At 35.5% G+C, this 72,089-nt stretch overlaps 5 protein-coding genes across 6 annotated transcripts in view; 2 read left to right on the top strand and 3 right to left on the bottom strand.

The window, feature by feature from the left end:
- The window catches only part of LOC123885469 (uncharacterized metal-dependent hydrolase YabD), a 7,743-nt gene extending 930 nt beyond the window's left edge, over positions 1–6,813 (bottom strand). Inside the window, exons 1-6 of one of the 2 annotated variants that reach the window (XM_045934753.1) lie at positions 6,526–6,813; positions 5,210–5,291; positions 3,465–3,515; positions 2,423–2,523; positions 791–944; positions 462–695 (exon numbers count right to left, since the gene is read on the bottom strand). In XM_045934753.1, coding sequence (XP_045790709.1) covers positions 462–695; positions 791–944; positions 2,423–2,523; positions 3,465–3,515; positions 5,210–5,291; positions 6,526–6,725 — 822 coding nt within the window. In that variant the 5' untranslated portion in view covers positions 6,726–6,813. The remainder of the gene's footprint in view (positions 1–461; positions 696–790; positions 945–2,422; positions 2,524–3,464; positions 3,516–5,209; positions 5,292–6,525) is intronic. The other variant, XM_045934754.1, reaches the window with a different exon arrangement.
- A 3,439-nt stretch (positions 6,814–10,252) lies between these two features.
- LOC123885968 lies at positions 10,253–12,229 on the bottom strand. Its single transcript, XM_045935306.1, has 4 exons — positions 12,016–12,229; positions 11,647–11,945; positions 10,660–11,443; positions 10,253–10,572 (listed from the first exon to the last, which is right to left on the bottom strand). The coding sequence occupies exons 1-4, from the start codon at positions 12,227–12,229 to the stop codon at positions 10,253–10,255; spliced, it is 1,617 nt and encodes a 538-aa protein (XP_045791262.1).
- A 16,182-nt stretch (positions 12,230–28,411) lies between these two features.
- LOC123885967 lies at positions 28,412–29,164 on the bottom strand. Its single transcript, XM_045935305.1, has one exon. It carries the CDS (start codon positions 29,162–29,164, stop codon positions 28,412–28,414), a length of 753 nt encoding a protein of 250 aa, XP_045791261.1.
- Positions 29,165–52,713: 23,549 nt separating this feature from the next.
- Positions 52,714–57,614, top strand: LOC123885161 (aquaporin SIP1-2-like). Its single transcript, XM_045934425.1, has 3 exons — positions 52,714–53,264; positions 54,674–54,946; positions 56,996–57,614. Exons 1-3 carry the CDS (start codon positions 52,950–52,952, stop codon positions 57,143–57,145), a joined length of 738 nt encoding a protein of 245 aa, XP_045790381.1. The 5' UTR covers positions 52,714–52,949; the 3' UTR covers positions 57,146–57,614.
- Positions 57,615–59,798: 2,184 nt separating this feature from the next.
- On the top strand, positions 59,799–69,466 carry LOC123885215 (apyrase 2-like). Its single transcript, XM_045934488.1, has 9 exons — positions 59,799–60,307; positions 61,588–61,716; positions 61,793–61,849; positions 61,944–62,036; positions 67,854–68,062; positions 68,229–68,320; positions 68,415–68,632; positions 68,727–68,916; positions 69,038–69,466. Exons 1-9 carry the CDS (start codon positions 59,963–59,965, stop codon positions 69,151–69,153), a joined length of 1,449 nt encoding a protein of 482 aa, XP_045790444.1. The 5' UTR covers positions 59,799–59,962; the 3' UTR covers positions 69,154–69,466.
- Positions 69,467–72,089: the final 2,623 nt, after the last annotated feature.

Below are 72,089 nucleotides of genomic sequence, written 5' to 3'. Positions count from 1 at the left end.
CAGTTTTTAAAACATTGATTTTAAGGTTTTGCCATCTTTCATCCCTAAAATTGCAATTCAAGAGGAAAGCATCCTCATGCATGAAAGATAACATTACATTTTTAAACCAGAAATTAATCAAGTATAATTGACATGCCCTCTTGTTTGATATCACACGACAACCTTGCATCCGGAAAAAGAAACCTACTGGTTGAATTTGTTTCAAAAAAGCCTCCATACATGAGATTATATCATGATGAGAGAGATTTCTGTATAATTTGAAAGTAGAAGCAGCTGAGAGGTAGGTTTTGAAAGCTTCTAAGAGAGACAGCGCAACATATGCATGTATTCTTAATTACCAGAAAACCGTTATTATTTACATAAAGCAATCTTAAACTTAGAGGTTTAATATTCTAATTAAAAAGAGATGCTTATTTTGAAAGCACAAGTTGACAATACAGGCAAATACTTGAGTAACTTACGTTATGAATGTTAGCTGGATGATTGAGTGTTTCCTTCGGCAGCATCGAAGCATCTGTTAAGACTTGGGACGAATTAGCGGGAGAAGAACCAGAAGTTAAGGAAGAAGCTGTTCTTTGGCCATGAAGCTCTTCGGAAAGAGAATTATCTCCTTCAACAAAGAAAAGAGAATCTATGTTCGACTTTGGTAGCGCATCGGGTGCGTCTGTCTCCAACAAAATCCTATTAGAAGAGACCTAAATAGAATAGAATATAAGAATGTCACTGTTTTGACATTTATAGTATAAAAATACATTGAACATCAATCACAAATAGAAGTGATAAAAATCACCATTTTCAGCATTTTCTTTGCCTTACTAGCTTTTAGTGACATAAGAAATCCAGAGAAGGAAAAATAAGCACCAAGCTTTGAAAATTCAGGAACCATCTCAGCAGAACCTAAGTAAGAATGAAGGATAACACCAGCAGGAAAAGGTCCCATAGACCTGGAACATTTTGAAATATTTTAAGGAAGAAAAATTACAAGGATGCTATTTAATAATAATCATTGAGAATATCACTAAAGCACTTAATCCATTGCATTCCATAAGAGAATGGGAATTTAAGTATCTACCAAGTTCCATATTAACAATACGAAAAAGAAAAAAAATATGGGCGGAGAAAAAATTGTATCCGAGGATGTTTACAGGTTTGAACAGCTTTTCTTATGATATCACAGTTTCTGGTTGTATGTTAACATTATGGTGACTACTGACAGACAATCCACAGACTTGTAAACGGAAAAGCATGTCTTTTCTGATAGCACTTGAAAGTTCAATCTGAAAGGATACTTAGGATGTAAAACTCGGTAATGTGGCGGTTATGTTATCTAATCATGCAGAAAAGTTATGTAGTTGTTATATACTCTTAAGGCCCATTTGGATTTGCTTATGTTTTAACTTATAAAAAATAACTTATGAAAATAAATCAAGTTCTATGTTAATTTATAAGTTCTAACTAGCGAAAATTATATCTTCATAAGCTGTTTTTTTCATAAATATTACATAAAAACTTATTTATTTTCATAAGTTGTTTTGTATAAGCTCAAAAATAAGTCAATCCAAACGGACCCTTAGTATATGATGATGTAAACAAGGGTTTGGAGGTAATTATTGTGTATGTTGGATAGTTTTAGACAGCATTCATTCTTTGTGGACCTTTTCCCAATTTTGGAACAACATCCTCACTGTAGTTTCCTATAAGGCTTTGTTTGAGAATTAGGAGAGGAATGCAGGGAGGGAGGGAGGGAAAGGGGGAAGATCCCAAACCGTATTTGGGAGAGTTTTTTCGGAGGGAAATGATTTGGGAAAACGTCCACAGCCCTCCAAACCCTCAAAAGTCCTCCAATTTATTGTTTGAGATCCCTCAAATAGAGGAATTTTAGTCCTATGAAGAAATACAAACCTCAATGCAAGTTGAGGGGTTATCCTCCCTTTCCCCTCAAACCCTTCCTCTCTCTTCCCCGGCCAACACCCAAACAAACCCTAAAAATTATGGGTTTGATCATAATAAACCCCAAATAATCGTGATGATTTGATCTCTATGGTCCATCTTGAGGGGTAGCGTTGGAAATAATAGATTTTCATTAATGTTCCACCTATCTTAGATTCTTTGTATAGAAGTAGAATAGGTTCAATGCACCGTAGGAAAGATAGTAAGTACTAATTATTCCTGTTGTAAATTGTATTTAGAATTTATTATCCTTGTAATCGTGATGTATATAAATATGCATTACACAGAGTGATCTTATCACTGAAGTATATTGAGATCATTTTATTTCATTCTATACTTCTCACAAGCATCTCAAGTAAAATGCTGTCCAAATTGTCATGGATAATGCGAAAAACTCTAAAGCAGATATTCAAAGATTGCTCTTGTTTAAAATAACAATCACAGCAAATGAGAGAAGAATAGATATGCATACTTCATTAACTCGAGAAGATCACCATAAGCACGAACACAGTGTACAGATGCTGGCTTGTTTAACTCTTTAGCAAGTTCAAGCTGCTGCCTCAATACTTCAACCTGTATAAAGACGTCTTAATGCATTAGCAACCAACAATCCAGCTATAGGTTCTGTTTGAATTTTTGATATTTAGCGAACTCAGGGTCATTAACTTCAAAGATCATTTTAAAGTTAATTCAATTCAAATAACTTAAGCAGAAATAGTCTCTAACTTTGTATACATACAGCACTTCTGTTTGTCCTACATGAACAATTACTAAGAGGATGTATAATGCCGTGAACAGTTTCTACTTGTTGTGATTTTAGGTACCGTTTGGCCTAGATTTTTTAGGTGTAGAAGCTATTTTAACCATAAAGCTAGAAATAAAAGCTTTAAAACTAAAATTAAAGTTGTTTGGTAAATCTTACTTTTTTTATAAAAAAAAAGGTTAAAAGTTGTTTTTTTTTTTTTATTATAATAGGGTTAAAAGATATGTTTAATAATATATTATAATTTTCTTAAAATATAGAAGCTACTTTTTTCTTACTGGAGCTTTTAATAATTATTGTTTGGCCTAACTTCTTACTTCTAAGGAAAAAGAAGAGGAAAAAAAGCTAGGCCAAATGGTACCTTAGCTTACTGTACTGTACAATTACCTGCTGTGACAGATTTAACGGATTATGCTTACTGTACTGTACAATTACCTGCTATGACAGATTTAACGGATTATGTAATCTGTTATTAACAGATTAGTTTGCTCGAACTGAATAGACTTCTCTATAATCATCTTATCTCTGCTAACTTATGTAAGAATTGTAATTCACTCTTTAGAAAGATTCAAATTGCTTGCGTTTTCTCTCGAAAAACTTTAGAAATATTCTGATTACTGTAGTATGCATATATAAACAATAGCAATAAAATTAAAGAGTATCTAGTAATTGCTTCAAGTGACGTGATTAGAGTTTCAAAATCACCAACGAAAAATACATTGTAAAGTCAAGAAAAATGAGGAGCTAAAACCTGCTGAGAAAAATCAATCTTCTTTCCTTGGGATCCTTTGTCCAAACCAATCTGCGGAAGAAAAAAATAACTCAAGCACGTCAGTTGTTAAGCTCATAATAAAAGAGTCCTACATATTTGAGGACCAAAGTGACACATAAAAGAAACACTCGTGGACCTAATTGCAATTTTGATACATTTAGGGACGAATGTGACACCGAGATACACTTTCACGGACCAAAATGGTAGTATGCCCAATATTCAATAGAGTCCTACACAACTTACCTAGGATGTTAATAGCGGCGCTATAGCGCGCTATAGCGCTATAGCGTAGCGTTTTACCACCTCTCTGCTATGCTATAAGGCTGCTTTCCGCTATTTAGAGAAGCGGAAATAGCGGCCGCGATTTGCAGGAAAATAGCGTTTTGGTAGCGGTGGCGTAGCGGTTTGGTAGCGCTATTTGACCGCTTTAGCGTTTTGGAGGGAAAAAAATTGATGAAAATCCTTATTTTGGAAATAAATCATAAGTGAGCAGTTTGGTAGCGCAATGGCACCATCTTCTAGAACTGCTGATAACATAAGCCTACTGGTGACAACCTTGATATAGGTTGGAAGTGGAATTCTTATAAAGACAGCAGCAAGAAAACAATTATTTGTGATTTTTGTTTTCACCCTTCCAATGGAGGAATAACAAGAGCAAAGAAGCATCAGTTGGGGATATCGGGAGAAGTAAAATCATGGAATGTTATTAGTCTTTATTTAGAACTTATTTTGATGGTAAATGACAATATTTAGTATAATTATTAAGTAAGAAAGTCCTTTTAATTTTGGGTATTTTTCTATTTTATTTATGTTATTGGAATTTATGTTTAATTTGTACATGACCGCTATACCGCTATAGCGCTACCCGCTATACCGCAATAGCATTTTTTAGGGTCGGCGCTACACGACGCTATCCGAGATTAACAACATAGCAACTTACATTAGATACGTGCAAATAAGAGCAAAGCCAATTTCATTTATAATTGATTATAACACTATTAAATGTTTGCATGTAAGTTGATAGAGACTTAAATTGTGAAGTGGGCCTTGATTATGATCCTAAGCCCAACGTAAGTGTGAGAAAGGAATAAGGGAGGATTAGGTGGCAAGTAAAGCATGTAAAGAAGATGTGAGCATGTGTAATCATGTGCATGAGGAGGGCATGATATTAGTAATAGTAACTATATAATGAGTAGCAAGAGAAAGGAATAACTTAGCTAGAATTTCAGTTAGAATTAGTGGGATCACTTATAGTGATTTGGGGCACTTAGTGCTTTGGGGCTAGTAGAGCTTTTTCTGCTAGTTTGTTATCCTGTTACTTCATTCCGTTTCATATTGTATTTGCTTATCTCGATTAATACAAACTCTATTTTCCTATTTCATTACTATATCATTCACTGTTTGATTCCATAATTCATACACAAACCTACTATAAGTACATTGAACCCACCTTCCCATGTTTAAAAATAGAGCCTATAATCTTCAAACAAAACAAAAGAACCTGCTACCCTGGTACTATAAAAGACTGGTAGAGTCATGTTCTTTTATCCTTAACTATACTTTCATGTTTCAAACTCAGCACGTGAAGTTATCGTTTGTAATCAAGGTTTAAAATTGAAGTCTATAAGAGGGGATATTCCACACTCTAATCACTAATCACATCACAACTGTATAGAACAGATGTATAGAACATTGCCAACATTGTGTCCATAGAATAAAAATACCTCTCCAACTGCAGCAGAGGGTGTAGAGTCAAAATATTCCTTCAATGTTTTCAACCAATTGGGGCTCCTCTCTGCAACATACCTGAAAATTTCATATATGGATATAAATCTATGTATCACTAACACTTTATATTGAAGGTGTGTTTGACATGTGTCAGTGTTCGACATCGACACATGTGGTTATATTCAATCACTTCTATTTTCTTAAATTATCAGCAGTGCTTGCATGTTGATGCCGCTGTCGTGTATGGTGTATGTGCTTCATAGGATATAAATTACAGAGAAATGGAAATGTTATTTGAACATCAATTTTGAATGGTTAACTCAATTCACTCACATGATTAACACGTCTCAATGTGTGACTAACGTGTATTTGAACACTTGAATTACACGTAAATTTGAACACTTGAAAAGAGAGGTTAATTGCATTTAAATTTGAGGTTAATAAAGTTCATTATATGGTTAATAAGTTGCATCACATGTATATCTATTAACTAAATCCAATACTTCATCGACCACGTGCTACGTTAACCTTTTCTTTTTGTTGTATAAAGGTTAATTAATTTGTTAGGGAAAAATGGGAAAATATTAGTAGCAGAGATCAAACTCTAAAACTTCTACATATAACTCGTTCAATATCCCGATCCATAACACTAGACCAGTCCTTTGGGACCTGCATTAACTATCTAAAAAGTTATCGAGTTTTATTGTTCCAAATCGATGTTCAAAACTTCAAGTTATATTTCTGTATATTATATAAATAATAACTCATAAGTACAGCTCATATGGTAAAGGATGTTTGAGTTTGCTACTAAGGACCTGCTTGGATTGACTTATTTGAGTTTGTTTATCGATGTAACTCTTGTGAAGTTGTGACATTGTTTGGAAGAATTTATGAAAACAGCTTATCATAATTTTCATAATTTTTTTCCAACTTATTTTCATAAGTTCTCCACAATATAACTTATGAAAACAGCTCGTAGCATATGTAAAAACAATTTATCTTTAGCTATGAAAATAGCTTATGCAAGCTTATACTTATTAAGATCTTAAGATCTTATAATACAATAAGCTACAAATAAGTTATTTATCCAAACAGGCCATAGGTTCTTTAAAACCAAACAATAATTCTTTAAAACCAACTAATAATAATCAAGTAATCAGACTCAACTAGTTAATGACTTCTCCAAAAGGACGAATCGTTCAGGAGAACCCGAGTTCTATTCCTAAAAGAAACAATTCTTAACCAAACTTCGAACTCCGAATTACCAGAATCCATAAACAACATAAAGAAAAAATATGAATGAAAAACGAACCATGGATGGAGACCAAAAGAAGGAAGAACAGAAGGATAAGTAATCGACAGTTGCTTAACAGAAACCCAATCTTGTTCGCAAACTCCATTAACTGCAAAATGTAAAACGCCACTTTCTTGTGCTGATTTTATCAGTTGTGGTGTTTTGCTTAAGATTCTTGAATCTTGAAGATGACAGTGTGCATCGAATAGTTTCATCATCGCCCTTAAAGTGTCTTCTTCACTCAATCAATCCAACAATTCATAAGCTTATGGATTCAATTCAATTACGTTCTAAAAAAATTGATTTTTTTTTTCTAATTTCAAATATCTTTTTAATTTTTTTTTTAAGAAGCAAAAATAGAATATATTAGCTTAATTAGTCTATTGGTCCCTTAAAGATATTTTAGGTTTTACGATGGTCCCTTGAAGAAAAAAAAGGTCCGGATTGGTCCTTAAAGAAAAAAAAAATCCGGATTGGTCCCTTAAAAACGTTTATTTTTGTCATATTGGTCCTTTCCGTTAAATTTTAACTCCAAATATAACAAAAAATTTCAATGGTTAAAATTTTAAAAATTAATAAGGTTTTTGGTGGACCACTTACACTTAATGACATCCACAATTCAGTCTACTAAAACTAACGTTTTTTGTAAAAAATTGACGGAAAAAACCAATTGAGAAACGGATGTGTCTTTAAGGGACCAATCCTGACATTTTTTTCTTTAAGGGACCATTGTGAAACCTAAAATATCATTAAGGGACCAAAAGACTAATTAAGCCAATATATTAACACAAACAGCCTCCTAGCACAAGACGTATCAGAGGTAGACTACAAGAGTTTATAATAGAGTCAAAGAAATGCAATCACAATCAAATCATACAAGGCCCAAACACAACAATAGACTAGACCACAAGCTATGGTAGTTTGAAGCTAACGTGAAACTCGTCGTCTTCAACCACCTAAAGGAGAAAAGCTTGGTCTTGTCCAACAAAAGATGAGGTGTGTCGTCAAGCCTTTGAACAAAAGATGATTTCTCTCTGTCCATATCACCCAAACACAAACTAGCCAAAGAAGTTGCATAAAGGACTGTGGCACTCGAGATACACCGGCGGATGCTGTAAACTGGACAAAATGATCACGCAAAGTAGTAAAATCCACCGGAGAAATGCCAACCCACGCGTGAACTAAGTCCCAAAGAGATCCAGCAATGCTACAAGATAAAAAAAATGATGGGCCGACTCAGCCACTCCACAACCAAAAACACAAGTATCAGCAGTAGAAGACAATACACCACGAGTGACCAGGTTGGCTCTCGTGGGCAGCCTGTCCCGCAATAAACGTCACGCCAAAATGGAAACTTTCAACGGAACTTGAGAGTGCCATATAAAATATCTTTTTAATTATTTTAGTCGGTAAGGACATTGTAGTAATCTCCGAATTTGAACTAACTATTAGACTACTCGACAAAAAAAAATTATATATATTTTTTTGTTACCATGATATTGGTATGAAATTTTCACCGTCGTTAGCGATAATTAAGTTTCATGTGAGGAAATCCATCAAATGCGAGGATTATCAAAATAATTAAAGATGCTCGCATTATTGAATCTCATCATGTGAGAAAATCCATCAAATGAGATACACTTCTGAATTTTATAATATTTGCATCATAATAAGCTTGAATATCTTTATGCAATGTTATTATGTGATTGATTGAATTATCTTGAAATCTTGAATGCATTATGAATGTTCTCCATGCAAGTATATGTGAAATTCTGGCACAGTAGTGTTTCGATGTTGAACCTGATGCTTCAACACTGTAACACAGTTTTAATGCTTGATCAGATGATTCAACATCTAACGGCGCATACGAAATGAACAATAAGCGTAACAAATAGAAAACTAAATAACACAGTTATTTGTTAACCCAGTTCAGCATAAGCCTACTCTGGGGGATACCAATCCAGGAGTGAATCCACTATGATAGTATTAGTTTGAAGCCCTCAATAAACAACTTGTTTAAGACTTCTCACCTAATCACCACCCGTGCTATATTCTACCTAAGAGACACCTAGGTATGAGAACCTCCGCTCACCTCCTCTTGACCAGAGCCACTGTGATCGTACACTATTACTTTTAACAGGTGAAGACACACTTCATAAAATACTCACCACTTCCGTACTTCAAAGCTTTGGAATGGTTTACACACACTATCTCCTTGCTTTGAAGCTCCAGAGATATTACAACACAATGACACACAGTTCTTAATCTTGCATCAAATTAACACAAGAATATGAACACAATGACACAATACTAAAACCCTAAACTCACGCTTTGTAAAACACAAATATGGTTTCAGTGATTTGAACAATGGTGTCAGCTTCCTTTAAATAACCTGCGCTAGCATGGGCTGGGTCTTGAATTGGGCTTCGAAAACTCAGCAGGATCAAAAGTTCCTTCAAGAAATATACTTCGAACAAATGTTGTGTTTCCTTAAATGGATGATTTGATTAGCAAACAAAACTAGGTCATGGCCGCCTTTTGAACCGTAAGGAACGGCGCTACTTGGCGCACAAGTAAAAGTCACGTGGATTCCATAAATAGAAAAGGCGCGAGATCACAATGTAACAGGCCCCGCCCATTGGATGTGGTATCCAATGTTGAAGCATTCTATGCAACATCTTGCTTGTACTGGATGATGGAAGCATGTAGTTTCACATCTAGTTTGGTCATTTGTTTTAGCAAAATGAGGCCAATCATAAAACGCCAACAATCTCCCCCTTTGGCAATTTTTGGCTAAAACAACCTAAGATCATTTCAACCGTTCTAGAGAGGTACATAATCTACCTTTCTTCAAATCAACATAAGCACACAGTCATGAAGTAAAGTAGAGCATCTTCAAATGCTTCTTTCAATAGCTCCTCAGATGAAAATAGAAAATAATAATAGGAGTATCAAAATAGAACAACAGAGGCATGCAACAGCGGAATAGTGAACACAACTAGCCTCACAGGAATATGCCAATGGAGAGAATAAGATTCTCATAAAAAGAAACACTGGGAAAAATAAATTCTCTCAAAGCTGAGAAAAATAAATTCTTAGGTATCAGATGATGCTTCAACACGCATTAGCACATTATACGTAGAGCAGAATGATATTGCTCCCCCTCAATATCAGAGACGAGTAAAACATTTAATCAATTAATCTTACTCCCCCTCAGTTCGTGCATAATGGATAATTACAGGCATAATACAGTAGGACTATTACTCCCCCTCATCGTTTGCACGAAAAACTACCTTTCAGATGATCCAACATCTGATAGCACATCTACTGTAAACGCGTCTGGTAGCACATTAGGGATGCTTCAACATCCAGTGGCACATCACATCAAAATATATCACATATACAACTACTCCCCCCTTTTAGCCACAAATTAGACAAATAGGGTCTTCATAAAAAATATCCAGAAGAAGTGCAGAGAGTACCAGAACATAAAGTGCAGAGAATACCTGAAAAATATTACAGACCATGCACACTAGGTGCCAAATTCAGGGCTGAACACACAAACTGGAAAATAAATCCAAAAAGAAAGAGAAAAATACACAGAAGTACTTTATGAGGAATCACTTCCTTCCTCTTCAGCATCTGACTCAACTTCCTCTTCTTCAGCACTTGCATCATCATTATCTGCACCAGCTGCTTCAGCTGTAGCCTCTTCAACCCTCAGAGCATGAATCATTCTATCAAATTACAGCTTCTTTTCATCCAGCTCCTTGCAATTTGCTTCCAGCACAACTATCATCTCCTTCCTTGTCATAGGAGTATCAGCAGCAGCCTTGGATGGTCCAGCAATGTTTGGAGCATGTTGTTTACTGTGCAACTTCTGATGAACAGCTAGGGGAGATGCCCTTTTCTTAGCAGATTCACCCTCATGCCTTATGCTAGGGTGTTGGGAAAATATGATATCACAAAGCAACGTTGGAAAAGCAATGGGTTGCTTGGTGATTGAGGTCTTAACATGCTGCACAACTTGATTAAAAATATACTGACCAGCATTAAACTTTGTACCTGTACCAATCATATAAATAAGCTTACCCAGGTTTGTTGCAATATCAGAGGAGTGCGTAGTGGGAACCTATTTTACAAAGGCAATACGATTCAGGATGGCATACTTTTGGGTTAGCTTCACTGCAGGTACCTTTTCCTTCTTTGGCCAAGTCTTCACCTTGTTGGCTGTGATGGTCTTGCAGACAACATTGTCAGACACCTCAAAGTCAGGATGAGGTTCATCAAAATTACCCAAGACCTTATTGATCACACTTGGGGAGAATTCCACACATTTTCCTCGTACAAACACCTTCTGAAATTCTTTGTCTAAGGGATTGTCACAGCCTGCTGAGATATTGACAATAAACTCCCTTACCAGCTTCTCATAGCAGGACCCTAAGCCCCACAAAGTCTTGATCAACCCAGCATCGTTGATCAAGTTGACAACCTCTTCACATTCTAGGATGTCCTTGCCTAATTCCCTTTCCAGAGCCAGTCTTCTCTTGCAGATGATGCCCCATCTTTGAGCATAAGATGGAAGATGAAAGGAAACATTGTCACAGGGAAAATCTTCAATGTCAGGGGTAGCAGCTTGAGGCATGACCTTCTTAGCAGACATAGCCTTCTTCGCAGGAGGCTTAATGCTTGAGGCATCCTTCTCAGCTTCAAAGTCAGAGTCACTAGATGGTGCACTCTTCCTTTTCAGCACATTTTTCTTCTTCTCAGGAGGAGGCACAAACTTACTCCAGCTTTTCTTAGGACCAAACTTGACAGGCTTCAAGGCTGAGTCCTTAGTTTTCTTGGTGACAGCAGGGGTAGTATCAACAGCATGTGCAGGCTTTGTAGTCCTGCTTCTAAGTCTCCTACCAATACCTTTCGGAGCAGGAGGAGGCTGATGATCTTATTCAGAGACAATTTCATCTAGATCCACCATGGTTTGATCTTCATTGGTGGTCCTCTCAGAGTTCTCCACATCATCATCAGTTACAGCCTTTTCTTCTTCATTCTCAGTCTCAGAATCAGCCACATCTTCAGGAGTACTTTCATTTTTATTAACTTCCTCTTCAGTGGAAGCCTCAGAATCAGAACCACTACCAAACGACTTAATGGCAGTGACAAATTTGGGCTGGAGACTTCTTTGGATGCTTCAACATCCTTTGCAACATCAGTCATATCTGTAGGTGACTCAACATCCTGTGCAGCATCAGGGATACTGTTTGTTTTCTTCTCAGGATTATCAACAGCATCAGCAGTGGCATCAGTAGGTGTTGCCACTTTCTCAGGCTTCAGACTTAGAGCAATCATTGATAGCTTTACTGGACGACTCAACATTCGCAGTTTTGACGGAGGCGTCAACATGCGATTTCGCATTAGCAGTTCCAAATGGGTTTTCACTTAGATACAAATTAGTCATACTAAACCCCCTTTTTACAGGTGATTGGGGTTTCCTCTTTTTCGTTTTACCAGTACCAGACTTAATGGAGACAGAGGGAGACGATTCACTTACTTTTGTAGTTGATTTGATTGATTTCTTCTTCTTTGAAGCAGTTGCGGGGATGCTCGATATGGGTGTTGCATCTATCACAGCAGTTGGTTCTTCTTTCCTCGATTTGGATCTTGTTTTCACAACTTCAGCACCTTTGTTCTTGATCTGAGCAGAGCCGAAAGTTTGAGACATGATTGTAGAAGGGTTTTTGAGGTTTTTGATGTTGGAGTATGAGAATTTGAGATCGCATAGAGTAGAGAGTAAATTTGGGGAAGTTGAAGATTTGATGTAGAAGTTATGATGAAAGGAGAGATAGTAGCGTGTGAGTGGGAAGTTATGGAAAGTTTTTTCTGTCTTTCCTTGATTTACGTGTGCCAATAGTAGAAGGTGGGAGAACAAAACGGTTGTGCGCACACAATTCTTTAACTGCTATAACTCCTCATGCAGGCAAATTTCTAATTTGCCCCTAAGCCTTTCAAACTGATTAGCATCCAATGCTTTGGTGAATATGTCAGCCACCTGTTCCTCAGTAACTACATGTTCCAATTTTACAATATTTTCTTCTACCAAATCCCTGATGAAATGATGACGAATGTTGTAACCACCCAATATTTTATACATACATTTTATTGATTTGTTATTTGATTAATAAAATCTATATAAGTAATTATTTTATATTCCATTTTCTTATTTTACTTTAGTATTTGATGAGATAATAGTTACTATAATTGTTATTGTTATTTGACTAATTTGTGAGTTTTGAAATTAACTGCATATTAGTCTTAATTTTAACTAAGTCGAGATTATTGATAATTGATTTTCTTTCACACGTTCCCCCCAATGAACCATTCCTAGAGTTTACATGTATCTCACCCCACTTTTATTCCAGTGTATTAACAAATGAAGATATGTCATTCAATTACTATTATTTCAATTGATTAGGCATTTATGTAGATTTATTCATCCACTTAAATTGTCCTCTACCACCCAATAATTACTCATGAAAGGAATTTAACCACTTTGATCCCCACTTTGACCAAAGCGTATGTCATGCTGATCTGTAATCGTTAAACCTCTAAGCCTTGCTATATATTCCTTATCTACAACTTAATACCATAGAATCACTTCCAAACATTTCTCATAAAACAAATAATTGAATGTCCCTCTTTCATGCAAGCCTAAACGCAAATTTTGAGACTCACACACCATTTCTTGATTTGCCAAGTCTCTAACCCAATGTTTTAAGAACCGGACCGGAGATCAAACCGGTGAGACTATCGGTTCAAGGTTCAACCGGTTTAACTGATTCAACCGCTATTGAACCGTCATTGAACCGGATTATTATTAAATATAAATATAATTATGAACTTAATTAGAAATATACAACAAATAAATAATTAGTAAAAAATAAAGATAAAATTGGCCCACTTTTACAAGTAAGAAATAAGCCCAATAAAAAATATATTATAGTAAGCCGCAATACTCCCTCTCTCATTTCCATCATTTTCCATTCTCTACTTCCCCTATTATCTACTTCTTCTTGATATTATATTGTGTTAGAAATCTAAAATTTTGAATTGTAAAGGTGTATCAGCTGCTGCCCTTTGTCAGTACTTTCTCAAAATAAATCATTTCTTCAACTTTCACTCAATCATGTATCTGTCATAAAGATTTAACTGTAGTGGTTTACAAACATAGAAATTCAAAAATAAATACATGTTATGAGAGAAGAGAAAATGCAATCAGTGGTGTTGTAAGCTTGAAAAAATGGCGTTACGACGGCGTTGTAGTTTCGTAGAAGAGGAGCGGCGAAATGGGGTTTTGTTTTGTCCGTTCTGTTGCCTTCTTGCACGTAGAAGGGGAAAGAAGAGTAAAAAACTAAACAAATTGATTTTTCTTTGTTAAGAAACGATAAATATGGGGAAAAAAATAAATTTTCTTTGTTTTTTAAAGGTAGATTCCGAACCGGCCGGTTTTTTAAAACCGCCCCCGGTTCAACGGTTTGAACGGTTCAGGACGGTTCTGAACGGTTCCAAACGGTTTTTTTCGATTCTACAGACTACCGGTTCTTAGCACTCATCCGGACCGCTGCTGTGTCCGGTTCCCGGTTGAACCGGTCGAACCGACCGGTCCGGTCCGGTTCTTAAAACATTGCTCTAACCACACACCATCATCATCATCTATAATTCATTCAGAATATTTTAAGTCTCTCAAGTGACAATACCATATATTTTCTTCTATATTTCATGTAAGCCTTTCTCTACATCCTTTTTTATTTTAGTCCTTGTTTCACCTTGTGAATCCTAATTATATGTCATTTTCAATTTCCCTTGGATTGTCTCGGATCGTCAAATCAAACTTTGGAGCGTGAGATATCGTATGTGCACGGTAGCTGCGAATTTAAGCTAGTATAGTGATTGAAGGAAAGCGTCTAAGGTAAGGGCTTTTTCCCCATAAACTCATGCTACGTAGGATTATGTTGTGAACTTTTGCCACTTAAAATGAACCAATGGAATCAGCCCTATAAAATGTAAATAAATAATATTTCTAACAAGGAAAAAAAGAAAACTTGTAAATAGTATTTTGTGTCGGTTATGCTTGATATTTTACTACCTGTGTTATGAAATAACCCATGCTCTTAATTTAAATTTGCTCTAGTTTTGTATATTTATATTTCCAAGTCTATCCATATTGGGGCTTAGGCCCTCCCTATTACCAAAAAAAAAAAGAAAAAGAAATAATCTATTGTGACTACAACATGTATATTATTTACTTATTTCCATGTTTGTCCACTTTTAATCAATTTTGATTTTCGGTGCCTTACTGATTAGTGTTTAAGCAAGTAGAATTTGGACCCCTTCTATATTTACACATAGGGCCGTATTAATACAAAATTTGAGGATAATATTGTTGGTTGATTTGTCCCACTAACTGTTTAATATAAACCAAGAAATTATAAATAAGAATATTGGGAGTACTGATTCGTCGGGTTGGTTTCATTATGAAAATGAAGTTTGCACCCTGTAGACACATGCATCATATAGATGTATATAAGAGAGTTTTAGGAGCCTTTGTGGCTAGATTAATATTTTTAGCCTGTGTGGCTTGAGCCTGTGTGGCTAGTTTGCTATTTTTAGTCTGTGTGGCGTGAGCCTGTGTGGCTAGTTTTTCTCATTGGTATGAGACTTATTATCCGGATCATTAGTATTTCATATAGGATGGTCTTAGTGCATTGCATTTCATATAGAGAGGAAGCAAATTAACAGTAGTAGATGATTATCCCGATTATAGAAGACCAATGTAAAAAGGAAGAGAATAAAAGAACCAAAGGAATGAACCTTACATAAATAGATATATTATTTAACGTAATTGAAAAGAAAAAAGAAAAGAAAAGAAATAAATAAAGCTAGACAACGAATTAGACTGTTCTATGGATACATTAGTGAACTATAATGTTACACACTTAATATATTTAATTTTATGTATGTATATGGTATGCTTTGTCAGTATAGTATATATTGTGAAAGATTGCACTACTAATACTTGTTTTGTGACATGCTGAATATTATGTGTATTGTTATGTCATTATCCTATGTTTCAGTGTGTGTACGATTATGTGTGGAAATGGATGGTCCATAATAAAGTTGTTATTGTTGCTTCTCCCGGTTCATTTGATTAGCTCTGCAATTTGCAATGTGTTATCATGCTACTTTATTTACTCCTGCCGTGTAACAATGGTATGTTGCCTATGTTTGTATATAAGTACTCTAATCACCAAACCTTTTTTTAAAACTAATAATTATATTTTTTTTCACAGGGTGAAGCGTTTTGTTGTTGTTTCATAACATTTTTCTATGGTGAGTATGAGTCAATATGGATAAGGAAATTCATCAATCAAAATATACAAAGGAACTTCTGAAGAAGTTCAATATGGATGATTGCAAGCCAATGAATACCCCTATGCATCCAACATCCAGTCTAGGAAAATCAGAAGATGAAGGAAAAGTGGATCAGAAGCTATATCGAGGTATGATTGGCTCTTTACTTTATCTAGCAGCTTCAAGACCAGATATTTTATTCAGTGTATGCTTATGTGCAAGATTTCAATCAGATCCTAGAGAATCTCATCTCACTGCTGTGAAGAGAATCTTTAGATATCTAAAAGGTTCAACTAATCTTGGGCTAATTTATAAGAAATCCCATGATTATGGTCTGTTGGATTCTGTGATGCTGACTACGCAGGAGATAAGATTGAAAGAAAATCCACAATTGGCAACTGCCAATTTATTGGTGAAAACCTTATCTCCTGGGCTAGTAAAAGACAAACTACTATAGCTTTGTCTACAGCTGAAGCAGAATACATATCAGCAACAAAATGTTGCACACAACTACTTTGGATAAAATATCAGTTAGAAGATTATCAAGTAAGCAGTAACAATTTTCCATTATATTATGATAACACTGCAGCCATTGAACCTTAATAACAAATACAATGAGTACAGAAAAATGCTTCAAAGTATTTTGAATGAAACTGATATTCAAAGGTTCGGAGGATGAGAGTGTAACATCCTAAAATTTTAGTCAATTAAATTGAATAAATTTACTGAACTTTTTTTCTTTTTTTTTGAAAGAAGTAGGACAATTTTGAAAACAAATGGTCATTGAAAACATACTGTGATAGTAAATCAAGCAAAATACCAAAGTGGCCAAAAGTACGATGATCTCTAACTCGGATAGTATTATTATCGTGGCACTTGAAAAGGTTCCTGGACCAACCAATTTGTTTTACAAAGACTTGAACTATGGATGAATTGAAATAAGTTTGAAATTGGATTTTCATACTCATAAAGCAAGTCCATATTATTATTGACGTAAAGAAGAAAATATTCATAGCCTATTAAGAGTTATCTTGCCTTGACGGGCTATTGTTACGATGAAATATGCATATTTAACTATTTTTAAAATAAATCAGAATATGTCATTAAGTAAATTGTTTTAAAACTTAAAAGCCAACATAGAACAAGGTTATTGAAAACAAATCAGTTTTGACGTCGATCCTAACAGAAGACAGCCTGCTTCCATATTTCTAAGGATGGTCGAAAATAAGTAAACATCAAGTACCAGAATTATTGTTTAATACAAAGATTGTTTATTGGCAGAAAACCCCTTTTATTTTCCCCGCGCGCGTATAAGCAACACATCAACTTCACACATCACTTTTAGTACCTACAACAATAATCATGTAAGGGTCAATTTCCTTATCCAAATTGATTCATACTTGACGCAGAGAAAAATGCCATAAAATAAGTAGCATAAAAACTTATCAAACAAAAAGAATAAAAAGTAATCAAATTGTATATATGTATATATATATATATATATATATATATATATATATATATATATATATATATATATATATATTTATCACGACAACTTTGGACCATCATTTTTCTTTAAGAGGATTTAACACAATATTAAGGCACAAAAGTTGGACAATCAAACTATGCAAAAATGCATGCTCCTAAAATCTAAATGATCCGGATATAGTCACCCATACCAATAGGGAAAATCACGTACCCCCTTACGCACAAGGCTGGAGCACCACAAAATAAGATAATCACGTACCCCTTACGCACAAGGCCGGAGCACCACATACAAAATATTCATGCCATGATGATACTAATATTTATACCACAAATTACAATCACTAAGATACCACAAAGAGATCAAATAATCACACCATCATGACAAACCACCACTATATTTTTTTTTTAACGATGTCATCTTCTTTCTTTTTTCTTTTTTTTTTTTATTTTAATCAACACTCATTTCTCATACGACAAGCATTTTAAAGATTCAAGCTTTAAACTATTAAATTATATTTTACCTTCTTATCTTTCTACATGACAAGAGTTTTATACAAATATTTCATAACATTAATCCCATGAGCATGAATATATGGGGAAAAAGCCCTTACCTTAGGCGCTTTACTACCCTAACGCAAAAGTCCTTAAGTTCTCCACGTCACTCGAACAAAGAGTGTTTTAAGACTTTAAAAGAATAAATTATAGTATTAGAGACAAAACAAGGGTTCACGAAGTAGAAGAAGGAAGGAAAGAGTTGTTACCTCTAGTGACACCAAGAAAATAAGAGGACTGGCGCAGTGTTTTCTTGCTCTTTCTATTTCTCTTATATTTAGGAGTAAGGAATTGAGAGGAGATGATTGAAACTATAGCATATGTGTCTTTAAATAATGGTATGACTCTATGACAATTTTTCCTCACAAGGTTTAGGGAATCTAATGAAATAATGGTTGCAATATTTTTATCCTATACTAAGTTTCACGTATACGACATTCTAGAAAGGAGAGAGACATACAATTTATGGGAATTAAATGGCTGCAAGGTGTAATGGACTTGGCGGTTTTTTCATCTGAAAGGAGTAATTAAACATCACGTGGTATAAGAAATGGAATTATACTAAGAGCAAATCAATTGCAATAAGTGGGGTTCATAGTATTTTATCATAATTGATTTTGCCCATGAAAATCATAATTTCTTCAACCATTACACTCAGCGTGAGTTGTAACTAGAATGGAAAATAAATCCTCAAACAAAGTCAATGACCTGCTATTTTAATAGTATAACATTTTCACATAATTTGCATAATTATAGGACTTACAATAAAGGTATTCCGCTCCACATATAATCTTAAATCATTTTTTTTTATTTTGTTGTATTTATTCTCACACTATGTTAGTAAATTATGGAATAATTCACTATTCATTAAAACACATTTTCAATTGGCCAAAATAGGAATAATTCATAGACAAGTAGAGTCCAAAAATAATTATTTTATCACGGTCACACCGAAACTAGAAAACAAAATAGCTAGGTTCACCAAATAGATAGAATACGATTCAATTTTTATTACTTAAAACAAAATGAGGACGTTACAATACTAACCCCCTAAAAAGAAGTTTCGTCCCCGAAACTATGAGGTCTCAAACAGGTTTGGGTAGAGTTTCTTCATTTGATCTTCCCGCTCCCACGTAGCATCTCCGGTTTTCGGATTCCAAATCACCTTGACTAACGGAATTTCTCTACCCCTCAAAAGTTTGGTCGATTTTTCTCCAATACTTATTGGTGGAATCTCGAACGATAGATTCTCCTTCAATTGGATATCATCCGGGGCAATAATGTGTGAAGGGTCTGACATGTATCTCCTCAACTGTGAAACATGAAACACACTATGGAGGTTGGATAATTTGGGTGGTAAGGCAATCTCGTACGCTACGGGACCTACTCTCTTGAGGATCTGGTATGGACCAATAAATTTAGGTGTAAGCTTCTTTGACTTTAATGCTCTTCCCACTCCAGTCGTAGGTGTCACCCTTAAAAACACATGGTCACCCTCCTGAAACTCCAGAAGCCTCCTGCACTGATCCGCATAACTCCTTTGTCGGCTCTGTGCCGTCTTCATTCGTTCCTGAATCAGCCTGACCTTCTCAGTTGTTTGTTGTACCAATTCAGGTCCTACTAATGTGCTTTCACCATCCTTATACCAACATAATGGGGTCTGACACTTGCGTCCATATAAAGCCTCATATGGTGTCATTCCAATGCTCGCGTGGTAGCTATTATTGTAGGTGAATTCAACAAGTGGTAACAATTTGTCCCAACTTCCCCGATCATCTAAGACACAAGCCCTCAACATGTCCTCCAATGTCTGGATGGTTCTTTCAGTTTGTCCGTCTGTCTGAGGGTGATAAGCCGAACTCAGTCTCAGCTTTGTGCCCAAAGCCTCCTGCAATTCCTTCCAAAGGTGAGAAGTAAACTTCGGGTCTCTATCTGACACAACGCTAGAGGGTATTCCGTGCAGTCTGACAATCTCTTCAATATAGATCTCTGCATACTTGGATACAACATAATTTGTTCGAACAAGTATAAAATGAGCCGATTTAGTCAATCGGTCCACAATCACCCAAATAGAGTCAAACTTCCTTTGAGTCTTCGGTAACGCTCCAACGAAGTCCATGGAAATGTTGTCCCACTTCCACTGCGGCACATCCAGAGGCTTTAGTAATCCTGCTGGTTTTTGATGTTCTACCTTAGCTTTCTGGCACGTTAGACACAAAGCCACATACTCAGCGACTTGTTTCTTCATTCCCGGCCACCAAAATCTTTGCTTCAAGTCTTGATACATCTTCGTCATTCCGGGGTGAATGCTCAGTTTACTTTTATGGGCTTCATCCAAAATAGTCTTTCTCAACTCCGCATTATTGGGGACACAAACACGCCCATTACATCGTAGAACATTGTCCAGTCCCAATTTGAACTCTGGTGCCTTCCCAATCTCGATCAACTTCTTCTTCTCTTGGATTTCTTCATCAGTTTTCTGGAGGTCCATGAGCTCATTCATCAATTCATTCTCAATAGCAATCATTCCACAGTGCACTTGTCCGGTTGAAGAATCCAAATTCAAGTCCAAGTCCCGAAACTTCTCTAATAATTCCAACCCTTTCACTGCAATAGTCGAGAGTTGAGCTCGCTTTCTACTCAAAGCATCTGCCACTACATTTGCCTTCCCCTGATGGTACTGCAAGGTGAACTCATAGTCTTTAAGGAATTCCATCCATCTCCGTTGCCTGATATTAAGTTCCTTCTGATTAAATAAATATTTTAAACTCTTGTGATCGCTGAACACGTCAAAGCTGCTCCCATAAAGGTAATGTCTCCAAATCTTCAATGCAAAATCGACAGCGGCGAGTTCCAGGTCATGAGTGGGATAGTTCTTTTCATGGATCTTCAGCTGCCTGGAAGCATAAGCCACCACCTGTTTATGTTGCATAAGAACACAACCCAAGCCTTGATAAGAGGCATCACAATAGACTTCATACGGTTCCTCTGGTTGTGGTAGCACTAGTACTGGGGATGTGGTCAACTTCTCTTTCATCAATTGAAAACTCTTCTCGCATTCTTCAGTCCATGCGAAAATCTGATTCTTCTTAGTGAGATGAGTCAAAGGGGATGCAATCTTTGCAAATCCTTCGATGAACCTTCTGTAGTAGCCAGCCAATCCTCCTTCTTTCTCTTCAGTGTATCCTTCTTCTTCCCAGGAGGGGAGAGAACCTTACTCCAACTTTTTATAGGTCCAACACCTTTTGTTTTGACTCTTGGTGCTGGAGCTTTGCTTGCAGTAGGCACAGCCTTCCCTGTACAGCTTCTCAATCTTTTTGTTATACCACCAGTTGATTTTCCAGCAGTCTTGGTGGTGACATAATCATCAACATCTACTACATCTTTTTCTTTTTCCTTCTCAGCTTCTACAGGCTTGTCAGCTTCAACCTCTTGCTCATCTGTGGGGATGGACTGGTTGCTTTCTTCAGACTGAGTGTCCCCTTCATCATCAGAAGTACCCTCATTATCAGTTCCAGTTTCTTCTTCTGAGTACTCAGATGTTGTGTCAGTTGTCTCAACATCTTTTTCTGCAGCAGCTTCCTTCACAGGTTCTTCCTCAATAGTTTCAACTTCTTCATTCTCATTCAAGGATGTCTCAACATCTTGCATGACGTCTTCTTCAGTTACCACATGGGTTGATTTTTCAGCCACCATCTCAGCAATAGTTGGTGATTTATTAGCAATATCAGGCTCAACCTCTGTAGGAGTGTCTTCCATCTCAGTTTCAACAGGCATAGCATTAAGATCTCTCTTTTCAGCATCAGATCCCAATTTTTCTTGACTAGGGTTATCAGCGGTTGGAACGATTGTTTCAACAACTTCAGACACAGTTTTAGGGTTCTGAGTTTCTCCTTTGTTGATTTCAGATGTTTTCTCAGATGTATCGACATTGGATTGAAATACCAAATCAGACATAGAAAGAGAGAACTTAGATTTATAATCCCTTCTATTCCTTTTAGAGGATCCTTTACTAGATTTGTTACCGGAGGGAGAGATAGCATCACTTACTTTGATGATTTCTTTCTTTTTCTCAGCAGTTTTCTTCTTTTCCTTCTTCTCAGCAGCAGTGACAGGTCTGAGATTGCTGGGCTGAATGATAGTAACAGGGACGACGTCCTTGATGATCTCCGAGGATTCGATCTTCGCCTTTGATCGAGTAGAACGGTCGGACTTTGTTGTTTGCGATGATTCAGACATGTTTAGTTGAAGTTTTCTGAGGTTTGAGAAGATGAATAGATGGAGTTTGACGAGAGGAGTGTGAGAATAGGGTTTACGGACAAAGACTAGATTTTGGGAGAAAAGTAATTGAATGCGTGTGATGACATATTTAAGGGAAGTTTGTAATGATTTCCCTAAATTAGCGTGCATTGATGGATGGGAGAGAAAACGGTTTCCTTTTGCACGCCATAACTGCAGTAACTGCTATGCTTCTTCATGCAGGCAAATTCCTAATTTGCCCCTTAAAAACTCAAACTGATTTGCGTCAAGTGCCTTTGTAAAAATGTCAGCTAGCTGTTCACTTGTACCAATATGCTTAAGTTCCACGCAATTTTCTTCCACAAGGTCTCTAATGAAATGATGCCTGATGTCTATATGTTTGGTTCTTGAGTGTTGAACTGGATTCTTTGATATATTGATTGCACTCAAGTTGTCACAATATAATGTCATGACATCTTGGTCGACATTATATTCTTTCAGCATCTGTTTCATCCACATCAGCTGGGAACAATTGCTACCTGCAGCTATGTATTCAGCCTCTGCAGTAGATAGAGACACACAATTCTGCTTCTTGCTGAACCATGAGATTAAATTATCATCCAAAAAGAAGCAACCTCCTGAAGTGCTCTTTCTATCATCAGCACTTCCAGCCCAATCTGCATCACAATACCCTACTAAGGTAGAGTTCTTTGTCTGGGAATACAGAATCCCATAATCACTGGTGCCCTTTATATACTTCAAGATTCTTTTGACTTGTACAAGATGGCTCATCTTTGGTTTGGCCTGATATCTTGCACACACACCAACATCAAAAGTGATGTCAGGTCTACTTGCTGTAAGATACAAGAGACTACCAATCATGCTCCTGTATAGGCTTTGATCAACATCAATGCCATTCTCATCTTTGGTTAGCTTCAGATGAGTAGCAGCTGGAGTTCTCTTGTGTGCTGCAGTGTCCATTCCAAACTTCTGGATCATGTTCTTTGCATACTTGCTTTGAGAAACAAATATGGTGTCTTCCATCTGTTTGACTTGCAGACCAAGGAAGTATGTTAGCTCACCTACCAAACTCATTTCAAACTCTGACTGCATTTGTTGTACAAAATGTTGCACCATCTTTTCAGACATTCCTCCAAATACTATGTCATCAACATAAATTTGGGCAATCATCAACTTCTCTTCCTGTTCTTTGACAAACAAGGTTTTGTCATGGCCTCCTTTTCTGTATCCTTGACTAATAAGGAAATTTGTCAGCCTCTCATACCAAGCCCTTGGAGCCTGTTTCAGTCCATAAAGAGCCTTCTTCAGCTTGTACACATGATCAGGATTAGCAGGATCTACAAAACCTTTTGGCTGCTCCACATAAACTTCTTCATGTAAGTACCCATTAAGAAAGGCACTCTTGACATCCATTTGGTACAGCTTAAATTTAAAGATGCATGCTATACCAAGAAGTAGCCTAATGGATTCCAGTCTTGCTACTGGCGCAAATGTTTCATCAAAGTCAAGTCCTTCAACCTGAGTATACCCTTGAGCCACTAATCTTGCCTTGTTTCTTGTTACAACACCATTTTCATCTGATTTGTTCTTGAACACCCATTTTGTGCCTATGACATTAACACCATTGGGTCTAGGGACAAGATCCCACACATCACTTCTTCTAAACTGAGTTAGTTCATCTTGCATGGCTTCTATCCAAAACTCATCAGTGAGAGCCTCTTTTACATTTTTAGGCTCAACCTTTGAGACAAAACATGAATTAGTAACCACTTCATTTGTCCTTCTTGTAGCAATTCCCTGGTCAGGATTTCCTATGATGAGATCCTTGGGATGGTTCTTCTGTATTCTTATTGAAGGAACTTTTCTCACAGGACCAGGTGTAGGAATTGTTGATTCATCATCTGAATCTGATTCTTTCTCTGCTACATCTTCTTCAGATGTTGGCAAAGTTGTTGGAACATCATCTTCAGTGTCAGATGTTTTAGCAGATGTCAGGTCATCTATCACAACATTGATAGATTCTACTATTACCTTTGTTCTCTGGTTGTAAACTCTATAGGCCCTGCTGTTTGTTGAATACCCAAGAAATAATCCTTCTTCACTTTTAGGATCCATTTTTCTTCTGTGCTCTCTATCAGCTAGGATGTAACACTTACTTCCAAACACATGAAAGTGTTTGACAGTTGGTTTTCTGCCTTTCCACAGTTCATATAGTGTAGTAGAAGTTCCAGTTCTGAGTGTGACACGATTGTGAATATAACAGGCAGTATGCATAGCCTCAACCCAGAATTGATATGGAAGATGTTTTGCATGCAACATTACTCTGGCTGACTCTTGTATTGTCCTGTTCTTCCTTTCAACAACACCATTTTGTTGAGGTGTGATTGGAGCTGAGAATTCATGCTTGATTCCTTCAGAGATGCAGAATTCAAGGAAGCTTGCATTCTCAAACTCTTTACCATGATCACTTCGTATCCTTACAATAGCAGAGTTCTTTTCTCTTTGGAGTTGAAGACAAAGTTCTTTGAATGCATCAAAACTTTCAGATTTGTCTTTTAGAAACTCAATCTATGTGAACCTTGAAAAGTCATCTACCATGACGAACGCGTACATTTTTCCTCCAAGGCTCTCCACTTGCATTGGCCCCATCAGGTCTATGTGCAACAATTCTAGTACCCTTGTTGTGGTAAGATGTTGCAACTTTGGATGCGACATCTTTGTCTGCTTCCCTATTTGACATTCTCCACATATACTTCCTTCCTCAATTTTGAGTTTTGGAAGACCTCTGATTGCCTCTTTAGCTATTGCCTTTTTCATGCTCTTAAGGTGCAGGTGGCCAAGTTTTTGGTGCCACAATTTTACCTCATCTTCTTTGCTAATAAGACATGTTGATAAATCTTCTTCTTTAGGGATCCAAAGATAACAGTTGTCTCTTGACCTTACTCCTTTCATCAACAGCTCTCCTTGCTCATTTGTAACTAGACATTCAGCTTTTGTGAAGTTAACTTTCATGCCTTGATCACAAAGTTGGCTTATGCTGATTAGATTTGCTTTAAGCCCTTTTACAAGCAGCACATTATCTAGCTTTGGTAAGCCATGGTTTGCAAGTTTACCAACTCCCTTGATCTCTCCTTTGGCTCCATCTCCAAAGGTCACAAAGCTGGTAGCATATGACTTCAAGTCTTCAAGATAGTGTTCAACACCTGTCATGTGTCTAGAACAGCCACTATCAAAGTACCAGGTTTCTCTTGATGAAGCTCTTAAGGATGTATGAGATATTAGACCTGTGATTTTCTTCTTTTCTCTCCATTCCATTCTAGTTGTAACATTAGAGAAAGCAGGAGTATAGAATTCTTGATGGATTCTCCTTGGATATCCGTGCAGCCTATAGCAGAAAGGCCTAATATGTCCTTTCCTTCCACAATGATGACATGTCCAGTTATAGAACCTGGGCATAGGATGTCCCATAAGATGTTGTGACAATCCTCCTGACACAAACGTGCTGTTGATTGGAGTATGTATAGTGGCATTGTTGAACTTCATCTGCTGCTTTACTCTTTCATGTTCAAAACCAATGGGCTTAGGTTTCCCGTAGTTTTGTCTTTGTAACATTTCCTCAAAGGCATCAGTACCTTTGGTCATCATTTTAGCCACTTTTGTGACTTGATCCAAGTCAGCATTTAACTTGGTTACTTCTTCACCTTGTTCAGCAACTTTACACAGGAGGTTAGACTTCTCCATTTCCAACTGTCGAATTTGACTACTCTGATCTTCAACCTTAATGTTGAGATTATCAATGTTCATGAGTAAGTCATTTCTCTCAGCTTGCAGTTTGCCATTGATCTTCTTTTGTTTCTCCAATGCTTTGCAAACTTCTATACTTCTATTATGAAGATCTTTGTAAGTAGCAGCTAGTTCCTCATAAGTTACCTCCTCATCACAAGATTCTGAGTCAGATACACAAACTCCTGTTAAAGCATTAACAAATTTGGCAGATTCTTCCTCCTCTGAATCTGTATCAGACCATGAAACCACAAGACTTTTCTTTTGCCTTTTTAGAAAGGTTGGACATTCAGTTCTGATATGGCCAAAACCTTCACATTCATGGCATCTCACTCCTCTTTCATTTGTCTTTTTCTGAAAGCTAGACTGTTTGTTGTTGTTGAATCGACCATTTGACTTGGGCCTTTGGTCCACTTTCTTCATCAACTTGTTGAACTGTCTCCCAAGCATAGCCATAGACTCAGCTAAGCTTTCTTCACCTTCAGATTCAATTTGTAAATCATCAGCAGCACTTTTTGAAGCAAAGGCTAGATTCTTATCTTTCTTTTCATTCCTCCTGTTCAAGCTAATTTCATAGGTCTGAAGTGATCCTATGAGTTTATCTAAATTTAGGCTTGAGAGATCATGAGCCTCCTCAATGGCTGTCACCTTCATATCAAATCTTTTAGGCAAAGATCTGAGTATTTTTCCAACTAGCTCCTCATCTGAGATAGGTTTTCCAAGTGCATCAAACGAATTTGCAAAGTCAAGCACATTCATTTGAAAGTCATGAATGGTTTCTTCCTCCTTCATTCTGAGATTCTCAAAATTGGTTTTGAGCATCTGAAGCTTAGATAGCTTAACTTTTGATGTTCCTTCATGAGCTTTTCTCAGAATTTCCCAGGCATGCTTAGCAGTAATACATCTCTTAACAAGCCTAAACATGTTAGCATCCACACCATTGAAAATTGCATACAAGGCTTTGGAGTTGCCAAGTGCCAGATCATCCTCATCTTTTGTCCATTCATCATATGGCTTCTTTACATCAGTTTTATTGCCATCCTTGTCAAGAACCATTGGTGGTTCCCATCCACGTAACACAGCCTTCCATGTCCTGTTGTCAATTGATTTTATGAAAGCCTCCATACGAGATTTCCAATAATCATAGTTCTCAGGACCTGTCAGTAAAGGGGGTTTAGACACTGACCCTCCTTCTTTATCCATTGTACCAGAAAGTACTTTCCCTGGAGCTCACCCAAAATAACAGAACAGGGTGCCTGCTCTGATGCCAATTGAAATTCTGGTATCACTAGAATGATGTCACCGAAGATGTCCCAACAACTACTTTATGAATAATGTTGTTTCTATTGTTGGCACATCATACATAACATATAAAATACTGACAGAAAATAAATAAAGTGCACAAGTAATTGTTAACCCAGTTCAGCCAACTGCCTACTCTGGGGGATACCAATCCAGGAAGGAAATCCACTAATAGCTCTAGTTACTAAGACCTCCAGCAAACCCTAGGATTTACGCCTTAAACTAAGACCTCCAGCAAACCCCTGGTTTACGCCTTATAACCTCGACACTACTCATGCAACTTCTGCCTAGGAACTCCTAGACATGAGATCCCATCTCACTTCCACTCACACAACACAGCCTGTGTTGATTATACAATGTTGGGAATGATGTGGCAACAACTTACCAAGACAATACTTCACTTTTGCTTAAAAGATTCAAGTGAATCACACACGGTAAACTCCGTACTTCAAAGCTTAGGAGTAACCTTAAAACAATAAACTCACTTCTTAACTCGTGTTATAGAATCCACAAGCAAGAATTACAATCAAATAATAAAAGACTCAACAAAGACTCAATATGTGTAACTAATACTTTTCAATGAGATACTTAGTCTTGAGCTTGGTCTTCGTATATATAATGATTTAGCACGCTCCTCTTGCTTCAGAATCAATAGGACGCTCCTTGAGAGTCATAAAGGGTGATCTGATTCTCTTTTGATCTTCATCAAGAATGTATAGAAACTTTCCAAAAGTGTTTAAGGGACTTTCTAGGATAAGTGTGATCATACCATTGTACCATTAAGTCTTATCTTATCCTTAAAATTCCTGATCAGATCAAATCTCCATTAAGCGTGCTCTTTAAGTGGATTTCCATAAATAGCAGATGCTCTCTTAAATGCGCGAGATTTCCTTGATACAGTATGATGTTGTAACATGTTTTCCAACATCTTGTTAGTATATTTGTTTTAGCAAAATTAAGCCAATTCAAATATCCAACAGGTTCAGACAGTAAGTTCATTTTCTTCAAAGACTTTCCAGTCAAAATTGTTCCTCTTGCAGTGTTCAAAATGTATTCAGCACCTGCTTCTTGAATCCTTCTGACCATAGTACACTGATGGAAGAGTTCACTAATCAATCTGGGTTAGACAATCTTCTTGGAGGGATTCCTGACAGCCATACCAGCCCTGATGCTTGAACAGAAAGTGTCTGTGATTCCAAGACACTTGGTCTGTTCCTCCTGACCTGGGAAAGATTGAACCTTGCATAATCTTAACCAGAACCTTAACTGGTTTCTTCAGATGGAGAGTCTTGTTTGTTGGTTCAGAGAGTTCAGATTCATACAGATATCTGTTGATCATGTTAGCATAAGGAGATTCTCTTCCTTCTTTGCTAAAGTCGATACAAAATCCTTCATTAGGAATTTTCAGAAGTTCAGCAATTGTGGTTTGAGTAATAACCACTTCAAACCCAGAAACTCCAGACCTAATTTCTGTTTCTGTAAACTCTCTTAAACCCAAATCACGACGAGATTTCCCTTTGTTGACCTTTGGATTCTCAGCAACCTTCAGTTTGTATTCCCTATCAGCGTCTTCCTTTTCCACCACTTCGCATCTTGGCCAAAAATCCTTTACTAACTCAGTATAAACCGGACCATTCAGAATGTCAAAGAAGTTCATCCAATACTGATCTTCAAAATACTTCTTAACATCATACCCATTAGCTTTCAGACTTTCGAAGTCTACAGGTTGTTCGATTACCAGTTCCAATTTCTCATACGGAGTAGACATTTTTTCTTCCTTGTCGAATCTCTTGGTTAGGAAGATTGGAGGTTTACTGAACACAGGAGGACGAGAAGATGACGATGACGCACCAGCTTCCATTGTTGAAAGTTTAGGTAGGGTTTGCTAAGATTGAAGGGAGAAAGAATATTTTCTGAGGTTTAGAGAGAAGATGAAAAGTGTAGGTTGTGAAGTGCTTGTGTGAACTTATGTGAATAAGTGAATTTTTGAATAAAAAGAAGAACTTAACATAAAGACACAAGACATAGGGAGTTAATCGAGACAAATTGCCACTTTATTGCTAAATTCATCATTAACTGCCTTTACCCAATCAGATTCAAGATACGTGTTAAAGATAAATTAAGTAACTGACATATAAGTGGACAACTGTCATTAAGAAAGTTAACTGAAACGTTTCCACTTATAGTCGTCAGAGCCATTGAACTTTGTTAAAAGAAATAAAAAAAATTCAGATGATACAATCCTCAGAACTTCTGATAGGTGTTATCCTACTTACAGGTTCTGAAGATGTAACTTCTGAAGAAGTGTTCAGATGCTATCCAAGGTGCAGAATGGAGATGTTAATGAACTCATTGAGTATCAGATGAAGACCAAGCAATGGGTTAAAGGAGTCAACATGGAATTTGATCAAGCTCAGATGCGCAGGAAGGGTAGATTCAGCATTTCAAATGACTTCTTCAATGCAGATATGCTTAAGAATGAGATTTGGAAAGAAAACATTGGGTTGTTGGATAGTGAGCTTAGTATGCACTTGTTAAGAAGGAACATATAATTCCTTCTGAACTCTCTGCATTTGAAGCATTTAAGATGGAAGTGAATGGAAAGCTGGCATCTCTAAAAGAAGAACAAGAGGCTATGAATGCTACACAAGCAGAAATGGGTGCAGACTTGAAGAAAATCCTTAGCCTTCTCTCTCAAAAACCCTAGGATTCTATGCACCTTGTGTTATTATTAATTGTGTATTATTTTGTATTGTCTTTGGAACATCTTTTGTTTTGGTTAAGTTTACTTAATTTCGTTCATTGTTGGTTAATTTTTTTAAAAAAAAAAACTTGGGAAAGCAAAAACTCAAAACTCCTTTATTCATTAAAATTGAAATTCTGGTACATATGATTTCATGATACATTTTTAAGAACTTTGAACCGACTCCTCTGATGCCCTTTCTCTCAGTTTGGATTGGACTTCAGTTGAATCTTCTTTCTCTGGATCATATGTTGCCAAGAATCTTGCGTAATCTTCATCTGCCTTCCCCTTCTCCTCATCTTTCTTCTTCTGTGCTTCTGCAATTCTTTTGCTTGATCGTTTCATTCTCTGTTGCTATTTTCAACTGTTATGTTTTGTACTCCATCTGTTTTTAGGTATAGCTATTTATAACCTTTTTGCTACCTGGTTCTTAACGCCCTCTTAATTACAATTACAGTTTTCACAATTTTTTTTCTTCGCTTTGACCACTTTGAAACTTGCGTTTTGAAACAATTCTTTTACGTAGTTATTTCTTTTTGACTGATGCCAAAAGGGGGGAGAATATCAATATTAATTGAAAATTGAACCACGCGCTAATACCTGAAACTGTCATTTTTTTAAAACTCTATCTAGTATTTCACTTGATTATAAGGAGACTATGGTATAGAGTCAGAACAAAGTTATCACATATAAGTGATGGTGTGAAAACACAAGAAGGGGGGGTTGAATTGTGTTTTAGCCAAGTTAAAACTTTTTCAAAGTTCTTAACTTAACTAAGTTAGCAGCGGATAAATAACACAGATAATAGCAAGATAAGAGAGAGAGAGAGAAAGCACACAAGCAATTTATACTGGTTCCTCTCACAAAACGAGAGTAGTCCAGTCCCCTTGCACTTCCAAGGGATTTCACTATAATCACACAAGATTACAAATGCTCAAGCACACAAGCAAGAGACTTCACCACAATGCTTAAGCACGCAAGCTTAAGACTTCTCAAACTATCAGAGTTAATAAAGTTGTTGAATGAATACAACTGCTCTTAAGAGAACCTTATGTTGGAACAAAATTGATTTAAAAATGTTTACCCCTAAATCTATTAAGGTTTTGATGATAACAAAATATTAATAAATAATTGGAAGGACTAAAAGTTTAATTTAAGTGTGCAGAACTTAGCTCCAGATAAGCTCTGAATAAAGCTCAGAAGTTCGCAAGCACTCAGAAGTTATTGAACTTCAGAAGTTACAATCTTCAGAAGATGAAGTCATCAGAACTTCTTAACGACTGAGTTTCTTCAAACTCTGAAGATCTTCTTGAAGTCTGTGAAGATTCTCTTTTGTAAGTCAACTCTCCTATCAATGAAGAAAAGGACCTTTCAAGCTTGATCAGAACAGCTACTCTCATTTTGTCTGTCCACTCTTGAGAACGTGGGACATCAGACTTATTAGCTGAATAAGGAAAGTCTTCTCTGCACATGGTCAAAGTGTTTGAAACTCTTACTCAGTTTTAGAAACAACCAAACTGCATCAAGACAAGCTGCTTGAAGACAAAAGGTTATCTTCATCAACGGTCATCTTTGCAACGACTCTTTCCTAGTTATACATATACTAGAAGAATCAGTTGAAAAGATTATCAAGGATTACACACGCGCTCGAACATTTCATATTTGCGAATACAAGCTCTGAACCTCTGAACTAGTGTTTTTAACTCTTAGTCCAAATACTCTGTAGTTTTATATACTCATTGTATTTGATCCTTAAGGTTCACTTGAGAGCTATTGTATTCATCCAACAACTTTATTAACTCTGATAGTTTTGAGAAGTCTTAAGCTTGTGTGCTTAAGCATTGTGGTGAAGTCTCTTGCTTGTGTGCTTGAGCATTTGTAATCTTGTGTGATTATAGTGAAATCCCTTGGAAGTGCAAGGGGACTGGACTACTCTCGTTTTGTGAGAGGAACCAGTATAAATTGCTTGTGTGCTTTCTCTCTCTCTTATCTTGTTATTATTTGTGTTACTTATCCGCTGCTAACTTAGTTAAGTTAAGAACTTTGAAAAAGTTTTAACTTGGCTAAAACACAATTCAACCCCCCCCTTTCTTGTGTTTTCACACCCTTCATTGGTATCTAGAGCACTGGTCTGTTACTTTCACTTAACAGTGAGACAGTAAAAGATCTTGTGAGAACATTATGTCTGGAGATGGAGATGAAAGTACTAGAACCAGTAACTCTGGTGGTGGTGGTGGTGGTTCTAGACCTACACCTGCTTTTGGTCATGAGTATTTAAATAATGAATCATATGAACATAGTGGCAATAGAAAAGCCCCTATATTCAATGGTGATGCGTCATTATTTGAATGGTGGAAAGAAAGACTGTATAGCAATATCACTGCTATAGATCATGAGTTGTGGGATTTGGTTAAGTTGGGGGTAACTTTTGAAAACTTAAATGAACATGGTAAATTGTCCATTGAGCACAGAAAGTTACTCACCCCAGCGAACCTGAAAATCTACACAAAACATCAAAGAGTAAAGGACATTGTTGTTGGTGCTATTAGACATGAAGACTATGTCAGAATAGAAAACAAGTCCTCTGCTAAGTCTATCTTTGACTCCATGTGTGCTACCTACGATGGTAACGAAAAGGTTCAAGAGGCTAAGGCTAGTCTCTTGATAAGGCAATATGAACTTTTCACTATGGAAAAGGATGAAACAATTGAAACCATGTTTACAAGGTTTCAGACTCTTGTGTCTGGTCTAAAAGTTCTGAAGAGAAGCTATTCCACATATGACCATGTTCAGAAGATTCTGAGGAGTCTTCCCCTTGCATGGAGACCTAAGGTCACTGCAATTGAGGAAGCTCAAAATCTCAAGACTCTGAGTCTTGAGGCTCTGATAAGCAATCTCAGAAGCCATGAAATGGTTCTGAATGCTAATTCAGAAGCTAAGAAGAAGTCAAAGTCTGTGGCTTTACAGTCAACTAGGACTTCTTCCAAAGCTCTTAAGACTCAGCTTCTTGACATTGAGGAAGAATCTTCTGCAGATGGTCAAGATGATGAAATGAATGAAGATGAGTTTGCTTTATTTACTAAATTTCAACAGTGGAACAGGTTTAACAAAAAGAACTTCAAAGGCAACAACTCAAGAAACTTTGTGAACAAAAAGGAAGATCAAAAGAATTGCTTCAACTATAAGAAGCCTGGACATTTTATTGCTGACTGTCCAGAAATGTCTGCCAAAGACAAAAGCAAGAGATATAACTCAAAGAAACAACAATTTAAGAGCAAATTGAAGAAGAGTCTGATGGCTACTTTTGAGGAGCTATCATTTGAGGAGGAAGTTGAGGAAGAGGAAGAGGCAAATCTAGCCCTAATGGCTTCAACTAACTCAGATGCAGATTCAGAGGATGAATCAGAATCAGATTCAGAAGTTACAGATGAGGTATTTTCTGACTGTTCTAAATCTCAACTTTTAACTGCACTTAACAAGGTCATTGAGAAACATCTCAGAGTGTTAAGTAAACAAAAAGTTTTACAAGAAAAATTTAACACTTTGAGTGAACAGAAAGGTCATTTTCAAGGCCTATATCAAGAAACTCTGAACAGAGTGAATGATCTTGAAAAAGGATGTGTTGTTTGTCACAAACCTGTTGATGAGCAAGAAATGGCTCTTCAACAGTTTGTGCATCTAAACCTTGGGAAGAGCAAAGCTGCAAATCTTGTTTATAATGTCATGAGACATAGGGGAGAGGGAGTTGGCTATGAATATGGTAGAACATATTCAAAGCTAAAAACCTATCCCAAAAAGGTTGGAAAATCTTGGGTTTATTATGTTGTACCACAAAGTGAAGAGGGAAAGAATTTTGGTGCTCTGGAAAATGAGGATGATGATCTGAGAAAATTAGAAGCTGACAGCTCAGAGGAACCAAGTTCCTCAGGATCTGGGAAGAAAAGTTCATAAGATAGGAGTTATTCAGAACCTGATAATATTAGTTCAGATGTTCTGAAAACTTCAAAATCTGAGACTTCAACTTCTGGAACCAAAGGAACTTCAGTATGTTGGAACAAAATTGATTTAAAAATGTTAGCCCCTAAATCTATAAAGGTTTTGATGATAACAAAGTATTAATAAATAATTGGAAGGACTAAAAATTTATTTTAAGTGCGCAGATATAAGCATCAGATAAGCTCTGAGTGAAGCTCAGAGGATGTGAATTCAGAAGTTCACAAGCGCTCAGAAGATGTTGGACTTCAGAAGTTACAACCTTCAGATGATGAAGTCTTCAGAACTTCTTAAGTGACTAAAGCTTCATCAACCTCTGAAGATCTTTTTGAAAGCTGTGAAGATTCCCTTTGCAAGTCAACTCTTCTACCAATGAAGAAAAGGACCTTTCAAGCCTGATCAGTTCAGCTACTCTCGTTTTGTCTGTCCTCACTTGAGAACGTGGGTCTTCAGACTTGTTAGCTGAATAAGGAAAGTCCACTCTGCAGTAGTCAAAGTATCTGAAACTCTTACTCAGTTTAGATACAAACAAACTGCATCAAGACAGACTGCTTGAAGACAAAAGATTATCAACTCCAACGGTTCTTTTTGCAACGACTCTTTTCTGGTGGTATATATACTAGAAGGATCAGCTGCAATATATATAACAATTATCAAGGATTGAACGTGCGCTGAACAAACTCTGAATTCTGTGTATACAAGCTCTGAACCTCTTATCAAGTGTTTTTGCACTTTAGTCAAATACTCTGTACTCTTTGTATTTGCTCTCTTTAGGTTCTTCTAAGAGCATCTGTATACTTTCATATACTTTACTATTACTTGAGGAAACTTAAGCTTGTGTGCTTAAGTGTGAAGTCTTAAGCTTGTGTGCTTGAGCATTGTTGAGAAGTCTCTTGCTTGTGTGCTTGAGCAGGTGTAATCTTGTGTGATTATAGTGAAATCCCTTGGAAGTACAAGGGGACTGGACTACTCTCGTTTTGTGAGAGGAACCAGTATAAATTGTTTGTGTGATCTCTCTCTCTCTCTTAACTTGTTTTATTGTGTTATTTATCCGCTGCTGTTGTAGTTAAGTTAAGAACTTGAAAAAGTTTTAAACTTGACTAAAACACAATTCAACCCCCCCCTTCTTGTGTTTTCACACCTTCACAGTACCTGAGGCAAGTCAATCTAAAAGCTCAGAAGTTTTTAAAAGAAGAAAGTCAAACCTCAAACCTCAGAGGCAATACAGGACTCAGATTATATATGATTCTAGAGTTAGTAGATATAACCAATCAGAATAATGGATTGGTGATAGATACAAATTCTGGAATCATAAACAATCCAAATCCTGGAATAATAACAACTCTCAAACAAAGAAAAAGTTTCAAAAGAGTTATTATTCCAAATCAAAATCTTTCTCTAACACTCAGCAACATAGTAAGCATTTGTGGACTAACAAGCATGGACCCATAAGCAAATGGGTACCAAAAGCTGAAATAATGTACCATTCAGATTTACCAACTAGGAAAGGATATGTCCTGCCTAAAGTTTGGAAACAAGTCCAATGCAGAGGAAGAAGGGCCTATGTCTTAGACAAATGGCTTACAAGTTCTCAAGTCTGCAATCAGAACTTGAGAAGTGAAGAAGACGAGTACTGGGATGAATATATCACTAACCTTGATGAAGAGTACTATCGTAATGATTAAGTTATTTCTCATACAGCCTACCACTCAAGGAGGAATCATGAATCATTCATGGTATCTGGACAGTGGATGCTCAGTTGGCTTTGGTGGAAATCAAAAAGGAAAAATAATAGGTACAAGCACAGTAGGTAATTCTTCTCTATCCATTAATGATGTTTGGTTAGTTGATGGACTCAAACATAATCTATTGAGCATAAGTCAATTTTGCGACAATGGTTATGTAGTTGTCTTTAATAAGGAATCATGTACTGTGTCTAAACAATCTGACAATACCATTGTTTTCAAAGGTATGAGAAAGAACAATGTTTATAAAATTAATCTTTCTGATTTGAATGAACAAAAAGTGGTCTGTCTTTTGACTTTGAGTGAAGAAAAATGGATCTGGCACAAAAGGTTAGGCCATGCTAACTGGAGGTTAATCTCTAAGCTTAGCAAGCTTGACCTTCTCAGAGGTTTACCTAAAATTAAATATCACTCAAACACACTTTGTGGTTCTTGTCAAAAAGGAAAGATTACAAAATCTTCTTTCAAACCTAAGAACATTGTTTCTACCTCAAGACTTTTGGAACTTCTTCACATTGATTTGTTTGGGCCAGTTAACACTGCCTCCATCAATGGAAAGAAATATGGTCTTGTGATTGTTGATGATTACAGTAGATGGACTTGGGTAAAATTCCTAAGAACAAAGGATGAAGCATATGATGAGTTTAGCATCTTCTGCAAACAGATCCAAAATGAAAAAGGCTACACCATTTTAAAATTTAGAAGTGATCATGGTGGAGAATTTGAAAATGAACCCTTTGAAAACTTTTGTGAAAAATATGGCATATTGCATGAATTCTCTTCTCCTAGAACTCCTCAACAAAATGGGGTTGTAGAAAGGAAGAATAGAACTCTACAAGAAATGGCCAGAACCATGATGCATGAAACAAATGTAGCTAAGTTTTATGGGCAGAAGCTGTAAACACAGCATGTTATGTTCAAAATAGAATCTATATCAGATCTAAGTTGAACAAAACAGCTTATGAATTGTTTAAAAGAAGAAAACCTGATATTTCTTATTTTCATCAGTTTGGATGTACTTGTTACATCTTAAACAATAAAGTCCATCTAAAGAAATTTGATGCTAGAGGCTATAAGGGTATCTTTATAGGATACTCTGAACGCTCAAAAGCATACAGACTGTATATTTCTGAAACACATACAGTGGAAGAAACTATGCATGTCAAATTTGATGATAAAGAGCCCGACCGAGTGTCAGAGCTTGTGGAAGGTTTTTCTAAATTTCAGGTATCAGAGGATCAATATTCAGACATTCCAAATTACTCAGAACATCCAACTTTTGAAGAACCTCTGAACATCACAATTCCTACAGACTCTGAACATCAAAGAAATGAAGCAGCTTCTGAGCCTGCTATTGAAGAGTCTGAAGATGATGAACCCCCAAGAAACACTTTCAAATACAAATCATCTCATCCAGAGGAACTGATCTTAGGCAACAAAGATAGTCCAAGAAAGACAAGATCACAACTTAGAAATGAAGAATCTTTGGTTGGACTTATCTCCATGATGGAACCTTCAAAAGTTGATGAAGCTCTGAAAGATGATGCTTGGATAGTTGCCATGCAAGAAGAGCTGAATCAATTTCAAAGGAATGATGTGAGGACTCTGGTGCCCAAACCTTCACATAAGAACATTATTGGAACAAAATGGGTATTCAGAAACAAGCTGAATGAGCAAGGAGAAGTGGTAAGAAACAAGGCTAGATTGGTTGCACAAGGTTATAGTCTGCAAGAAGGAATTGACTATACAGAAACCTTTGCACCAGTGGCTAGACTTGAAGCTATAAGGTTACTTCTATCTTATGTTGTTAATCATGGAATAACATTGTATCAAATGGATGTTAAAAGTGCCTTCTTAAATGGTTTTATTTCTGAAGAAGTGTATGTCAAACAACCTCCTGGTTTTGAAGATCTATCAAACCCAGAACATGTTTATAAACTAAAGAAATCACTGTATGGTCTGAAGCAAGCTCCAAGAGCTTGGTATGATAGACTCAGTAATTTTCTTCTTGAAAAGGGTTTTGAAAAAGGGAAGGTTGACTGCACACTTTTCAGAAAAACAACCAAAGAAGATATTTTAATCATTCAAATATATGTTGATGATATTATTTTTGGTTCAACTAATGCTTCCTTGTGCAAGAATTTCTCTAAGATAATGCAGGATGAATTTGAAATGAGCATGATGGGAGAATTGAAGTTCTTCCTTGGTATTCAAATCAATCAGAAGAAGGAAGGAACATATGTTCATCAATCTAAATACACCAAAGAACTTCTGAAGAAGTTCAACCTAGATGATTGCAAAATTATGAACACTCCCATGCACTCAACTACAAACATGAGCAAAGTAGAAGATGAAGGAAAAGTAGATCAAAAGGTCTACAGAGGTATGATTGGTTCCTTACTCTATCTGACAGCCTCTAGGCCAGATATTTTATTCAGTGTTTGTTTATGTGCAAGATTTCAGTCAGATCCTAGAGAGTCTCATCTTACTGCTGTAAAGAGAATCTTTAGGTATCTGAAGGGAACAACTAATCTTGGATTACTTTATAAGAAATCCAATGATTATGTGCTAAATGGATTCTATGATGCTGACTATGCTGGAGATAAAATTGAAAGGAAATCCACAAGTGGCAATTGCCAATTTGTTGGTGAAAACCTTATCTCCTGGGCTAGTAAAAGACAAACTACTATTGCTTTGTCTACAGCAGAAGCAGAATACATTTCAGCAGCTAAGTGTTGCACACAACTACTCTGGTTAAAATATCAGCTAGAAGATTATCAGGTAAGTAGTCACAATATTCCTTTATATTGTGATAACACTGCAGCCATTCATTTATCTAAAAATCCTATCCTACACTCTAGAGCCAAACATATTGAAATTAAACATCATTTTATCAAAGATTATGTTCAGAGAGGTATAATAGATATTAAGTTTGTTGATACTGAAAATCAATGGGCTGACATATTTACTAAAGCCTTACCTGTTGAAAGTTTTGATTTTATAAAGAAACATCTGAACATGTTTTCAATCTCTGAATGAAATTTTTTTTTTTTTGGCATTTAAAGTGTAAGAGGTTATGTATGTCAGAACTTATGTTTCAGAACATCTGATACACAAGCTCTGAAATACTTAACTCTGATAGAATATTTTAAACTCAGAGGCTCTGAACTATTTAAGTGGAAAATGTTTAGTATTCGCTGCTGAACAGTTGTCCACTAAAATAGCAGTTACCAAGTAAACCTCTGCACGTGGTCTACGTGTGTCAGGTAGTGGGTGGTTAATGATGACTTTTAGTATTCTAATTTTTGTCAAATAAGCGTAACTTCCCATATTTGCCATTTTTGTGTTAACTGTACGACATTTAAATAAACTTACACTATACACTTGCACACTTTTCACTTTCACAACCTACACTTTCTTTTCTCTCTAAACCTCCAACAAAAAATCTTCTTTCTCTCTCGTTAGCTTAACCCTTACCTAAACTTCATCATGGCTGGTTCTTCTTCAACTTCAACAACCAAGATTCCTCCGTTCATGTTCAGAAATCTTCAGATCGTTGGGAACGAGATGGAATTCCCAGAATCTCAACTGACTCTACTTCCTGAGAAGATGGTCGACTTTGATAGTTTGAAGGCAAATGGGTTTGATGTGAAGCCTTACTTCTCTGCTCAGGGTTGGGATAAGTATTTCGACTTGTTGAATGGTCCTATCTACCCAGATCTCTTGAAGAAATTCTGGATGAAAGCTAGAGTCTTTTCAGAGTACGAAGCTAAGCAAGAAGAACTTGCAGCAATTGAAAGGGATCCTAGTATGAAGGGAAAAACTAGGAAGGAGATGGGTTTATTGGAGTTTACAGGTACACGGATTAGGTCTAATGTCTGTGGTATCAATCTCACTTACTCTCCAATTCACTTTAATGCATTACTGGGTTTGGATAACTCTGGGTTGGTGCTAGACAACTTTGAGAAGGATACAAGATTTAGAGATGATCTTATGCACAGGATGTGTGTTGATATGAAGCTGAAGGGAAAGGTTAAAGGTTTGACGGATGAATGCAGAGTTTTATTCAAGATTATTCTGTCAGCTATCAGTCCAAGAGTTGGTGGTACTGATACTATCTCCTGGCCTCATCGCCATCTGATATACTTTCTTCTGACGGGAAGGAAAGTAAATCTGGGAGAATACTTCTTTGAGAGGATCTGTGAAGCCATCTTCTTAAGCAAATCTCAGAGGAAAACAACCATTGTTTATCCTAGATTGCTTTCAGATCTTCTCTTTCAAGGTCACATAATAGAGAATCTGAAGAAGTTCCATCCATAACTTGTGGCTAAGAAGTTCACTCCAGAAGTTCTGACTGCAAGCTTTCTGACAAAGATGCATCTCATCAGCACCAAGGTAGTTCAACCTGAACAGGAATTCTCAGTACGTCTTGAAGATCGTCTTTATGTGGATGGTTATCCTATTATCTCTGAATTGGATGTTGAGCAAGTCATTCAAGATTATATGAAGGTTCTCCGAGATGAAGGTTTTACTGTCAATAGGGAGATGATTCCAAAGGCTCCAGTGAACATGTATAAACCTAAGAGGAAATCCAAGAGGAAAGCTGATACTCAGGAGGATCAAGTTCAGCCAGATCTTCTTGCTCAGAAGAAAGTTAAGGTTGAGCAAACTTTTGCTGAGCAAAGCACCAAGAAGAAGCATGAAGCTGCTACTATCAAGACTGCTGAAGCATCGTCCAAAATGCCAATCATTCTTGATGAGGAGGAAAGTGAATCAGATGAGACTCAGTCTGATGAAGAGACTCAATCTGATGAGGAAACTCTGGGTGCCAGGCTGCGAAAGAAACAAGTTCCTGATTCTAAAGGTAAGACTCCTAAGTATGTTTTTAATGAAGCTGAAATAGGAGTAGGTTACACTGAACCTCTTACCATTATACTCCCTGAACCTGAAACCATTAACATTCCCTCTGGCAATTCAGAAGAACATGATTGTTCTACTGATGAATTGATCAGAAAAGGTAAAGAAAATCTTGAAAAATTTACCTCTTCTGATAACATTCAGCAGAAGGACAAACATATTTCTTCTGAAAATCCCCTCTCAGAACTTGAAAAACATCTTAGCCCTGACCCCTTAAATAATCACCCTTTCACTCATAAACCAAGAAAACCTTTATCACCTCCTAAACCAAAATCACCACAACCTCAACCACAAATAGAAACATCTACCATACCATCATCTAAACCTCAACCAGATATCCCTGCTACTGAACAAACCTCTCCCATCAAACAAATCTCTCCTAGCAAATCTCCTGAACCAACCTCTGAACCAGCACCATCTGAACAAATTCTTGACCTTAACCCTAACTCAGGTGCTGAGCATGTTTCTCCTGAACGTGTTCACACTTGTGCTCCTAGACCTTCAGAAGTAGATGTTATTCAAATTGACAACTCTACTCCTGAATCACCCCAACACTCCACCATTCCCTATATCCCACCCACATCTTCTGACCTTTTTGGTAACCTCTTCAATCAGCTTTATGATGATCTACTTAGGTTGTCAAATATTAAGAACAGGTTCTTGGTATGTCCTTCTGATGTGGATGTTGAAGTATCCTCTTTCAAGGCCAAGGTCTGTCATGCTCTGGATGCAGTTGGTGCGGATATCAAAGCTGTTATTGGAAAAAGGGATATGGAGGTTGTTCATCTGATGAAGGAAGGTCTAGCACGGGTCAGTATGAAGAGGTTAACCATGTTCAATCATGAGGAAACTGAGCGTGCTAAGATTGCTGCTCTACCTGCTGCTGTGTTGCGTCTGAATACTTTCAAGGATTGCTGGGTGGATTCCAAGTTGTTTAAGAGTTTAGAAGCTCAGAGGATTGAATCTGGACGTCTGGCTCCAGCAGCTGAGAGGATTGCTCAAGAAGTTGTTGTGCTGCACCAAGAAGATGTTCTCATGCTTGATTATCAAGAGGATGGTGGATCCTCCTCTGATAAAGGCAAAGCTCCTGTGGATGCAGATCAGCTGAGGGCTCTACAAGAAGCGTTTGAGAAACAACAGGAAGCTCTTGAGAAGCAAAGATCAGATCATCAAAATCTAGAATCAAAGGTGGACAAGCTGGACTCCAAAGTGGACACCTTGAACGACAAATTTGACATCCTTTTAGCCCTTCTCAAGAAACCCTAGGATTCTCAGCACTTTTATGTTGTTTTTACTTGTTGTTTGTTTTATTTATCTTCTGAACAATTTTTATCTGGATTTAAACTTGGTTATTTATTACGTGATTATCTATGTTGTGTGGTTTGTTTTTATTCATTCTATTTTTTTTAAACAAGAACATAAGAACACAAGCAGAATTTAAAAGAAAACTTTTATTAATGAGCTGAATATGCTGAGTACATTGGTAAAAAGAAAAGACAACCTAATCCTATTCAGATGGATCCTCAGAAGAAATCTCAGATTTCTCCTCAGCATCATCTGATGATATTTCTATAGGCTATGGGTTCAGCTCTTCTTCTTCTTCGTCTTGTTCCTCTTCAGAAACATATCCAGCCAAGAATTCAGCATAGTCAGCGTCAATCTCATCTTCCTCAGATTCAGAGTCTGACGATATGATGATGATTTCAGCTTCTTGTGGCTTCTTATCTTCTTCTTTATCTCTCTCCTCCCTTTCGCGTTCTTCCTCCTTCTTTTTGCGAAACTCAGCGATACGAGCACTAAACCTCTTCATTCTTCTTGATTCTTTCTTGATATATTGATTATGTTTTGTTGTGAAGAATGTTTGTCAACAGAGTTCTCCTTTTATAGCCTTTTTGGCGCTTTGGTTTTTGTTTTTGAAATAAATTCACCTTCGTAACAACCAATTTCCTTCTTTGACTGTCTTGGTTTTCTAACTTTTTGCTTTTTGATAATGACAAAAGGGGGAGTAGTTACGCATTAATTGATAAGTTGATAAGTTTCAAAAAACTGAAACCACGCTATTGTTTGTTAGGTTATTAAAAGTTGTTTTTGCAAATATTTGTTTTACTTGTTTCAATGCGGAGACTAAGTATTTTGAAACTGAAATAAATTTCATAAGTAAGGATAAGTTAAAAGTGCAATTTTAACTTAGCCTTATGAGACTTAGGGGGAGAGCTTGCAAACCTCTCGTTCTGAAGAAAAATATGAAATTTGTTTTTACTCTAAACTACTTAAGTCTTATACTAAATTAAAATATCATGGATAAAACTTAAAGCTTAGGCTTTATGGAGTATCAATCTTAGGGGGATCTTGCAAACCTCATAAACCTAAGAGAAACATGATAAGTTAATTTAACAACAATTGTCAATTAATACTTATGTTTGTCATCATCAAAAAGGGGGAGATTGTTGGAACAAAATTGATTTAAAAATGTTTACCCCTAAATCTATTAAGGTTTTGATGATAACAAAATATTAATAAACAATTGGAAGGACTAAAAATTTAATTTAAGTGTGCAGAACTTAGCTCCAGATAAGCTCTGAATAAAGCTCAGAAGTTCGCGCTTTATTAACTAAGTTAAAGGGTTGAATTTTTAGTCAGATAAGTTCTGAGCTTTATTCAGAGCTTATTTGGAGCTAAGTTCTGCACACTTAAATTAAATTTTTAGTCCTTCCAATTGTTTATTAATATTTTGTTATCATCAAAACCTTAATAGATTTAGGGGTAAACATTTTTAAATCAATTTTGTTCCAACAATCTCCCCCTTTTTGATGATGACAAACATAAGTATTAATTGACAATTGTTGTTAAATTAACTTATCATGTTTCTCTTAGGTTTATGAGGTTTGCAAGCTCCCCCTACGATTGATACTCCATAAAGCCTAAGCTTTAAGTTTTATCCATGATATTTTAATTTAGTATAAGACTTAAGTAGTTTAGAGTAAAAACAAATTTCATATTTTTCTTCAGAACGAGAGGTTTGCAAACTCTCCCCCTAAGTCTCATAAGGCTATGTTAAAATTGCACTTTTAACGTATCCTTACTTATGAAATTTATTTCAGTTTCAAAATACTTAGTCTCCGCATTGAAACAAGTAAAACAAATATTTGCAAAAACAACTTTTAATAACCTAACAAACAATAGCGTGGTTTCAGCTTTTTGAAACTTATCAACTTATCAATTAATGCGTAACTACTCCCCCTTTTGTCATTATCAAAAAGCAAAAAGTTAGAAAACCAAGACAGTCAAAGAAGGAAATTGGTTGTTACGAAGGTGAATTTATTTCAAAAACAAAAACCAAAGCGCCAAAAAGGCTATAAAAGGAGAACTCTGTTGACAAACATTCTTCACAACAAAACATAATCAATATATCAAGAAAGAATCAAGAAGAATGAAGAGGTTTAGTGCTCGTATCGCTGAGTTTCGCAGAAAGAAGGAGGAAGAACGCGAAAGGGAGGAGAGAGATAAAGAAGAAGATAAGAAGCCACAAGAAGCTGAAATCATCATCATCTCGTCATACTCTGAATCTGAGGAAGATGAGATTGACGCTGACTATGCTGAATTCTTGGCTGGATATGTTCCTGAAGAGGAACAAGACGAAGAAGAAGAAGAGCAGAACCCAGAGCCTATAGAAATATCATCAGATGATGCTTAGGAGAAATCTGAAATTTCTTCTGAGGATCCATCTGAATAGGATTAGGTTGTCTTTTCTTTTTACCAATGTACTCAGCATATTCAGCTCATTAATAAAAGTTTTCTTTTAAATTCTGCTTGTGTTCTTATGTTCTTGTTTAAAAAAAAATAGAATGAATAAAAACAAACCACACAACATAGATAATCACGTAATAAATAACCAAGTTTAAATCCAGATAAAAATTGTTCAGAAGATAAATAAAACAAACAACAAGTAAAAACAACATAAAAGTGCTGAGAATCCTAGGGTTTCTTGAGAAGGGCTAAAAGGATGTCAAATTTGTCGTTCAAGGTGTCCACTTTGGAGTCCAGCTTGTCCACCTTTGATTCTAGATTTTGATGATCTGATCTTTGCTTCTCAAGAGCTTCCTGTTGTTTCTCAAACGCTTCTTGTAGAGCCCTCAGCTGATCTGCATCCATAGGAGCTTTGCCTTTATCAGAGGAGGATCCACCATCCTCTTGATAATCAAGCATGAGAACATCTTCATCAACGGTCATCTTTGCAACGACTCTTTCGTAGTTATATATATACTAGAAAAATCAGTTTGCATAGCAAACAAAAAGTATTACACACGCGCTCGAACATTTCATATTTTGCGAATACAAGCTCTGAACCTCTGAACTAGTGTTTTTAACTCTTAGTCCAAATACCTTGTAGTTTTATATGCTCATTGTATTTGATCCTTAAGGTTCTCTTAAGAGCAGTTGTATTCATTCAACAACTTCATTAACTCTGATAGTTTGAGAAGTCTTAAGTTTGTGTGCTTAAGCATTGTGGTGAAGTCTCTTGCTTGTGTGCTTGAGCATTTGTAATCTTGTGTGATTATAGTGAAATCCCTTGGAAGTGCAAGGGGACTGGGCTACTCTCGTTTTGTGAGAGGAACCAGTATAAATTGCTTGTGTGCTTTCTCTCTCTCTTATCTTGCTATTGTATGTGTTATTTATCCGCTGCTAACTTAGTTAAGTTAAGAACTTTGAAAAAGTTTTAACTTGGCTAAAACACAATTCAACCCCCCCCCCCTTCTTGTGTTTTCACACCTTCAAAGATTATCCACCTTGCCTTCAAGTTGTTGATGATCAGATCTTTGAGTACCAATAGCATCCTCTAAGGACTTGAGTTTATCTTCCATAAAAGGATCCATAGGAGCTTTGCCTTTACCAGAAGAAGAGCTTGGAAACTCAGCATATGACATGATTAACTCTTCCATATCAACCATCAAGGACTTCTCTTGTTCCAGCTTTTCAGCTTCAGCACGTTCTGCTTCCAATCTAGCAATCTCAGCAGATTCTCTTCTGAGCCTCTTGGCTTCTTGAACAATTCTCTCGTCTTCATCCTTTCTAGCTTCTTCTGCCATTCTAACAGCCTCAGATCTTGCATATTCAAGTTCTTCATTGCTGAGAAGAGTTAGTCTCTTTTGATTAGCTCTGTCAACAGCTGCCATTATGAGTCTTGCAGCTTCCATACCCTTGTCCCCAATATCATCCTTAACTTCTTGAGCAATGACATCCAGAAGATCACTCAATTTAGCTTTGAAAGTTGAGGCTTCGGCATCAACATCAGAAGGAAAGATAAAGAACTTATTCCTAAGCTCAGATAACCTCAGAAGATCACAATAAAACTGATTGGATAGGCTATCAAAAGGGTCAGTTCTAGGATCAGAGGTTTTTGAGTAGGTATAGGGTTTAAGGTAGGGCTTGACTAGCATAGGAGGTGTTCTTTTGAATTTGATGAAAAGAAGGTCTTTTCTAGAAATGTAGGATACCACATCAAAAACTTCATCAAACACAAAAGCAGACATGACAAGGTCAGTCATGGTTAGAGGTGGAGGAGGTGCACAGGTGTGAACACGTACAGGAGATTCATGTTAATTAGAGGGTTGGTTGGTTGTGTCAGTTTCCATGTCATCTAGTTTATGTTCAGATGATTTAGCAAATAAGTCTTGGCTTTCATCATCTGGTTTAGGGTCAGATGATGTAGCAGGTAAGTTAGTGGCTTCATCATCTGGTTTTTGTTCAAATGATGGTTTGGTTGGTGAAGCTGGAGGTGTGGTGAGAGGTTGTTTTTCTGGTGAAGTATGTGGTTGAGGAGAGTTGAAGTTATTTCATGAGTAAAGGTGTCAGCATTTAGGGTGTCAGGGCTGAGGTGTTTTTCTAATTCCTGGAGAGGGTTGTTAGAAGGAACTTGTTCACTCAACTTATGAGACTTATCAGCAGAGGTGGTCTTTACAATAAAAGATTCACCTTTACTAAGAAGGTCATCAGTTGACATACTTAGTTCTTCTGTATTTGTATCAGAGGATGAGATGTCAATTTTGGTAGTGGTTTCAGGATGGATAGTTTGAAGAGGTTTAGAGTAACCTAATTCACTATCAGTTTCAGAGGTGATCTTAAGAGATTTACCTTTATCAGCAGGAGTTTTCTTTCTTCTTTAACATTCTCCTAAAAAAATTAATTTGTCTACGGTGGGAATCAAACATGCATCATTTGCTTAATTTAAAGTTTTTCAACCACTTGAGCATGTGCTTCAATTGTGATTAAAGTTAAAAATCTTAATAGGCAAAATTACACTGCAGATGTTTTATCTTATTTTTTTGGAGAATGTTAACATGTGCCCTTAAGGCACATGTTAAGGAAGCAAAAATAGAAATTATTAAATGCTAATTTGTGCATTTTGACTTTTGAAGCATTAAATTTATTGTATAATTAAATGTTGAATTTCTATTTTGGTATATCTTAACATGTGCACGTGTTAATAAGACCCTTTTTTTTAATATAAAACTGCAATAAGAAGAGAGAGAAAATGATTAGGGTTAGGGTTAGCTTATCGAAATAAGCTTAGAATATAAGAGATATGTAGAAGGAAACTTATAAAAAGAAAAGCATTAAAATATTTTGGATGAAGATGTTTTGAGCCCAATTCACATGATAAGAAGCCATGAGCTGATTTGTGGTATAATAATATTGGACTAAATAAAAAAAATCAATTAATTCCAATTTTCTTTATTTTTATTGTAATTTTCGTTTTTGGTATTGAGAGGATTTTTTAATGTCATTTAGCTTCTTTCTAGCCTCTCTAAATGCTTCCTAGTGGTGCATTAAGTCGTTATAATGACTAGTGAGAATTTATAAGCATGTTAATGCTCATTTTCTAAGGCCTATGATAAATGCATGAGAGTGGGAAATAAAATCTACTATGTAAGCTATTTTGAAAAAATGTTTACCAAATAGGTTTTTTTTGTCATATGAACTTATAAACCATAGGTTCAAAATATCACTTTACCAAACAGATCCAAAGTACCTTGGACCATGATACTATTCCCTCACCTTAAATTTAGTTCTTATCAGAGAAAAAAATTGAAATAAAGAATAATTTTAAATTCACACAAAAATATTGTAAATCTAACCGATAAAAGTTGTGAGATAAAGTAATAAAACTGAATTGCTTAAATAAAAAAAAATAATAATAAAACTGAAATAATTTATGTAGCCAAAAAAAAAAAGAGAAAAAGAAATAAACTGAATAATTTGAACGAGAATCTGAAAATATAAAAGAGAAATAAGTACCTTAAAATCTTCTATTAGCATGATCCATTTCTTCTAATTGACTCCTAACCATCCTCATTTTCTAAATAATCTTGTTCATATTTTTCATTGCTGTTTTTTTTTTTATTTTTATAATCAATATAGTTGTAATGATTTTGTCATTAGATCATTCATTTTTCCTGCACAGAAATGAAGAAGATTAATATTGGAATTATTCTGAACTAGATATAAAAAAAATATATATATTTTTTTTTGTAAATGATAGAAAAATTTGAAGCTTACCTCTTTTGAATGTGTGAGATGACAAAGAAGATAAAAAAGAATGTGAAGAAAAAGACAGATATTGAGAAGGAAAATTTAGATATGTGAGTTGAATGAGTTTTGAAATGTGAAAGGAATTGAGAAGGAGCGTTTTTATTATGGGTGCTGTTAAGTTTGACAAGTTACAAGAGTTTTTGGGGAATGATAACAAACATAGTATTAATTTTGGTATTATTAATATTAACTACATATTTTTTGACCGAGAGTTTTCGTTTTATTTGTTGTTTTGTTTTATTTTGTTCGAAGTAGAAACACTTTACTTACAAAAAAAAAAATATTTCGTGATCTTAATTCAATTGACAGCGATATTGCATTATATGTTAGAACATTTGTTGGGGGACTGCTGCAAATACTCGAACTAGAAGAAGATGATGAACGACATGTTGAACATATTGCACAAATTTCAAAGCGTGTGTATCACACTAAACTTTAGGTTCAATTTACCCCCACCATAAACTGGATGCAAAAAGTTTAATCGGAGAATCCCCTTCAAGATACTTTGGAAACCTTGACATGAATTGCATACACATATCAAGCATATCGATCAATGATATTTTACAGAATAAAGTTTCTTACAATTCCTCTCGTGCACTAGAGAAATGAAGAAATATTTAGAAATATTTTTTAGACAGAATTCTGACTCATTGAAACATAATTTCTGTTGTATGTTTTCTGCTTCCTAAGTGTCTCTATTTATAGATAAACTTATGTCAAATGATGAAGGGACACAACCTTTGAAAGAATTTCAAAAATGTAAATTTGAATTTCAAATTAACCATTGCAACCTTTCAAATATATTTTCGAAAATATCCAACAATCCCCACAATTTTCAAAATATATCTAAATATATTTAAAATAGTAACCAAACACATTTTTATAAATGTCTGGGAATAAATTTCCTTGCTATAATATTCCTAGGAATAATTCTCCTAGGAAGTAATTTTGTATTCGTGAAACAAACACCGCCATATCAATGACAGTGAGTATTAATGTCATTTTGAATAGGGATGGCAAAAAAACTCAAACCCGAGAGACCCACCCGAACCCAAATCCAAGTCAACGGGCGAAACCCGATTTGACTGGGTTTGGGTTTTGGTTTGGGTGACACCCGATAATATGGGTGTGGGTTTGGTATCAGTCAAACCCACACCCGAAACCCATACACCCACCCGAAATATTTTATAATTACCTAATTACCCCATAGTCTCTCTCAATTTCCTTGGAAGACCTTAAATTTTAGTTGTAATTTAATTTCTTGAAAGTCTATGTTGTAATTTCTTGAAAGTCTATGTTTGAATTTCCTTGAAAGACCTTAATTTTAGTTGTAATTTAATTCAAAGTCTATGTTGGAATTTAATTTCTTAAATTTGCAAATTATTTTCAAATGTGCTGCGGGTTTGGGTTTGGGTGGAAAAAACCCGAACCCAATGGGTGTGGGCGTGGGTGTAGTTTTGCCACCCGAACAGCCTTTGGGTTTGGGTTTGGGTGATGATTTCGGGTGTGGGTTTGGTAAGTGTCAAACCCGCACCCATGGGCGTCCGTTGCCATCCCTAATTTTGAAAAATATAACTATTTCTTTCCTCTCACTTTCACTTGAACCAAACAATTTAAAGATCATCTTACTTTCTACTCACTTTCTGTTCACTTTCTTTCCCTTAACAATCTTTCCTTTTACTTTCTTTCCTTCAACTTTCTTTCGTAATCCAAACGAAGCCTTAGAGTGTGTTTAGATGAGAAAGAAAAGTTGAAGGAAAGAAGGTGGAAGGAAAGAATGCTAAAGGAATGAAAGTAGAGAAAATGAGTAGAAAGTGAGATGATTATTTAGTTGTTTGGTATGAGTGAAAGTGGGAAGAAAGTGAATGAAAAGAAATATGTATATTTATTGAATGACATAAATACCCATAGATTTAAATGAGAGGTTATTAATTTGTATACTTATTTATTATTTATAAATTACATTGTAAATATATTATATATTAATTTTTTTTAATACATCTGTAAAACTTAAAATTATGTCCACTAAGGACAAAAAGTGAAACATAAAAATTTGGGAGGATAAAAATATACAATTTTTATTTTTAGGAATTAAAAATCAAAATTCACTATTTTTTTTAAGTACAAAAAACTTATTCAACCCATTTTTTAATAACAATTAAAATATTAAATTATTTTGTTTAAATTATTAAATTATCTTAATTAAAAATATAAATTTATTTGTTTTATAAAAAATGTATTTAATTATAACATGTATCTTATCATGTCAATTTCAAGTGTACACCAAATATAGGATTGGATAAAATAATGTTATCCTCTTTCTTACCATGTGTGCACCAAACACATGACAAAATATGTGTTTATCCTGTAATTATCCTATCATATCATTGTTAGAAATACGGTATGATAACCCTGGATATCTTCGAAGAATCGTGTTCGTTCACTTTCCGAACAAAGTATTTCGACCCTATTCTTGTCTGGGTTCACAAAATCTTTGCGGGGATAATTCTCGAAGAGCAATCTGTTTCTGACAATAGAGAACAAATCAGAATGTAGAGGGGAAGTATTTTTCGTCCTTCAAAACCGAGGCCAAATGACTCCTTATATAGGAGACCAATAACAGAAAACGAACAGGCACACCTTTTTGAAAAAAACGGTCATGTCTGTTGGGAAACGGTCATGTCTGGGCGGGACCCCAGCCAGGGGCGCTGCCCCTTGGACCCCGGCAGTGCGCTGCCCCGCACCCCGCCAGGGGCTACGCTCCTTGGAACCCCGTTTCAATTATTCGTATTCAATTACACGTTTGGCTTGACGAGCGTGCACTCCGCACTACACTGACCCGTTTCAAACTTAACACATAATTGCATTGACCTATAGTAAATCACATTACTACCAAAATACATTGTTAATACTAAAATCACCAACAATCATTATCCAGTTTCTTATCATATCATATTTCTATCCTATCCTGCGCAGCAATCAGGCCGGAATTTTAATTTTAATATACTGATGAATTAAGTAATAAGTGCTGGCAAAATATAAAATACAAAACGCTATATAAATCCGTAAAGGAAAGTTTTTTGGACGTGGGTCCCACCTAAACTACCCTTTCCTTCCTCTCTCACATAGAACCAAACGGTGGATTATACATTTTTGGAAAAACTTTCCTCTTGGTTGCTATCCATCCTCCCACTTTCTGTCGAACCAAACAAAGGATTAAGGTTCTTTCACACATATTAAGAAATATAATGATGTTGTTAAAATAAATAATATTTTTACTAAGTTATGTACCAAAAAAAAAAAAACTCAAATGTTGGTTCACCTCAGCAGCATTAGCTCTGCAAAATAAAACACTGTCATATGCAAATAAGATATGAGACACTTCAGGGGCACTTCGACAAATCCGCACACCATGAAATTTTTACTAAGTTAATTAATAAGAGCGGTCAAACCTTCTGTCAATAAAATAAATAAAATTAAATTTAAAAGTGAAATTCTAACTGCCGGGTTATTAAAAAAAAAATTGTATCTGAGTTGGTATAATAAAATTGGGCGAAGTCTACCGTGAAATAGTAATGTAAGTCTTGCACCGTGCAAGACCCTTATTCGTCATTGGATCAATTAAATCCACAAAATCTAATCATACACTCTATGCACTGAATCTTGTCTTATCTATCTCATTGTCACTTTGCTAAGAATCTAGAACTCATCCTTCAACACCACCGTCCATTGTAAGATTACATCAACCATATTGAACATCTCAAACAACTCTTCCATGAGCACCCAACCAACCTTTTCTCTCCGGAACCATAAAATGAATGTAAGAACGGATTTTGTCGCCCTCAATCAATTATTATTATAAAAGTTCCATTAACGAGGAATCAAATTGAATATTTTTAGGGTTTTTTATCCAACAAATGCCACTGTTATTGCTTTAAATTCTCACGGTTTCATGGATGATACATAATTAAATTATAGCTAAAGTTGTTGTCTTTGATGGATAAATAAACCCCCTTAAAAAAATAGAAATGGATAAAGATTGAGAAGGAAACCAACTTCAATGGTGATTTTTAGTTTTCACGGAGACAATTAAATAAATCCCCTTAAAAAAAAAAATAGAAATGGATAAAGAATGAATGATGACCGTGTTTCGATTTTTTTTTAATGTTACTTGTGATTATGGAAGTTACCCATGTATTACAATGGTGTAGTTGTTGAGTGAGTGAGGAAGCTAATTCTGTACAAGTCCAAACAGAAGAGGAGGAAGATGAGACAAAAAAACACGGTGCAGATAGTCCACCATTAAATATAATAGAACCCTCAATCTAACCATTGAGAAAAAGTTGTGCACGTGAAACACTTAATTCACTTATTCACGTTAGACAAACTTTATCAAACAGATCTAATTTCAGCCGGGGACCATATTTTTCTGTTTTTGGCATTATGTTGTTTATTGTATAACATCCTAAGATAGTGTGTTCTACATCATCGTCATTATCTTATTACCACATATTCCAAAATCATTAGTCATCATGGTTTTTTTAATTTTGTTGACAAAATATGAATCATTATGTTACTCACACATGATCCAAAATTAAAATTCATAAAGAAACTTTGTTGATTTGATATTGAGGAAAAAGAGAGATCTAAATCAAAAGATGGTGAATGCAATAACAGCAGCAATTGGAGATTTAGTATTGACTTTCATATGGATGTTCATTACTTCTACCCTTGGATTAGTAACAACAGAAATTCTCAATTTTCTTGATCTTCAATTTGTCTCTTATAATGGTGTTAATTACCCTTTTATTGTAATCACAACTTTTCTAATTTTCATTATTATATTTACTTTTACTGCCATTGGTAATGCTATGGGTGGTGCCAGTTTCAACCCTACAGGCAATGCTTCTTTCTATGCTGCTGGTCTTGGTTCTGATACCCTTTTCTCTATGGCTCTTCGTTTCCCTGCTCAGGTTTTTCTTTATTCCAAAAGTGCTTTTTTTTATAAGCTTTTTTGGATTTAGGGTTATGATTTTGTGAAATGAATATTTTTTGCTTTTTGTTCACTTTTTAGTTTTCTGTCATGATTATTAAGATTCTTATTGTTTTAATAGATTCATAAAGGATTCTATGAACAGCATAAAGATGAAACTTTAGCAACATGGGTAGGATAGTATATGTTTGTAATTTTAAGAATCTTAGGACATGTTTGGTATTATGTAAAATGGACGCTTCGTTTTGAAGGTTTGTTTCGTGTTTGACATATGTGTGTATCCGACACAGATACATGTGGTTACATAATACCAGAAATGTACTAAGATTCTTAATAATGGAACTTTAGCAACATATGATGGGTAGCATGTTTCTAATTATGAGAATCTTAGTACATGTTTGGCATTCTGTAACACTGACGCCTCGTATTGAAGGCGTGTTTGGTGTTTGACATGTGTGTATTTAACACAGACAACGTGGTTAGGAGGGGTGGAGGCAGCCCTTTTAAGATTCTCAATGTTTTGATTATTATGAACAACATAAAGATGGAACTTTAGCAACATGGGTAGTATAGTATTTGTTTGTAATTAATTTTAAGAATCATAGTACATGTTTGGTATCATGTAGAACAGATACTTCATATTGAAGGTGTGTTCTTTGTCCGACATGTGTATGTATCCGACACTGATACATGTGATTACATCCAGACATTCATTTTCTAAAATTATTACTAGTGTTGACGTGTCAGTTTCGTTTCAGGTGTCTGTGTCAGTAATGTATTGTGTCAGGTGTCTTATCGTATTAGTGCTTCATGAATGATAGTTTGACGAAATGATGATAACACTGGTTTTGTTGAAAACTTGAAACTCCAAACCGTAGCTTTTGTGAAAATCATGGTGGCACATCGTGGTTTCGCCAAACTCAGTGTTATAGCCTTATAGGTTTGTTGACAAACCCAATGGATTGGCCTAGCGAAATCATGATGGTAGGTCTGTGAGCAAGAAGAACTTGTGTTGTGTCCTGATACTCTTTAGCAGAGAGCCTTGTGTAAAAAATAAATCATTTGGAGAGATGTCATATAGCTATTGCTCTCTGGGTCTCAGTATGGATTGCATCTTCTAGGACGATCCATGTAGATATCATCGAAAAAAACCTATGTTGACTGGAATTTATGCAGTATCAAGCTTATTAAGAGATTTCTTCAACTATATGACAACTGTAGTTGCAGATTTAATGTAACAATTGTGATGCAAACACAATTTAAAACCATGCACGACCCTATTTCGTTAACCTGTGACTTGTGTTGATTTTATTTTTTGTGGTATTATTTGAGTATTTTATTAAAGAAAATTATGTAAATTGAAGTGAATTAATGAGTGATGTTACACAGGCATTAGGTGCAGTGGGTGGTGCTATGGCAATTAAAGAAGTAATGCCACCAAGATATAGCCACATGATCGGAGGACCTGCTTTGAAGGTTGATTTGCATACTGGAGCTATTGCAGAAGGAGTGTTGACATTTGTAATCACTTTTCTTGTTCTCTTCATCTTGCTCAAAGGTCCTCGTAGCGAATTTATGAAGACTTTGTTGATGGCTATGTCGACCGTGGCTATGATCCTCGCTGGTTCTGCTTACACCGGACCAGCAATGAACCCTATCCTTGTGAGTGATTAATGTTTTTTTCATTCAATGCTTTTTATGTTAATCTTTGTTTTCCTTGTGTTTCGTGTACCAGTTTTAGTGTGCTATACATAGATAGACTAGGTTAGATAATTTGGATCTAATGGAAATTCGTGTTGGTGTCGGTATTAGTGCCAGCGTGATATTGGTTCTGAATTCTAATAGTAATCTTTTATCCACTTCCTCCTCTTTCATGTACAAGTACAGATCTGTCAGTTTAAAATCTAGCAGCCATTTCACAGCAAAAAAGTTCCGAAGTAACATAGTGTACTGTCAATGATAGCATTATCAAGTGTAAACTGTAAAATATCAACTTTCTTTTCTTGTCATTCACTGCCTTCCATACAAGATATATCAGGATTTTCTACTCACAAATTAGGATTTTCTATCCTAAATGACATACTCTAATCTTGTTTTGATTTGGCTCCGATTGGTTTCTCAGTAAACAGCTTACCAATAAGGCAATAACTACCAAACTTCATATAGTCATTTCTTTCAATGTCATTGGTACTATGGTTGATCACATTCCTGAATTTTACCATGATGCATTCACTTTTTTTAGGCTTTATGTTATAAAGTTGTTCAATCTCCTCATGGTTATTCCGAGATGTCTATCAATGATAGTGTAGGCTACTTTAGGTATATGTGATTACATATACAATCATTGTATTTTGTCGACGTGTCCAGTCACTCCAGTGTCCGTGTTTGTGTCCGTGTTTGTGTCAATGCTTAATAGATGCTCGCGTACTATATACTAGTCACTAGAATATATAGATGTATGAAACACAAATAATTCAGTTAGTTTTACATTTCATGATTTTATAAAGAAAAGAAAATGACTAACATTAGATTCATGTGCTTTCAAGTAGTTGCAGATTCAGAATTAAGTTCTGAAGGCAAAAGTTATGGATAATAAAGCCGTGAGATCATTAACATTGGATGATAACGTAAGCTTGCTCCTTTAGGGGCAGTAGCGGAGCCAGGGGTGGCCAGGCAGGGCCATGGCCCACCCCAAACTCACTGGAAATTACTAAAATACCCATGGTATTCTAATAAAATTACACAAATATACTATACTATATATTATTAACACGCGTGATATAATGAGGATTCTTGCAAACAGCTCAGCGGCTAGTTAGTGACCATGGGATTGGAAGTATGCTGGTTCAACGCCTGCCTCCTGCATTTTTACTCCTTTTCCTGTTTATTTTTTAAAATTTGCTTCTTTTTTTTTTTTTTTCTGTTTTAATTTTTAAAAAAATCAATTTTATATGTATGAATAGATTAAATGATTAAAAATTTCAATGTGTCAATACACTTGATGTTTAAGGTATTTAATTAAATTTTTGATGATTAATTTTATGTTTATTATTATTTAAATTTTTATATTTAATTTATATAATATTTTAGTGCTTTCCTTTCAAAAAATAAAAAATTTAGTGGCCCATCCGAGTTTTTTTTCCTGGCTCCGCCACTGTTTAGGGGGGTTACATAGATGTACGAGGAATCATAGTTATCAATATTTTAGGGTATATGTGAGTAATATTTTGATTCGTTATAGAATTTAATCCAATCAATACAAATTTCTCTAGTGTGAATCTATTTTGTGCAGCCAACCACTTTGTTTCTGTCAATTTTGTACAATCATGTACTTTTCTTTTGTCATTTGATTTATGACTTGAAACATTTAGTCTTGTGTTCGAACTGAGTTTGGGCATGAACCAACGATAAAACTTTTAGAGAGAGTTTACAGCCTATTAGGATCTCACATGGCTTGAGAGATTTGTCTTCGCAGTTACACGTGGAGGATACTCAATTTACGCAAAAAAACTGAAATTTAAGCTTAAAAATTCGCCACGTCCATTATTTTTACATAAAAGTGCATTTTTTTTTAATTAATAATATATCTTACGATTTATAATAGGATTCGAGTCACAATTCAAAAAATGGTCTGCTGATTCACAATTTGAATCTCGATTTGATAACCATGTTACGAAAAATTTAATGACTAGTATATACTTTATTTTGCAGGCATATGGTTGGGCATACCTAGATAACTGGCACAACACATGGGACCAATTCTATGTTTACTGGATTTGTCCTTTCATTGGATCAATACTTGCTGCTTGGCTGTTTCGTGCTGTTTTCCCTCCAAAAGTGGCAAAACAAAAGAAAGCATGAAGAAGAAGCATTATGCAAGCTGTTATTAATAATCTTTTCTTTTTTTTCTTCTCAATTTTGAGTATAATCTTTCTTCATTAAATCATCTCTTGTTCATTCCCATGTATCATGTTGCTTCTTTTTTTTTTTTTTTTGTCTAGTAGCCTAGTGGCTAGACTCATATTTTAAATGCGGAGAAGTGTGGAATCCTGGATTTGAACCTGGGCCACTGCATATCAGCATCCTTGTAGCTACCAACTTAGCTACGGGCATGTTGTTTTTGTTTACCAACTGAGTTACTTGTTTATTGTAGCTACCAGCTCAGGATATGTGGTAAATAATTTGACATTTGTCATCATGAAAGTAATATTTGTATTGTATTTTAGTTTATTCTCTGTTATTTTGTGTGTATATCTATTATTAGATCCATTTCATGTAATAGAAAGATTCAATAAATTTTAAACATGTAATTCAAATCTTTGTTTCTTGATGGAGTTTTGTTCAATGAAAGCATTTTGTTTTATAATTATGGTTCAATGATATCTCATTGTTTAAAAAAGACTAAATTGATACATAATATATTACTTGTAAATGGAATGGGTGGAGTATTTAAACCCCAACTTGAATAATGATAACTCTACTTGTAAAACAATGTTAGTTGCTAGGATAAACTACAAAAGAACACGACGATTAAAATAAATATTAGCAACATCTTTGCATAGTTAGGAATCTGGTTTTGTCTGCCTATAAATGTGAGTAATTGTAACCTACCAATTTTTCACCGTAAGACGATTAACGAGGGAGACAATCAAATAAACAAGGATGAGTCGAGGGATATCCCTTATTAACCAAGAACATTGTAATAGCTGAGGCAGATTCATGAAATCACATGATAATAGAATATATTCCCCAAAGTTAGTTATGCTGGTGAGTCTCATGTTGCATAAGGAGAGCAACAACAAATCAATGCCTAGGACCACATGAGAGGGAGATGCTACATCTCCATACGATACTTTAAAGCTTTTGGAATATGAGTCATCTCTATATAAATACAACATTTTTACTACCATTTGCTAATCAACTAGAAGACAAAACTATTTTACTACCATGCTTAAAAAGTTTTTAAACTAATATTTAAATATTTTAATTTTAGAAAATATATTTTCTTTTAAAACTTTTTTGTTTCTTTTCTTACAAAAAAAAAAAAAAAAAAAAAAAAAAAAAAACTTTTTTTGTTTCTTTTAAAACATCTAAAACCACTGTAATTCCCAATAAGCATGTTACGAAAAATTTAATGACTAGTATATACTTTATTTTGCAGGCATATGGTTGGGCATACCTAGATAACTGGCACAACACATGGGACCAATTCTATGTTTACTGGATTTGTCCTTTCATTGGATCAATACTTGCTGCTTGGCTGTTTCGTGCTGTTTTCCCTCCAAAAGTGGCAAAACAAAAGAAAGCATGAAGAAGAAGCATTATGCAAGCTGTTATTAATAATCTTTTCTTTTTTTTTCTTCTCAATTTTGAGTATAATCTTTCTTCATTAAATCATCTCTTGTTCATTCCCATGTATCATGTTGCTTCTTTTTTTTTTTTTTTTGTCTAGTAGCCTAGTGGCTAGACTCATATTTTAAATGCGGAGAAGTGTAGAATCCTGGATTTGAACCTAGGCCACTGCATATCAGCATCCTTGTAGCTACCAACTTAGCTACGGGGCATGTTGTTTTTGTTTACCAACTGAGTTACTTGTTTATTGTAGCTACCAGCTGAGTTACAGGATATGTGGTAAATAATTTGACATTTGTCATCATGAAAGTAATATTTGTATTGTATTTTAGTTTATTCTCTGTTATTTTGTGTGTATATCTATTATTAGATCCATTTCATGTAATAGAAAGATTCAATAAATTTTAAACATGTAATTCAAATCTTTGTTTCTTGATGGAGTTTTGTTCAATGAAAGCATTTTGTTTTATAATTATGGTTCAATGATATCTCATTGTTTAAAAAAGACTAAATTGATACATAATATATTACTTGTAAATGGAATGGGTGGAGTATTTAAACCCCAACTTGAATAATGATAACTCTACTTGTAAAACAATGTTAGTTGCTAGGATAAACTACAAAAGATCACGACGATTAAAATAAATATTAACAACATCTTTCCATAGTTAGGAATCTGGTTTTGAGTGCCTATAAATGTGAGTAATTGTAACCTACCAATTCTTCACCATAAGATGATTAATGAGGGAGACAATCAAATAAACAAGGATGAGTCGAGGGATATCCCTTGTTAACCAAGAACACTGTAATAGCTGAGGCAGATTCATGAAATCACATGATAATAAAATATATTCCCTAAAGTTAGTTATGCTGGTGAGTCTCATGTTGCATAAGGAGAGCAACAACAAATCAATGTCTAGGACCACATGAGAGGGAGATGCTACATCTCCATACGATACTTTAAAGCTTTTGGAATATGAGTCATCTCTATATAAATACAACATTTTTACTACCATTTGCTAATCAACTAGAAGACAAAACTATTTTACTACCATGCTTAAAAAGTTTTTAAACTAATTTTAATTTTAGAAAATATATTTTCTTTTAAAACTTTTTTGTTTCTTTTCTTACAAAAAAAAAAAAACACTTTTTTGTTTCTTTTAAAACATCTAAAACCACTGTAATTCCCAATAACATATAAAACTGAGCCACTCGCTTCAATTGTCTAAGAAACAGTTAAATCCTCTAACCGTCGCCGGCACCGGCAAAATCCGTTACCGGTAGCCGTCATCCTCCAAACAACAGAATCACCAAATCACCGCCAATATGGACCTCGAATCCACCAAAATGTTGAAACACTCCGGCCGCCATTCACCGCCGCCGGAGTCCTTCGCCGACAAGATCTACCAATTCCGCGGCGCCTTTCTAATGGTGGCACTTCCTCTCCTCCTCGTCACACTTATACTTTACGTCAGGCCTTCCGCTTCTTCCAATGAATCAATCGAAGATTACGCCCTTACGCACCGTAAGATTTCTCCCGATCGTATACCGTCGGAATCTTTTGCCGTCATTTTCGACGCTGGTAGCTCCGGAAGCCGCGTTCACGTCTTTCGATTCGATCGGAATCTTGATCTCGTTCACATTGGTAAAGATCTTGAGGTTTTCTTGCAGGTTAGTTAACACCTCGAATGTGCGTTTTGCATTCATCATAAGAATTTGCATTGAATTCCGTTTATTTTGATGTAATTCAATGATTTAGATTTGTGTAGAGACTTTATAGAAATGATTTGTATGATATAAAGTTTCAATTAACTGTGAATTTTGTAAAATATGTATTGGAATTATATGTGTCCCGGTGTCGGGCACGTGTCAGTGTCTCATACGACTCCGATAGTTATGATTATATTGAATTATGTCATTTTCTCAAATTATTATCGGTATATGATAATGAGGCACTAGCATCTCCAATTCAAGGAGATTAAGAACAATGTTCAATGTTTGATGTTCTTAACTTGATTTTAGTGCACCCAAGTTTGTCACATTTGATTTAAGAACACTCATTTATGAAAAAGGAATCATAGTTGAGAGTTATTAGCCGATACTTTGACCAACTTTCAAGTTTGACAACAACTTTAATGCAGGAACCATAGTTGTGTTATTAATTTACTTTAATGGTGTCTTAAAAATCACCACTTTTTGACCTTAGAACTGTCCCAATATAAGAACTCTAATGATAGATGATTGTCACGTCATTTAACTCCGAGTCTTGGAAAAATTGAGACATTGTTTTAGGTCTTCTTAAAATTAGTGTTGTCAAATATTTGCTATAGTAGCACTATGGCACAGCAGAATTTGAATTAGATTGCTCTTCTTCGGAGGTATGCTATTTTACACAAAGTGGTTTTAAATAACGGCTATAGCTGCGCTGTAGCATTGTATGCATAGTAGAATTTAAAAAAACTGCTATTTTACGTGATCTGCCGTTGACAATATTACTTAAAATTTTAGAACACTGCATTTAAGATGGTCTAAGCAGTGTAACAATATCTAAGCGGTGTAGTCTGTGTAATCTGGTCCCTCCTTTAAGGTGTTTCAATGTTAGTGTGTTGTGAGACATACATGCTTTTGAATTCTGAGTACCTTCCATTAATCAAACATATATTTTTTAATTAATAACGTAGTCATCGTTAATCAATTAAATCACGTGCACTTGACTATATTGCTTGCCAGAAACTCTTGGTTAAGTAAATTTTGATATATTTATTGATGAAAATGTAATATGTGTTTGGCACTTCTCTATTTTTAGTGTTAGTTTTTCTCTAAGAAAGATTTGCAGGATTAAATTGTAAATCAAATGTATTTTTATGCCAGAAAATTTTGGCTTTCTGTTTTTAAATGTAAATCACGATTCTATTATAAGTGCGGTGTTAACATCTTTTATGGTGTTACAGCTTAAACCTGGTTTGAGTGCTTATGCACAGTATCCACAACAGGCAGCAGAATCTCTTATTTCTCTTTTGGATAAAGCGGAAAGTGTTGTTCCTTTGGAGTTTCGCTCCATGACACCAGTTAGAGTTGGGGTGTGTGTAATTTTTATTTATTTTTTCTTTATACATATTTTTTACATTTAAATGTATCCTAATGATGCTAATGCAGGCAACTGCAGGATTGAGGGCTTTGGAAGGGGATGCTTCTGATAAGATCTTGCAAGCGGTAAATATTGTTTGGTGCATATTCAGTCATGCTAATGTTGCTTTCTAATATATACTCAGAATTCTGATACTGCTTTCATGATTTGTAACATAAGGTCCGAGATTTGCTTAAGCAAAGAAGTACTCTAAAATCCGAGCCTAATGCGGTTGCTGTGCTAGATGGAAACCAAGAAGGTGCTTTTCAATGGGTATGTTTCATGAACTTATTACTGATTGGCTATAACTTTTGAATGCATTTAGAAATTAGACTAGAGGAAAATTGGCAACTATCATGTTTGGATCATCTCAACTATGTTTTAAATTGTTACTGTAATCCTTCACGGAGAATGGTTCTTGCATCCTGTTGTTTTGGTATGATACACGCTCTTGAAATACCTATTTTTATTATTCCAAGAGCGTGTATCATACCAAAACGCTTTTTGGTGTCATTTGGTACATGGAATCAGATATGGAATTGAGCCTTGTAATTGAAATTGGACATTCTAATTCCAATTATCTTGTTTGGGTGTACATGAGAATTTCTTAGTCCAATTACTTGTTTGGACCTTAAGAATTGTAATTCCCAATATTCGATTCAGAGTCTAGCTCTTATCAGAGCCATTTGCCATCAACAACAAATTTATTACTCCAAACATTCAATATAACACAATTCACCACCACAACAATCACCGATAGTGATGTTGTTTGACTATCGTCACCATCGATGTCATTTGACCACCATAACCATCGATATCCTTCAATAAAATTTTAATTAGGTATAGCATTCTAATTTGATTCTTTATTTGTCCCAATAACCAATAACTAAGTCTTTTCCTATTAGTTGGAGTAGGCTACGTGGTTTAAATGGTGTCAAAATACCCTATTATTTCATTCAAAGATCATTTACTTCTAAATCTCTCTAGAACAATAATATCGTCTGGTCTCCTCCCTCTACCTATAATTATTAACCGTCCTCCAGCTGGTCCACCCTATTTACCAAAGCTTCTACGAGTCTTTTCTACACATGTTTAAACCACCTTAGATGATACTCTACCATCTTTTTTACAATGGAAATTACCTCCATGTTTTCTAATGATTGTATTCTTAATCCTATCTTCTCTTGTATGATCATTTATCCATTGTAACAATCTCTTCTTTGTGACACTGAGCTTTACTTTCTTCTTTCTTGTTGGTACTTTATTATCCAACATTCAATCCCAAATAGCATTGTAGGTTCTATAGTTGTGCATTTCCTTTATCCTTGAGTGGTACTTTTCTATTGCAGGTCACTTTAATGCATTCCTCCATTTCATCCACACTACTTGTGCAATATGTTTGACATCTTCTTTTGCCCAGATACTTAAAATATATTCATAATTACATGATATAATGTATAATGTATATATGTACAAAAAGGAAAACAAAAAACCGAGAGAATGAAATATTCTATCCTAAAATAGTGCTAATCTATGAAGCCCATATACTTGATATGACATGGATACGGAGATACGGGAAATTTTAAAATTTAAGATACGATACGGCCACATTACTTACAAAAAATTAAATTTAAATTTAATATTTATAATAAATGCACAATATATAAAACATAACTAAAATTTATAATAAAGAAACATTCACATTACTAAAATTATCAAAACAGGCGACAATTACATATCTTATGTACTATCCCAAAAGAACATCCTTAGTACTATCCTAAAAAACATCAATAATATTATCTCAAAAGAACATCATAGTCTAACACTAATTGTTTCAAGCTCCTCTCCCCCATTTCCATCATCAAGGAACACCGTAGGTTCCAACTCTAGTTCATCTAAAAATAACTTTGCTGATTCAATTCCAACGCCATCAAGCGAGTCATGCACATCTCCACTAATGTCCCACAATCTTGTCTCTCCGTTCCTATATCCTTCATCTTTCTTTAACAAGAGTCGAAGATTTGTATGAACCTAAACCAAATGTTGATCCTTTCTTGGATAACTTTTATTTCTTTTCATAGAATGGATAAAACCGAAAGTGCTCCAATTTCTCTCACAGCATGAGAAAGAACAAGGCTGCACAAGAAGCTTTAAAGCAAGATTTTGGAGCAAAGGGGTAGAAGATCGATGCATCACCCACCAAGATTTTGGATTTTAATTGTATCTATCTTCAATCGAGTAAAAAGAAGCAAAATCATCACTACAGGATGAGAATTCAAGTGATGAAATATATATTTTTAGACACCTGTTCTTATTTTGTGGTAGTACTGGTGGTATTTGAGACAATTTAGCAGCAGGCAATGGAATATATTTTTAGACACTTGTTCCTACTGCTAAACTATCTAAAATGGCACTGGTACTGCCACAAAATTGAAAAAATGTCTATGTGATAGATTAGAGTAAGAGTACTTGCCCAATTGATTTGAAAGTTGTATAAGATACAATTGGAAATGTGCCTACCTAAATAACTAAGTTTTGAGGGATCAACCTCCGCTGACTCAAAACAAGGTGAAATAAGGATTTCAACCTGCTAGAAAATCTTCCAACGGGATTTTACCAAGTAGATGTTTGAAGGTCATTTGATTTGAATAAAATAGTGGGAGCGTATTTAACTAAAGGCCAAATTAAATATGTTAATTTCATGATACTTACTTTGTATAATTTAAAATTGTAGATGGTATCTAACGCATCAAACAACATTTTGCGATCAATCATTGAGAAGGAAAAGCTGTCCGAAACAAACTTTTTAAACTGGCACCGAAACCTGAGCATTGTCCTCAAACATGAAAAGAAGCCGTATGTGCTTGATGAGCCTCTTCCTGAAGAGGCACCACCTGCTGGAGCTCCTGGGCTGAGAGGGATGCTTATAGTAAGCATCTCAATGATGCCGTGGAAGTCTCTTGTATCATGCTTGCAACAATGGCCTCTGAGCTGCAAAAGCAACACGAGAACATGGTTGCGTTCAATATGATCGAACACCTGAAGACTCTTTACCAAGAGCAGGCTAGGCAAGAGAGGTTTAATGTCTCCAAGGCCTTTCTCCAAACTAAGCTGTCATAAGGACGTCCCATAGGACCTCATGTACTCAAGATGATTGGGTATGTTGAGAACCTCGAGCGTTTGGATTTACCCCTTGAGTAGGAACTTGCTATTGATCTTATCTTGCAATCGTTGCCAGAAAGCTTTAGCCACTTTGTCATGAATTTACTCATGAATGACATGGACAAATCTCTACCACAACTTGCAGCTATGTGAAAACCTGCTGAAAAGAATATGAAGGGAAAAGGAAAGACCATTTTGATGGTAAATAATGGAAAGTTCAAAAGGCAGCGCAAGAAGCCTAATAAGTTTAGGGGGAATGACAAAAGCAAAGCAGTTGCTAAGCCATCAACAAAAGCTTTGAAGCCTACTGGAGGTGTAGCTAAGGAGGTAAAATGTTTCTACTGCGGTAAGACCGGACATTGGAAGCGAAACAACCCAAAATACTGGAAGATAAGAAGGATGAAAATGTTGCTTCTAGTTCTTCAAGTATTTTTGTTATAGAAATTAATATGTCTACTTCCACAACAAAAATAAAAATAGATGTAGAAGTAGATATATTAATTTCTATAACAAAAATACCTGAAGAAGTAGAAGCAACAGTTCCATTCTTCTTACCTTCTAGATATTTTGGGCAGTTTCGCTTCCAATGCCCGATCTTAGCGCAGTAGAAGCATTTGCCCTCCTTAGCCACACCTCCAGTAGACTTCAAAGCGTTGGTTGATGGCTTAGCAACTGCTTTGCTTTTGCCATTCCCCTTAAACTTATTAGGCTTCTTGTGCTGCCTTTTGAACTTTCCATTATTGACCATCAAAATGGCCTTTCCTTTTCCCGTCATATACTTTTCAGCAGTTCTTAACATAGCTGCAACATGTGGCAGAGATTTGTCCATGTCATTCAAGAGGAAATTCATGACAAAGTGGCTAAAGCTTTCTAGCAACGATTGCAAGATAAGATCAATAGCAAGTTCTCGCTCAAGGGATCAACCTAATCGCTCGAGGTTCTCAACATACCCAATCACCTTGAGTACATGAGGTCCTACGGGACTTCCTTCTTTAGTTTGGAAAAGAGCCTTGGAAACATCAAACCTCTCATGCCTAGCCTGCTCTTGGTAAAGAGTCTTAAGGTGTTCGATCATATTGAACGCAGCCATGTTCTCGTGCTGCTTTTGCAGCTCAACGGTCATGGTTGCAAGCATGATACAAGAGACTTCCACGACATCATTGAAATGCTTACTATAAGCATCCCTCTTAGCCCTAGGAGCTCCAACAGGCGGTGCCTCTTCATGAAGAGGCTCATCAAGTACATACAACTTCTTTTCATGTTTGAGGACAATCCTCAAGTTTCAGTGCCGGTCTAAAAAGTTTGTTTCAGATAGTTTTTCCTTCTCAAGGATTGATCGTAAAATATTGTTAGATGCCATCTACAATTTTAAAATATACAAAGTAATTATCATGAAATTAACATATTTAATTTGGTCATTAATTAAATATGCTCCCACTATTTTATTCAAATCAAATGACCTTTAAGCATCTGATTCGGAAAATCCCGTTGGAAGATTTTCTAGCAGGCTGAAATCCTTATTTCACCTTGTTTCGAGTCAGCGGAGGCTGATCCCCCAAAACTTAGTTATTTAGGTAGGAACATTTCCAATTGTATCTTAGACAACTTTCAAATCAATTGGGCGAGTAACTTTTAATCTAATCTATCATATAGACATTTCTCAATTATTGCTTCTAAATTTATTCTAATCTTATTATAATTAATTTAGTTAAGTTAAACCCAAAAGAATAACAATCAGGTAAATGAGATTACCCCACTGCAACTTACTAGTATAGAACATTTGCTTCACGGCAATTTGAGCTTGGTCTATGAAGCCCCCCGATACGGGAATATTTTAAAATTTAAGATACAGCCAAGATACTTTAACAAGAAATTATATGTATACATATATATTAGTGAAAGGAAACAAATTATAGTAGTAAATATATACTCCATCAACAGAGGCACCTATCTTTTTTATGCAATCACACATTAGAACAATATGAAAGCGATGGAGAGATGAGGATCATAATCATATAGTTACAAAGATGTGCCCCTCCAAGATTTGGAGAGCTTGGTCACACCCTCACATTCCTTTACCAAATAACCGAATCCTTCTCTCTTTGTCACAACTTCCCTATTTTTTATAATTCATAAAACATGCATAACTGTCAACATATAATAAAAACTGCACACTTAACTGTCAACAGATAATAAAATCTGGACACACAACTGTTCCTTAATGAGAGGTCTAAGGTGCACTTAATGACCAAATCTTAAGTACCTTAGGTGAGTATATGGAGCACAATTTGTCTTAGAAGACACAAACGAAGCTCCATATGGAAAACTACTTGTTGGGAATGATATGGAATTGACAAAGATAGAATGGGCATGCAAGCAGGAATGGGAAGACCAAACCGAAGTTGCAGAATTGGCTCGCTATTCCAGAAAATTGGAGGGAGCGCATTACATGTGTTTTATCTTCATTCTCCCAATAGGGTAGATGATTTTGTTTTCAATTACGCTGAAAGTGTTTTTGGTTTACAACCTGGAGCACAATGTTAACATTTCAGGGGTGGTGGTATTGTTAAGATAAAGAAGAAATGGTAGTTAGGATGAAATAGGGTATTTGGTTAGTTAAAAGATATACATTAGTGAATACAGTAGTGGCTCCGTTGTAGACAGGGGAACCCTTGGAACATATAGGAGCTCCTATTAGGAGACAATCAGACAAATGTATTCTGTATTGATAGTAAGGAAAATGAACTCTGGAAAGCTTGAGATCTGACATGTTCTTTCAAGTTATTGAGATACACTGCTCATTACCATCCTAGCAACTAAAGTCATGCATAGCAAGGAACCATTTTTTGGAGCATTTAATTTGTCTTATAGCAAAGAAACATATTTTTGAGCATTTAATTTGTCTTATTTTTGCTTGTTTTATTCCAGGTGACTATTAACTATCTATTGGGAAAGTTGGGAAGAGATTATTCAGACACTGTTGGAGTAGTTGATCTTGGAGGTGGATCTGTTCAAATGGCATATGCAATCTCAGAGACAAGTGCTGCCAAGGCTCCAAAAAAAGTACCGGATGGAGAAGACCCTTATGTCAAGGAGATGTTCCTAAGGGGAAGGAAATATTACCTCTATGTTCACAGGTTTTTCTTCTTAAGCTTTAGACATAGCAGTTTGAGATCTTATGTTTTTTAGGACCTGGGATCAAGTTACTTCTGTAATGATGTTTACCATGATTTTCAGAGAGATAGATTTTCTGTAATATAATCCATCTTCCATGGTCACTAATTTTTAACATTTTGCTTTCAGTTACTTGCGCTATGGTTTACTAGCAGCTCGTGCTGAGAGTTTAAAGCAATCTGATGATTCTGGAAACCCTTGCATCTTAGCTGGCTATGATGGTAAATATAGCTTCTTCTTTCTGCATGCCCGGTTCTGATTTTATGTCAAGAACAAATAATATTTTTCTTAAATATACATATTTTTTTCCTCTAGGATCTTACAAGTATGGAGGTAAGTCATTTAATGCCTCGTCCTCCCCTTCTGGCTCAAGCTTGAATGAATGCAAAAGTATAGCTCGTAAGGCTCTCAAGGTTGATGAGTCACCATGTACACATATGAAGTGCACTTTTGGTGGGATATGGAATGGTGGTGGCGGTGATGGACAGAAGAACCTTTTTGTTGCCTCATTTTTCTTTGACCGGGCTGCCGAGGTATTTTATTACTATTTGGACCAAATAATTATACTAACATCTTGCTTTAATGCAACAGCATTGCCATGCTAATCATCATACTATTTATTCCTAGGCTGGTTTTGCTGATCCAAAATCACCCGTTGCAAAAGTGCGTCCTGTTGATTTTGAGGATGCAGCTAAGAAAGCTTGTCAAACAAAACTCGAGGATGCCAAATCCACTTATCCACACGTTGAGGATGGGAACCTTCCATATTTATGCATGGATCTTGTATACCAGTATACATTGCTTGTTGTTGGATTCGGTAGGTTTTGCTCTGGTTTTGGAACAGTTGTGCATGGCAATGAAGCTTTCTTCTCTTTTTTTTTTTTTGTTGCAAAATCTATGAAATTATTTTCCACTGATTTCTTTCCTTTTGTTGGCAGGCCTAGATCCATTTCAGCAGATTACATTAGTGAAGCAAGTTAAATATCATGATTCTCTTGTTGAAGCTGCATGGCCCCTAGGCAGCGCCATAGAAGCTGTATCATCTATACGATGACACCGGTATAATTATCAATGTCTTAAAGTATTGGGATGTGAGTTTTATCGGGACTTCAAGAATTTTTGGAGGGTGAAATTACTGTCATTCATGATGATCAGAAATTGCTGTCAGGTAGAAATTCAATTGTAAATTAGCATAATAAACTTTAAGAATAAACGATAGAAAATGGCTTCATTATTTTTCATTTGTAATTATTTTACAGCTTTAGAAGACTAATTATATTCATTTTGTTCATCTATTTTTTGTAGTCTTCAGAGATGAACCCAAAATTTTCATTCTGTAGAAAAAATTATATTTATTTATTAGCTAAGCTTAATGTGTGTTTTCTTACCTTGATATTATGGTCTTATGATAGTTCTAAGGGGTTAGGTAACATCCTAATCAATTGAAGTCATATTTGAAGCCAATCATGCTTCTGGAACATCTAATCGGTTAAGCATCTAAATCATGTTTTTGTCGATAAATATGCATCCAAATGAGAGGGAAAAACTGTATATTTTTGGATGTCTTCCAAAATGCTTGTAGGAAAAGTTGGCCCTTATAATTCAACAGTTTCTCAATTCCCCCTATATGCTAGAATCTATCAAAAGAATGCTTCTGGTAGTGTACTGGAAGCATGTTTCCGGTATTCCCTCACATTTTTTTGGGAGGACGGATTGAGAAGCTGTCTACAATTTTCACGCTAAACCTATTTCTTGTAAGGTGTCAGGCTTGTGTTATGGTTGAGTCAGCTGGTGATGTTTGGACTTCTAAGATGTTAACCTAGTTTAGTTCCTGATTAAAATTTGTTGTGTTTGGTGGTCTGAAAAACAACATAACTTTTGTCTTTGACTTGGAAAAAAAATACCTGGTGATTGCTATAAAACTTTGAGATGGATTTTTTTTTTTTTGAAACAACTTTGAGATGGATTTATGTTCTTATAATAAAATTTGCAAACAATATAGTATTGATAAAAATTGATAAACCAAAACATTTTGAATTGTTTGTGAATTTAAAATTGGTGTAGTTTTTGTTTGTTTCCTATCTGTATTGCTTTATCTGATGAAGCTTTTGATGTGGTTGTTCAGAGATATGGTGCCATAATTAACCATCAAAGAAAAAGAGAAAAAAATACACGCATTGGTGCCAATTATAATACCCAATCCAAGGTTGTTAATGATTTTCACTCTTTAAACTTCTTTTTTCATTTCGGGTAAGGCCTAGTCCGGCTATTTGTATGTTTTTTCTTTTTCTATTTTCCTTTTTCATAATATATATGAGATGTCTAAACTTTTTTTTATTTTTCTTAATGTTTAGATGTTCTTAACTTGTAAAAAAATTGCTCCTTGTTAAGAATCTCGCATATCCGTTGTGAGATGGTCTAAATATATGTTTATAAATTAAGTATACATGAGTTAAATTAAACTCCCAATTCTAAGACTCTTAATTGGGATTTGGATGTATTAAGGAGAAAAATTAAATTATTATTTTAACAAACTCACAATTTGTTATGCTATATTTGTAATATCTATTTTTTTTTTCAAGTAGCCTAATGAATAAAAAAATTATCCTTCAGATGGATAATTGAGATGATCGAGATTTAAACTCCGTTCCCCTGCATATATAATGCAATGTCCTGTCAACTGAGCTTATTTATGCACGAGTTGAATGAAAAGTAGTGACTAAAAATATTGACGAAAAAAACTTCCGGGACTAAAATGTGTGAAAAAAATCTTCAGGGACTAAAATCAAAATTATGGAAAACTATAGGGACCAAAAACATATTTAACCCTTGTTTATTTTATATTTTAAAGTTTTTTTTATAATAAAAAATTTGTATTAATAAAGAGTGCAAGGAGTACTCAATCCTTACAATACAAAAATAGCATAAGAGACTTCAAATGCTTTGTATAAAACATAGATGATTATTGCACCAATTGAAATACAATTATCCTGAATTACGTCCCGCTCTACCGCTAAACCAAAACAAGAAACAAATTTAATTTGATCCAGCAAAACAGAGAAATTAGCAATAACCCCTCTAAACAAAATGTTGTTTCTCAACCGCCATAAGCACCAAGTTGTTGCTAACCAGATTAAGTGTCTCACCTTCTTGACTTTCTTAGATTTAACCAGAGAACCAAATAACATAAAATGTTTCCAATTCCCATCCTGTAAGTTAGCATCAAATCTCATCCAAAAAAAAAAACTTGCCTCCAAACCTCCTGAACTTTAATACAACTAAAGAATAGGTGATTACAGTCCTCCACCGCTTGAAAGCAAAAAACGCAAGGTAAATCATGTGGATTAGATAAAATACCTTTTGAAGCTAAAACCGCTCGAGTGGGTAATTTATCAAGAAGTAAGCGCCAACCAAAAACTCCCACCTTACAAGGAACGTCATTCTTCCATAGTTTGTTTAAAGCATCCAATAACTCTAGTTCTTTCGACTCCAGGCGTGATTGTAAAAAAAATGTACACAGATTTTACACTAAATAAGCCCGAACCATCAGGTATCCAACGCCAACGGTCTTCTACATTTGGTTGCAGCACCAAACCGACCAAAAGCTATTCTAGATCTTCCTTCTCTGCCAATTCGACATTAGATAAAGATAACAACCAATCACTATTCCAATTCAAATGAGTACTACCTTCTCGAAATAAGTCTGATACCACACAATCCTTGTGCAACTCTTTTCCAAATAAACAAGGAAAAAGGTCCCGAAACGGATCTACTCCGAACCATTTCTCTTTCCAGAAACTAATTGTGTTACCGTTACCCAACAACAAGTGACGGATACCAACAATCCCCGACCTTCCCCCCAACACCTACTACATCTCTCCACCAAATAGAGTCCTTAAGACTCGTAATAGTTGTTTCCCGATTGAGAAGATTAAGGGATAGTGGACCATAAATGGACTACAACAAATCATACCAGAGAGCCTCTTTGTC

The sequence above is a fragment of the Trifolium pratense genome, linkage group LG5 (assembly GCF_020283565.1).
Source record: "Trifolium pratense cultivar HEN17-A07 linkage group LG5, ARS_RC_1.1, whole genome shotgun sequence".
In the NCBI taxonomy this organism is placed as follows: domain Eukaryota; kingdom Viridiplantae; phylum Streptophyta; class Magnoliopsida; order Fabales; family Fabaceae; genus Trifolium; species Trifolium pratense.
The sequence above is the reverse complement of the archived record's forward strand: the minus strand, read 5'-3'. Positions and strand labels throughout refer to the sequence as shown.

Bases quoted from the DNA above. Each gene is read 5' to 3' on its own strand.
- LOC123885968 (XM_045935306.1), bottom strand. From the start codon at position 12,229: ATGTCTCAAACTTTCGGCTCTGCTCAGATCAAGAACAAAGGTGCTGAA. The intron at 11,946-12,015 runs GTAAAACGAAAA...TTTGTATCTAAG, and splicing joins CTCCATTAAGTCTGGTACTG to TGAAAACCCATTTGGAACTG. The intron at 11,444-11,646 runs GTAGTGGTTCTG...TAAGATCATCAG, and splicing joins CACTGCCATTAAGTCGTTTG to CCTCCTCCTGCTCCGAAAGG.
- LOC123885967 (XM_045935305.1), bottom strand. From the start codon at position 29,164: ATGGAAGCTGGTGCGTCATCGTCATCTTCTCGTCCTCCTGTGTTCAGT.
- LOC123885161 (XM_045934425.1), top strand. From the start codon at position 52,950: ATGGTGAATGCAATAACAGCAGCAATTGGAGATTTAGTATTGACTTTC. The intron at 53,265-54,673 runs GTTTTTCTTTAT...GATGTTACACAG, and splicing joins CTCTTCGTTTCCCTGCTCAG to GCATTAGGTGCAGTGGGTGG. The intron at 54,947-56,995 runs GTGAGTGATTAA...TTTATTTTGCAG, and splicing joins CAGCAATGAACCCTATCCTT to GCATATGGTTGGGCATACCT.
- LOC123885215 (XM_045934488.1), top strand. From the start codon at position 59,963: ATGGACCTCGAATCCACCAAAATGTTGAAACACTCCGGCCGCCATTCA. The intron at 68,063-68,228 runs GTTTTTCTTCTT...TTTTGCTTTCAG, and splicing joins TATTACCTCTATGTTCACAG to TTACTTGCGCTATGGTTTAC. The intron at 68,321-68,414 runs GTAAATATAGCT...TTTTTCCTCTAG, and splicing joins CATCTTAGCTGGCTATGATG to GATCTTACAAGTATGGAGGT.